A 72,089-nucleotide genomic window follows, 5' to 3' on the forward strand; every position below is an offset into this window, starting at 1 on the left:
TCAGAATAAATGGAATTGACTCAAAACAAAAGTAGTTTTTGCCTCAAAACTCAAATGGTTCTACTGAATAAAGACATGAATATATATATATATACACACACACACATATACATATATATATATATATATATATATATATATACACTTTTTTTTGGACAGAGTTTCAATCGTCACCCAGGCTGGAGTGCAACAGCAAGATCTAGTCTCACTGCAACCTCTGCCTCTAGAGTTCAAGTGATTCTCCTGCCTCAACCTCCTGAAGTAGCTGCAATTACAGGTACCCACCACCACGTCCAGCTTTTTTTTTTTTTTTGTATTTTTTTTTTAATTTAATTTAATTTTATTTTATTTTTTTATTTTATTTTATTTTATTTTTTATTTTTTTATTTTTTATTATACTTTAAGTTCTAGGGTACATGTGCATAACGTTTATATCATGTATAACTCCCCAATGCAATCCCTCCCTCCTCCCCCCTCCCCATGATAGGCCCCAGTGTGTGATGTTCCCCTTCCCGAGTCCAAGTGATCTCATTGTTCAGTTCCCACCTATGAGTGAGAACATGCGGTGTTTGGTTTTCTCTTCTTGTGATAGTTTGCTAAGAATGATGGTTTCCAGCTGCATCCATGTCCCTACAAAGGACGCAAACTCATCCTTTTTTATGGCTGCATAGTATTCCATGGTGTATATGTGCCACATTTTCTTAATCCAGTCTGTCACAGATGGACATTTGGGTTGATTCCAAGTCTTTGCTATTGTGAATAGTGCCGCAATAAACATACGTGTGCATGTGTCTTTGTAGTAGAGTAATTTATAATCCTTTGGGTATATACCCAGTAGTGGGATGGCTGGGTCATATGGTACATCTAGTTCTAGATCCTTGAGGAATCGCCATACTGTTTTCCATAATGGTTGAACTAGTTTACAATCCCACCAACAGTGTAAAAGTGTTCCTATTTCTCCACATCCTCTCCAACATCTATTGTTTCCTGACTTCTTAATGATTTGAGATTGGGTTTCACCATGTTGGCCAGGCTGGTCTTGGACTCCTGACCTCAGGTGATTTCACCCACTTCGGACTCCCAAAGTGCTGGAATTACAGGCATGAGCCACTGTGCCGGGCCAGACACGATTTTTTTAAAAAAAATACCAGAAATTGTTGTTTAATTTTTTAAAATTACTGTTCACCACTTTGGTAAGTATTTTTAAATTATATTTCCTCCAATTTTCCATATATGTTATACAGAATTTTTAAAGAAGGATTACATTCTTTTATTTTTAAGAGTTATAAAAGCCAATTAAATGTCCTTGTTTTACCATTCCCAAAACCTAGAAGCAGTTTGTCCCTAAATTCCTTTTTGAATAGTCACAGATTCATCTCTTCCACTTTCAAAGTATCTTCCTTCCATATATTCTGTGTTACTAGTGTTCCTAGCTCATTCTCAACTCTGATGATGCTCTAACTCTGCCATTTTCTTTTTTTCATCAATGAAAGTCATCACGTCCTAGCAACTGGCCCTCACCTTACTGTTCTACTGACTTTTGTTGAGCCATCGTATTCACCGCATCAACTGGTCACTCTATGACCTCAACATTGAGGTTAGAAATATTAACTTAAAATACTATATATGTTTGATGATTATCCCCTGTTTAATGCCAATACTTTTACCAGTTCTTCAGTCTAATAGGAAAAAGAAAGGTGTAAGTTCTTTTTTTTTTATTTATTTTTTATTTTTATTTTTTATTATACTTTAAGTTCTAGGGTACATGTGCACAACGTGCAGGTTTGTTACATATGTATACTTGTGCCATGTTGGTGTGCTGCACCCATCAACTCGTCAGCACCCATCAATTCGTCATTTATATCAGGTATAACTCCCAATGCAATCCCTGTAAGTTCTTTATATAACTGGGCACTTCATGATCTGCTCTTTTTATTCTCAGCCTCTGTAATAATTTAACAACATCATTTGTTTTGATTTTTTTTTTTAATTTCTGAATTATTTTCTCCCTGCTTAGGAAGTTTCCATTTAGATGATTCCTCCTCAGTCATGCCCTTAGGTAAAGTTTATTGTAACTATATATATATAGTGTATATATATATATATATAATTTAATAAACTTGTGTTAATTTTAGAAAAGTTTTAGATTTTTGGAAAATGGTGCAGATAGCTAAAAGAGATCCCATATATCCCATATCCAATTTCCCCTATTGTTAACATCTTATATTAGATAGTATTTTTTCTATAATTAATGAATCAATATTTATACATAACTAACTCAAATCCATACTTTGTTCACATGTACTTAGTTATGATCTAAGGTACTTTTTCTGTTCCAGGATCTCATCTAGGTTAACACATTACATTTAGTTGGCAAGACCTTTTAGGCTCTTATTAATTATATCGTTTCTCAGACTTCCTTGTTTTTAATGACCTTGACAGCTTTAAGGAATATTTTCAGGTATTTTGTAAGATGTCCCCCAGTTGGGATTTGTCTGTCATTATTGTCATGACTATACTGAAGTTATGAATTTTGGGTGAGAAAACATCTCTCTAGTTGTAATGTCTTATCACATCATATCCAGGGTATATGCTATCAATATTTTTAGCAGTTTTCATGTTGACCTTCATTATCTGATTGAAGTAGTGTTTGTCAAGATTCTCCACTATGTGCTTTTTTTCTTGTTTCCATAACTTTTTGGAAATCATTATGTGCTGCTCCACAACTTTAAAGACAGAGTCTCAAAATACATTAGTAGCAATTCTTCTATATAAGAGATTTGTCTGTTCTTCTTCAATTATTAAAGCATTTATTTATATCAGCTTGGATTTATGGATATCTGTTTTACTTATAACATTATTGATATGGTTTGGCTCTGTGTACCCACCCAAATCTCATCTAGAATTGTAATCTCATTGTGTTGAGGGAAGGATCAAGCGGGAGGTGATTGGATCATGGGGATAGTTTTCCCCATGCTCTTCTCACGATAGTGAGGAAGTCTCATGACATCTGATGGTTTTATAAATGGCAGTTTCCCCTGTGCTGGCTCCCTTGCTGCCTTGTGAAGAAGATGCCTGCTTCCCCTTTGCTTTCCATCATGATTCTAAGTTCCCTGAGTCCTCCCCAGCCATGCAAAACTGTGAGTCAATGGAACCTCTTTTATTATAAATTCCTCAGTCTCAGGCATTTCTTTACAGTAGTGTGAAAATGGACTAATACAATTATCTTATTTATTTTCTTGCTCAAATTGTCTAGATTTGGTCATCGAGCACTTTCTTGGTTAGTTCCAGTGTCTCTTTCACATTCTTACACCATTATGTCTGTGTGTGAGTGATATTTTTATTTACTTGTTTGAGCACATCCTTACTTTCTGGAACAACGAGAGGCCCTGGGCTCATCTTGTGTTCTTGTCCCTTAGATTCAGACATTTTCTTCAAGAAGCCCTGGCTCCCTTTATTGGGGAATAGTATTAGAAACAAAGATCAGGGTGCTAGATATGCGTATTGCTACTGGAATCTCATTGCTTCTAGGCTCTTTAAACAGAGACAGCAGGGAGATATATGTGTGGATACTAACCCATTGTCTGACATATAATAGGTAATGTTTTAAATGAAGGCAAGATTGAGTGAAAGAACAAAATAATTTTATGTGATGAATAACTTCAAAGGTAATTGGAGTCATCATGTGTTGAAGAATAAGACTATAGTGACAATTTGTTTTGCATTATGTTAAGCGTCCAGTACATTGAGACTGGATCTTTCCTAACCTTACATTAATGTCCTTTATTCAAATATTTTTCCTTTGAAATATGTTCCAATATTCACTAGGGCCACCTATTGACAAATTAATTTATAAGAAGAAATTAATTTTATCCCATATGTAATAATGTAGAAACAAATGTTCTTTACTTTAACAAAAGGTTCTATCCCTTTCAATGAGGTATCAGTGATAAATTATTTTGAAGCTAATAAATATATTTGAACAATATTTACTTTCTAATTTAGAACATAAGTGCTGGACTATATATTTTTCGTGGACGTGATGAGACTATATTAATAGTAAATATAGTGAGGGCAGTATATCAAGAAGATTCATGTGATGTTACAACATAAATCAATACACATTTAGTGATTTATTTATTGTTCAACACATTAGACTATATTACTTACATAAAAATTGTTAAGGTATTTAATTTTTACTTCAGAGACTGAAATTAACAACAAAGTACTTTTAAGAAGTTGTTTAGTATCACTTATCTGTTAAGTCTCAGACCTGTGTTTAAAGTTTTGAAGCCAGGGTTTATTTTTATACTTCAAACAGGCCATTAATATCAAGTGTGAGTTTGATCAGAGTTAATTATTTAATTCAATTAGTTTTCATTAACACAAAAATCTAAGGTCTTTCAAAGATATTGCTATCCTACTTTATATGTCATTACTGAATTACCTTCCTTTTATGTGTGGTGGCACCTTATAGCAAAATGTGATATAAATCGATTAAGCAATGAATGATGCAGAAGAAACGTAAAAAGAGCAAATTTGTCAGAATACACCATAATCATAGAAGGTGATTCATTTACTGATTTCTTTTTACCTCAACTATATCTATAATGTCAGTTTTTCTCCTGTACCCTGAGGGAATTACAAGTTATTTTCAATGTCAATGCTTCACTTTCCACATAAGCCTATTCTTTTAGAAATAAAATTAATGGAAGCAGAAGAAAGTGACTTAGAGATTCTCAAATTTGTGGTATATGAAAATTTATTCCCAAACTCATCTCTTGCCTTTCTTGCCAAGATTCTGGACTTTCATGTACTTTCTGCTGACTTTTTGAAATTTATATTCTTTTCTCTTACTCTTTCTGAGACAGAACTTGGATGGATGTCTACTTCCAACAGTAAATCAGTTGCTCTGTGCACAAAGAACATTTGTTGCAGTAAATATTTTTCCTTGATTCCTGGGCAAAATCTGAGCTAAGAATTAGTTAGACTTGGGAAATGACATGAGGTTGATGCCACTGGAATGTTTTATGTTGATTGAAAAATGTGGGAGACGAATGTTTGTTAGTGAATCAGTTGGAGAAATTTGATTTGTATAGGCCCTGCTGTTATAAGACAGCTACCAACTTTCAAATTGCTATGACAGTAAAAGGGAAGAAATTATCAAAAGGAAGGTCTAACCAATTTTTAACACATACTAACCATGACCTATGAGTTTGTCGATTTATATAATTTTAGAAAATAGATTATAGTCATTCACTGATCCTAGTAAGAGGAGTGGCATAAACATTGTCATTATAATATTTTATGAAGAAACACAGACTAACTTTTGTACCTTGGCACCATTGTGATTGCATTAGAAAGGTTTCCAGATTTTTTTTTCTGCTTTTTAGTGATCAAGGTGAGATATAAAAAGGAATTAATCTAAGTGACTTAAATGGAGAAGAAAGACGTTATTTGGCTAATATAGATCAGGAAGAACCTGAATACCAGTTGACTCCCGGAAAGAACAGTGACAGGATTTTTATAGGATAGGGGATAGTTGTTCACCTGTCTAGCAGTTTTGTTTCAGGCAATTTGTTTTGTTTTGTTTTGTTTTATACTTAACCAAAACACCCACATGGTTTTGGACTATTCGTGTTTTCATGTTCATTGCTGAGAGCCCTGATCAACATCAGAAAAATATTTTCTGAGAATCATTTTGCAAGCCTTGCAGTCAATCAGCTAATCAAGGTGAGGGACGGAGGTAACTAACAAACCTGCACGTTCTGCATATGTATCCCAGAACTTAAAGTAAAATTAAAAAATAGTAAATTTTAGAAAAAGAAAGAAAAGGGGGCAAAGGTAGAAAGCAAGAGAGGAGCTGGGGCCTGCTGTCATGTTTGCTTGTCTTTTTACTAAGAAAACGTAAAATTCTTCTCTTCCCTTGAAAACTACATAGCCTTCTTTGGTGGAACTGAGGTAGGTCAAACCACCGAAGCTTGCTTTTGTTTTAAAGACTGGGAAGAATGCTTACTCATTCTCAGTGGAGACTTTCTCACTTTTGTCACTCTACTCATTTTATGGTGGGTTCCCCAGAAGTAGATACTGACATAATGACTTTGTGAAAGTGATTACAGGAAATTTTCACAGGACAAAACCAGAAGAAACATGAAGAAATAAGATCTCCATGTGAGTAGACCAAGTTTTTGGCATCTAAAAAAGTCCTAAAGATATAAATTTTGACTCAATTCTGCAGGATAGGCATGGAGAGAGTGAAGTTCACACATTAATCAAGAGACAAGAAAACTTGGGTTTATATCTTCTAATAGGCGACTCAGTGGTTAACCTCTAACTCCAGTGGATGTACAAATGTAGACACTCCCACTCACAGTACCTGCAGGTAAGGTGATATGGGGTAGCCTGAGTGCAGTTCTAGGGAAAGGATACTCAAGTGCTGGGATTATCTAATATGTGGTGATGAGAGTGACAGCCAGTGAGCACAAAAGTAATAAAGGAAACTATCAGACTTTTCACTTTCTGTTCAAATACAACAAAAACTCAAAAAATATTTTATCAGGTACCTTACTGGAAAAAGTAAAGTGGAGAATAAAACATGTCCTAATATCTCCCTTTAGCAACATAGAATTTGAGACCTTCATAATCTAGAATAAGTTATTTAATTGCTACAGGTGAGATAGAGCAGTAGAGTGAGACCTAGGCCAGAGGTTGGAGGTCTTGTTTTTGTAGTACTTACTGGAAACACAGTATTCATCTCTTTTGCTCGTATGTAAGGAAGAATTAAGAAAATGGAGGTAAAAGCGGGTACCCCTCAGAATTTTTGATAGTCTAGAAACTATGGTGGAACTTCCTTTTCTTCTGGCCGACATGAAAACTAATTCTCATTTTACATATGAGATAATTCATGTACACAGTGGTTTAGTGGTCTTCCCGATGACAACTGATAGAGCTTCAATTTTGACCAGGAATTTTACCTCCAGGATCAATACTCTTAACCACTAGGCTACATTATTGCCTTAGTGAAGTTGCCAGAAAGTACAGAGTTAAAAAATTATTCCTTTTCCTCAAGGACCCTTCTTTAACCAGATTGGTTCATTCTGACACCAAAAGATACCTTGATTTCCCTTGTTGAAATACTGATGTGGAAAACATACTTGTTTCGGTGAATGTAAAGTGTCATATTTTGTAGAATTTCAAATACTTTGGAGAGAGTGTAGCAAGTGGAAAACCTTCTTGATTCAACAATAGATAGACTAGACTAATGTTTAGCTTGGTTTTGTGATATCCAATGAAGGATGAGATCTGGAAACAAAAATTGTAAATGAAATTATTAAATCATGCTAATGATTGTATCAGAATGTGAAAAATATTGTGTCACTTTTTTTCAAGTAATATTCTGCAATGCACCAAGAAGATGTGTTTTGCCCTCGGCATGATCTCTTTGACAAAGTGTAATATATCTGAAGTTTGTGAAGTTTCCTTTCCCCTAATCCTTTTCTAAAAGACTTCTCTTTAAATTGTCCCTTTAAAAAAATATTATATACTGTGCTATTACTAAATAATTTTATGATCCTGATATAGTCAGAAGGAGAAGAGAACTTTAAAGAAGACTTGTCAAGTTTCAGAGTTAAACTCATCTGTCTAATCCACTTTGATTTTATAAATGAAGAAAATAAGGTTAACTGACGTGACCGGTATCACATTAGCTTAGTATTGAAATTAATACTAATCTCTCTCTAGCTCAGTTATTTTCAACTGGTTGATTTTGTACTCCCGGGGACATTTGAGAAAGTTCAGAGACATTTTTGATTGTCACAACTTGGGAAAAAGGTTGCGACTGCTATCTAGTGAATGGAGGTCAAGGATGCTGCTAAACATCCTGCAAAGTACAGGACATCTTCCCACAGCAAAAACATTATTCAGTCCAAAATGTTAATAAGCCCAAACCTCAGAGGTTAAGAAAATCTAGATGATAATAACATCAGCAAATACATATGCTAAAACAAATTTTAATTGCTTACATAATGAAAATATGTCTTTGTTCAGCTGAGTTCTGAAGCAGCTATTCCTGATTGGGAGAATCTCCTTCAAGCTATGGTTCAGATTCCCATATTAGTTATCTAAAGCTATGGAACAAGTTACTCCTAAATGTAAGTAACCCCAAAATGTAAGTGGATTAACAGTAGCAATAACAACACAGCATGTACTATATCTTACCGTTTCTGTGGGTCAGAAATTTGGAATCAGCTTGCCTAGGCAGTTCTAGCTAAGCATTTCTCATGAGGAGTCACATATTGGCCAGGGATGTAGTCATCTGTGAGCCTGATGAAGGATGAAAGCTTTCAGTAGCTTCCAAGGGACTCATTGACATAGCCGGCAAATTGATGCTGACTGTTGGCAGGTTTCTCATTACACCCCACATGGGCTTCTCCATGGGGTTTCTTGAGTATCACTATGAAATCCAAGTAGAAGAAGCAAGTCAAGAAACAAAAGTAGGAGTTGCATCGCAGTTTTTGACACAGTCTTAGAAGTTACACAACATCACTTCCACAGTATTGTATGTGTCACACAGTTCAGCCTTAATTCAATTTGTAAAGGGAATAAACAAAAGCTTGATTATCCAGATGTGAAAATCATTGGAAGTTTTCATTACTGCAGATTATTGCACATCATTACTTCCATTGTGTCTTCACTATATTATACCCAAGACTTCGGAGATCACCACTGAGTCATCTCTATCCCAACCACCATGAAGAAGACAAAGACAGAGAATACCACATGCAGGAGAGTTTTGGGCCAGAACTTGCAGATGTTCACATTCTTTCTTGGTGGACGAAAACCATGGCATGCATGGAAAATGGAATTGATCTATGTTCTCAGGAAGAGGAGTGATCAAATATTGCAAAGTACCTGCCAGTCTCTGACATACTTCCAGAAGGTTACTTAACACATTTTAGGCGATATCGTGCAGAAATGCTATTCTCAAAATGAAGATATGGAAATATAATTGAGAGAGGAAAATATAATTAATAATCAGAATGAGAGTATACAATTAGTATATTGTACAATTTGGTGTCACGTAATTCCTATTTTTATTGTAACATAGTAAAAGTATTTTTACTTCTTCTAAACGTTAATTTAGAAGGTTAGCAAACAGAAGTTAAGTACTTTTTTTGTGCTATATAATGTGCAACACATTTGACAGACTTAGTGCTATGTTAACCTTACATCAGACTCAAGAAACAACTATTATAATTCTTATGCTACATACGAGGAAATAGACTAAAAAATCAAGTATATCACCAAAAGTGATATGGCTAATAAGTAAAATATACAAAATTCAAAACTAGGTCTTAACCTAATATCGTTGAAGGAGGTATTTTCTGTTATACCACCGAATTGCTGTTAGTGTGTTCTGTGCTTCCTTAAAAAGATATGTGAGGGTTTATAAATGTTATTTACTTATTTTTTTTTAGAAATTCCTTTACAGACAATTACTCACACATTCTAGATATGTCTAAAATTGCAGACTTTTCCTTAACCTTGTACAGAAGGACATAATGCAAAATAATAGAAAACTCTGGCCTCCAAATAGCATTGTGTTAGAGTGCCTTTATCTTATTTGGAAGCATTTTTGGAGAGTGATTTCATGCATGCAAATAAAGTAGTGCATAAACAAAGACATTTAGCTATAGAATATTTAAATTATATCAGCCAGAAGCCACAAATACTTCTTTAAAGGACAGATTGCAAAGAAATCTACTAGAAGCCGAAATATTCTCTTTAAAAGAAGTCTTTTAGACCCACAGCACATTTCCTTGCTTACTTCCCATAAATTTTGTGTGACAAACCACTCAGTGTCATCGTTCAATGCTTGAAAAGGTATTTTATGATCAAGTGATGATTACTTTAGGGTGATGAGATTTGAAAGGTATGCAAATGTGCTCTTTGACAGAGGAGCCATTTACCTATGAAAAAAGCAACATTACTAGAAAACTGATATGTTTAAGAAGTAAATGGCAAACCAAGTGAGCCCACAGTATTTGGCTGTTTCTTAAGCAGCAGTATATCCAGAAACATCCAATGCTAGGATCAAAAAATGGTAATGTAGTTAAACACTGGAAAAGTCCATCATTTTTCAATCTTAGCAGAGAGCTAAACTGGGTCTAAAACATGCACATTAAGACACAAAAGAACGATTGTCTCTGAACGCTCCCAGACTTCTGATCTTTTTATTGCTCCTCTATTAACTTCAACAAAGATATGTTTTTGTTATGTTTGCTGGTGCTTTAGCTGTGTTTTTTTTTCTTTTTGGGGTGGGGGCTATTTTCATTTTTGCAAACTGAACTGATCTAACTTTGCATGTATTAATAGTTTACATGAATACTCTTATTTTGGAAGTTTATATTTTTAAAATTTTAACTTTTATTTTAGATACAGGTGGTATATTTTTATGTATGATACATTAAAATTATTTCTTAATATATTGGGAATGAATTCTCAGGTGTTTTGGATCTGCAGTCAGTTTGTGGGAAGTAGAGGATTTTCTAGCCCTTCTTTTTTCATTTGCATTTTCTTGGTAATTACCATCCTTCTTACCACTACCATCACCAATTAAAGGTGCTTATTTGGTTGGAAAGGTAGCCTAAGACCTGTTTCTTTCTCTGCCACAACCTTCTCTCTCTTTTGTTTTACTTTTGTAGATAAATGAAATAAAAACATATTCCAGAAATAAAATGCTAGATATATCCATTATATTAAATATGATTTACATATAATTCTAGCCTAAAGATTCCCTATAGAATTCTTACTAAAGTCTTCTGGCTCTTATCTTATTATGCAGCAAAGTCCAAAATTCTGCGTAAGATAGATAATAACTTTGTGCATCTTCACTGATAATTGTGTGTAATTAGTAACCCTGCAGGTGAAATGCAAAAGGCTGAAGAGAATGCGCCTGAGTCAATGCCCTTTTTCTTTTTTCTTTTTGTTTAAAAGCCTTAATGTACTTTTTAAGGCACACAAGTTTTAGCAATAAATAACATTACATAAACAATTTCAAAGAAGAAAAAATTACCCATATCTAATCATCAGGAAAGATAAACTGTTGACATGACAATCTCTTTTGAAATCATGGCACTATGATTGTATATATATAGATATGTATACACACATATGCAAGCACACACATCTCATACTGTATGAGTAACATTGTGAACATTTTCTATCTACTATATGCCATACACAAAATTTTGTCTCAAGAAATATGCATATATGTAATTTTTAATAGTTATATTATTTTGTATTAATTCACCTTAAAATATTTAATCAATTCTCTGCTGAAAGATATCTGTAATGAAGCTTAGAGAAACAATTACTTAGGTCATGCAGCTGATGAATATTGAAGAAGAAAAATAAAATTTGTTTTTTCTGTTTTTAAATCCCATGCTGCTCCCACTACAGAACATTGGCTTACTTTTTTCACACAGCATTTCCAATTATTTCTATGCATGTCATTGACCCAGACAAATCACTCTAAGTTCTATAAACAAGGTTAATGTTGCAGGTTAAATAACTCATTCATTTTTGCTTTTTCACCCATTTAAAAGAAGGCCGTTTCCAATATATTGTAGCTCCCTGTGCTTAACAATGTGAAAACATTACATAAAGACTCCTTGTTTTACATAATTTTGAAAGTTGACATGGAAAGTTCCACTATACAAATGCCCCCAGCTGCATTGTTAGAAGCATTAGCCGTAGGCTTAGCTTGCATTGAACAAAAATGAGCAGTTACAACAATAAAACAAAGCTCACCAGTCATCTGGCATTGTGTAAACCCAGTCATAAAGTGCATGTTATGATGTAACACCCACTGGGCCTAATTATTGCCTTTTATGTACAGAAAAGCACAAGCTGTGCAACCTTTAGGAGTATTGACTACTTAGAAAGGCTTCCATTCCTCTCTCCTCCCACTCCCTGCCCACAATAGAAATTGTCCCATCAAGCCTCCATTCTGCTAGGAGAGAGAATAGAATCTTTGGTAATTGATAGTCTCTCTTCTGGCACAGTGTAGAACAAAAGCCTGCAATTGTCACCCCTCTGCTCAGACACATTTAATGGATTCTCAGTGCCAACAAGTTAAGATCTTCAACACTGCCTGCAGTCCTCAATGATAGAGACTGGCTAGCCTTCACAGTCTTGTCCTCACCACTGTGTCTCTGTAACTCTTAGCTTATGCCAAACTATTTGTTCTTTGTTCCCCAGAAGCAAATCCTACAGCTCATCTTTCTTTTTTTTTTTTTAAACTTTTATTATAAGTTCAGGGGTATATATTCAGGATGTGCGGGTTTGTTAGATACGTAAATGTGTGTCATGGGGATTTGTTGTACAGATTATGTCATCAACCAGGTATTAAGTCTAGTGTTCATTAGTTACTTTTCCTGATGCTCTCCCTCCTGTCATCCTCTGCCCTCCGGGCCCCAGTGTGAGTTATAACATGACTACATCTTTATACCCCTTCTACCTATGTGAATTCTGTCCTTTGACACATGCTAATATACCGCCTTCGTCCCAAAGTCTTCTTCCAAACTATGTTAGGCTTTGTTGATGCCTCGTTTCTTTCTTTGTAATACTTACTTGCTCCTAAATTAGTATTTTTATTGTGAATTTTATTTCTCCAACATGTTATTTTCTTTCTCTACCAGTAAAATATTTGTCCTTTACTCTGTCTCTAACTGCTTAAATGCTGACATACTATCTTCTCTTAGGTGTTCAAATATAGTGTCTGATTAATTTTCTTGGACTGAGAGTTTACCCTTTCTGAGACAGCCTTTAATATTACAGTGAATTTAAAAAAAAAAAAAAGAGCCTTTTTTTGGTTATTGCTTTCCCAGAGAGAACCATTTGCAATTGAATCACTATTTAAAAACATTCTTTATATTAGTACTCAGTCCCTCTGAAACTATTGAACACCAGTTAGCACCAGTGAATACAGGTAGTATCTATTACACTGATAAAGACAGCCCCAGACATGAAGAGTAAGTAGACTCAGTGTATTTAGTAACAACGGAAGGCATAATTCTCTGAAAGGTTCTCTCAGGGGTTCTTTTACCAAACAGGATTGGGAAAGAACCTAGACTGCTTAGTATGAAAGTAAAATGTTGAACTTTTAAACAGTCATGCTGCTTTAATACCAGGAATATTTAAAGAGGCCTTTAGCTATTTTGCTGTTCTCATATTATAAGCAAATAGTCATAGTTTATCTTCTGTTGTGCTGCTGTAGGGTCTTCTAAGCCAATCTCAAAAGGTAAATATCAATTGTTCAGCCATAAAAGTCCATAAAAACCAGAGTTCCAGAAACAGCATTATGTTTTGCATACAGTAATGTGTTTGTAAGTGTTTTATAAGCCATCTGCAACAAAAAAGGCAGTGTGAATACAAGTAAATATGATATGTCAGTTACTCTCTGGGACACTTAATTAGCAATATGTTTCAATCAGAACCACATTTATTAAGGAACTTTATGTGGTTTTCTTTTTCAATTTGAAGCTAATACATTGCTTAAAAGAACTCCAAGTATATGTATGGTATCAATCCTTGCATACGAGCTGATGTTTATAACAGTGCACCATGGGACATTACTTCCAGAATGGCTCGAAAGCCAAACTGTGAATTTAGAGGGCTACATGAGTTTTCATTATCAATTTTCAGCAACCCAGACATTTCTATACAACATAAACCAAAGCAACTGCATATCATAAATGTGACCTCAAATCCATTTATTTTGTTAATTTCCCCTCTGCTACAATTCTTACCTGAGCCCTAGGAGGTAAAGATGGAAGGTTTAAATCAGTCCAATTTTAATAACACTCAGGAATTCATTTCTCACCCAAATGGATATATCTTTTATCCTTTTGCTAAAGGAGGAAACATTTAGTTTGCTTTTCCTTTATGAACAAATTATCAACCTATGGTCTATAAGGTATTCAGTAATCTAAAATTAACACAATGATACTGTTTAGTTTAATGAAGCTTTTGGGAAGGTTTCAGATTTTGTTATTCTATGCATGCATCCTTTCTTTCACATAAGACTGAAGTAACAAACAACAAAATCACTCTATTTAGATTCTCTTGGATTTATTATCTTTCTGTAAACCCTTCCCTGAGCTTCAGGGTACTTTGTTCATGGTCTATACCTGCAGCTCTTTACCCGTTGATTACCTTCAGACTACAGGAGCCACTTTGCGCTGCAAGCACAGAGTTTGTATCCTTTTGGTACAGTCTTTAGTCAATGATACAAAGACTGACAGATTGGGGTGTGAGAGCTTAGGTCTCTAGCCTCAGGTCACAGAAACGTTTTCCAGTGAAATTAGCTGAAATTTTCTTCCATGTGACTTTGCCTCAAATCTTATTCTTGTTTGGTTTCCTCAGTTTATCTTTTGAGTTCTTCCTAATAATTCGCTTGAATACAAATGCTCAATTTGAGTTGTACTTCTGGGGAACTTGAACTAAAACAGCTTTTCGTACACCTCAATATTTGCTTATTCAGTATAATTCTTGGTCTACCAGCAAAGAATGATGCATAATTTATTTTATTAGAAATTAATTTTTTAAGTAATAATTTTGTTGGAGTTGCTTTTGGCGAGAACATGGGCTTAGAAGTCAGAGAAAGATTCAAAGTCAGCCTGGGCTGCTCACTAGCTGTACAACATGGGTAAATTTAATTAGTCTTTTACAGTGCTTGTTTCTTCAACTCCATTGGAATTAATCTCTATAGGGATGTGTTAGACATTACATGAATTTGTCCAGCCTATGTTTTGCTCATAGAATTTCTCATTATGAATTTTTATCTTTGTCCTACCCATCTGTCTACATGTTTAAAAATGTTTAATCTGCCAAAAGTATGATCTATGTTACTTTATTGCAAGTAGGTTAGGTCATGCCAATTTCACTATTAATTTTTCAGGGAAAGTCAGGGAATGTTAAGAAAGTGCAAGATTGAAAGGCATAGAATTAGAGATATTGTTATTCTGTATATGTAGTGATGGACTATGTATCCTTCCTGTAATCCAGAAAGCGAATACTATTTTCTGTCTTTGTCCTTCCAACTGTGGCAGCATTACCACATGTAACTACAAATGCCTTTATAGTAGCAAAGTTTCAAGAATTCTAGATATTAGAGAAACATATAGCTTTAAAAGTTTGCAGAGGAAATCTAATCAGTTGATATTTTATTTACTATAAAAGCAGTTAAACTGCTTAATGATTTTGTCCCTGGAGAAGCAGCATTACAGTGGTCATGTTACTTTGTAGTTACAATTATTTACCAAACTAACACCTACCATCCATTCCTTGTTTTAACATAAATCCAACTTGTTTAGTTATCTTAATGGAAACCATCATTCTCAGCAAACTATTGCAAGAACAGAAAACCAAACACCGCATGTTCTCACTCATAGGTGGGAATCGAACAATGAGATCACTTGGACACAGGAAGGGGAACATCACACACGGGGGCCTATTGTGGGGAGGGGGAAGTGGGGAGGGATAGCATTAGGAGCTATACCTAATGTAAATGGCGAGTTAATGGGTGCAGCACACCAACATGGCACATGTATACATATGTAACAAACCTGCACGTTGTGCACATGTACCCTAGAACATAAAGTATAATAAAAAAAAAAATTTAAACAATAAAAAAAGATCACCCCATTTTATTTTTAGTTTTTTTAATTATATGACCTAATTTGACCAAATAAATTTTAATAAAAGTATGTATAGATCTTTTTGGAAATGCTATGTATTCATTTTGAGAGGGGAATCAGAAGTAAGTTTTTTTTTAATCTCTGCTTCAATTTCACTGGATATTATCAGTCATGTATATGAGCTTTGTAGCTGCTGTAGCCATCTCATGACTGTAGTGAAAATGAAACTTTCAAGTAAGAAGGTAAATCCAAGAAATTTGCAGGAAAACAGAGTGAGAGCAACTCACCTTGGAAGAGAGTCAATTCTCTTAATTACTATTTGTGTGAACTAATAAATTTCCATATTTTCAAAGTCAATTTGGGTGGGCCTATTAGTTTCCAAGGGCTTTGATAACAAATTATAACAAACCTCATAACAAACCTGATGGCTTCAAACTATAGAAATATATTCCCCCGCAGCTCTGGAGGCCAGAAGTTTGACATCAAGGTATTGGCAAAGTTCGTTCTTTCTGGAGACTCTGAGAAAGAATCTGTTCCATGCTTATCTCCTAGCTTCTGGTTAGCTGCCAGCAATGCTTGGCATTCATCAGTATGTAGACACATCACTGCAGTCTCTAACTGAGACTTCTCAGGTCTGTCTCTCAAGTGTTCCTCTGTGTGCCAAATCTCTCTCTTCTCTCTTATAAAAACATTAGTAATTGGACTTAGGGCCCTTCCTAAACCCAGAGTAATATCACCTAGAGATTTCTAATTTAATTCTCTCTACTGAAATCCTATTTCCAACAGGGGTCACAATCACAGAAATTGGGGGAAAAGACTTACATATATTTATTTGGAGGGACACAATTCAACACAGTTGAATTTTTGTTACTCACAGACACAACCATTCTGACTGAGCCAGATTCCAATTTTATTCAAATAAATAACTCCTTTATTCTTTACCAAAATTCTAGGATCCTGGTCCTTCAAGATAATATAATTCTACAATTTAAACTTTTAAAAAAGTTATCTAATGTATTTCTTGCAATAAAAATTATCTTCAGGGAGTTCGTAAGCAATGGTTATCATACTATTTTTAATTACTCTCAAACTTATGTTTTTCATGACATCCAAATTACTTCCAGATAACTTTGATCATTTGAAATCTTCTGTGAACACAAAAAGCATATCTTGCTTTTGAAGATTCCAAATTGTGTGGCTTATCTATATGAAAGAGGACTTTAAATCTTTATTAGGGCCATAAAGGTATGGTATTAACAGCAATTTTCTAAAATAGTGAGCTAGATTGACAGATGGAAAATAAAAAGATCTGCTTTGAGTTAACAGTAAAATTTCTAAACAGTTGGCTCTAGGTGAGTTTACTATTAAAACTCAATAAATGTAATATTTTATACTACTATACATAGGAGATTATTTCAACTAATCCTGAGACATAAGATGAAATGAAGTTTGTGAACTTTGAATGGAAAATAAAATATAAATGCTTATTTTCTCTGGCATACAATAAAATGAGGGAGAGACATGGAACATCCAGAACTAAGACAGACAGGAAAAAAAATGCCATTAATTTAAAATTATGTTTATTTTAGGATGTTTTACATGTTTATTTAATAAGCACCCAATGGGATCAGTTCATGTTTCCTGCCATTTCCATTAAAAAAATCTACAATCTTTGGTGCTCTTGCAGTAGACATAATAACTTCTTAAAGAAATGGTGTTAAAAGTTTGAGCTTTTTGAAGCATCTTTGAAAGTAGTATCTGGTGAGTCAAATGTATAGGAGTTTCAACATGAACTATATGAGCAGAGTCTGAGTATAGAATACCATGTATTCCTATTATTCTGGAGAAACAGACATGAACAAACTTCTGCCCAATAATCAACTTGCACACCCAGTCAGATGTCATCCCCAAGAATAAAACCACCACAAAACACTTCACAAGTACATTCGTATATTAATGTGAAGAAGAAAAATCAATATATTAAGAAAATTTGGCATAGTGGGAGATACACTTCATAGATACTTTTTCTTTTTTTTCTTTCTTTCTTTTTTTTTTTTTTTGAGACGTAGTCTTGCTCTGTCACCAGACTGGAGTGCAATGGTGCAATCTCGGCTCACTGCAACCTCCGTCTCCTGGGTTCAAGTGATTCTCCTGCCTCAACCTCCCGAGTAGCTGGGACTACAGGCCTGCGCCACCAGACCCAGCTAATTTTTGTATTTTTAGTAGAGATGGGGTTCACCATGTTGGCCAGGATGGTCTCGATCTCTTGACCTCATGATCCACCCACCTCAGCTTCCCAAAGTGCTGGGATTACAGGCATGAGCCACCGCGCCCAGAGATAGATACTTTTGATTCAAATCCTGCCTTCACCTTTTTCCAAGATGATGATCCAATTACTTGGTTTAATTTTTTTTTATTATAAAATAAGATGTTCATTTTGAACAACACTAAATTCTTCACTACACACTTACTAAAATACTGAAAAGTCAAAACACTGACAACCTTAAATGCTGGTGAGGAGGTTGAGCAATGCAGATTTTCATTTATTGCTGGCAGGAGTGCAAAATGGTCTAGTCTTTTTTTTTTTTTTTTTTTTTTTTAAGTTTCAGGGATACATTGCATGTTTGTTGCATGGATATATGCATATTGCTGGGGTTTGGATTTCTATTGATGCCATCATACAAATAGTGAATATAGTACTCAATGGTAATTTTTCAAAACTTTCCCTTGCTTCCTCCTCCTGCCTTGAGAATATCCACTGCCTATTGCTTCTATCTTTATGTCTGTGTGTACTTATTGTTTAGCTCCCATGTATAAGTGAGAAAATGAAGTATTTGATTTTCTGTTTCTACATTACTTCAGTTAGGACAATGGCCTAATGCATCCAGGTTGTTGCAAAGGACAAGATTTCATTGTTTTGGTTTTTTTTTTCTTTTTTTTTATGGCTGGGTAGTATTCCATGATGTATATGTACCACAATTTTTTTATCCAATCCACCATTGCTGGGCATCTAGGTTGGTTCCTTGTCTTTGTTATTGTTAATAGTGCTGTGACAACATAAAAGCACTGGTCTCTTTTTGGTAGAACAGTGTATTTTTGTTTGGGTAGATACCCACTAATTGGATTGCTGGGTCAAATGCTCGTTCCATTTTTATTTCTTTGAGAAATCTCCATGCTGTTTTCCCCAGGAGCTAAAATAATTGACATTCTCACTAACAGTGTGTAAGTGTTCCCTTTTCTCCACATCCTCGCCAACATCTGTTAGTTTTTACTTTTTAATAATAGCCATTCTGACTGAAGATAATACATCATTGTAGTTTTGATTTGCATTTCTCTGATGATTAGTGATGTTTGGCATATATTCATATGTTTATTGGCTGCTCTTTTTTTGAGAACTGTCTGTTCATGTTCTTTGCCCACTTTTTAACTTTTTTTTTTATTTCATGCTGATTGGTTAATGTTTCTTATAGATTCTGGTTGTTAGTCCTTTGTTGGATATATAGTTTGCAAATATTTTCTCCTATAGAAGAAATATTTTCTTCTATAAGTTGTCTGTTTACTCTGCATAGTAAGAGCATCTTTTGCTGTGCAGAAACCCTTTAGTTTAATTAGGTCTGACTTGTCAATTTTTGTTTAGGTGCATTTGCTTTTGAGCTCTTAGTCATAAATTCTCTGCCTAGGCCACTGTCCAAAGAAGTTTTTCCAAAGTTTTCTTCTAGGACTTTTATAGTTTCACATCTTACTTTGAAGTCTTTATCTTGAGTTCATTTTTGTCTATGATGAGAAGTAGGGGTTCATTTTCATTCTTCTACATACCAGTTTTCCCAGAATATTGTGTTGAATAGGGTGTCCTTTTCCTATTCTTCATTTCTGGATTTCCTATTCTGTTCCATTAGTCAATGTGTCTATTTTTGTACCACTTCCATGCTCTTTTGGTTACTAGCCTTGTAGTATAGTTTGAAGCCAGATAATATAATGCCTCCAGATTTATAACTTTTGCTTAGTATTGCATTTGCTATTTGGGATCTTTTTGGTTCCACATGGATTGTAGAATTTTTTTTTTAATTTGTGAAAAATAACATTGGTTATTGGACAGGAATAATAATGAATCTGTAGATTGCTTTAAGCAGTATGGACATTTTAACCATATTGATTCTTCCAATGCATTAACATGGAATGCTTTTCCATTTGTTGTGTAATCTATGATTTCTTTCAGCAGTGCTTTGTTCTCCTTGTAGAAATCTTTTATCTCCTTGATTGGATGTATTCCTAGGTTCTTTATTTTGGTGTGGCTATTGTAAATGGGATTGCATTCTTGATTTGGCTCTCAGCTTGAGTGCTATTGGTGTATAGAAATGCTCCTACTTTTAGTATTCTGAAACTTTACTGAAGTTGCTTATCAGGTCTAGGAGAATCTTTTGGAAGAATCTTTAGAGTTTTCTCAGTATAGAATCATATTGTCAGCAAAGAGAAGTAATTTGGCTTCCTCTTTTCCTATTTGGATGCCTTTTATTTCTTTCTCTTGCCTGATTGCCCTGGCTAGGATTCACTGTGCCAAGACAAAGATGTCCACTCTCACTTCCACTAGTCACTTCTACTAGTGAGAGTGGACATCCTTGCCTTGTGCTAGTTTTCAGGGGAATGCTGCCAACTTTTGCCTGTTTGGTATAATGTTGGCTGTGGGTTTGCTATGGATAGCTCTTATTGTTTTGAGTTATGTTCCTTCAATGTGTACTCTGTTAAGGGTTTTTATCATGAAGATAGATTAGATATGTTAGATTTTATGGAATGCCTTTTCTGCATCTATGGAGATGACCATATGTTTGTTGTATTTAATTCTGTTTCTGTGGTGAATCACATTTATTGATTTATGTATGTTGAACCATCCTTGAATTCCAGAAATAAAGTTCACTTGACCATGATGAATTATTTTTTTATATGGTGCTTTATACAGTTTGTTAATATTTTGTTGAAGATTTTTGCATCTATGTTCATCATGAATATTGGCTTACAGTTTTCTTTTTATGTTGTGTCTTTGCCAGGTTTTGATATTAGTGTAATATTGGTTTTGTAGAAAGAGTTAGAGAGGAATGCCTCTCTAACTCCCTTTTGGAACAGTTCAGTAAGATTGGCACAGCTCTTCTTTGTATGTCTGATAGAATTTGGCTATGAATCCAAATCCATCTAGTGTAGGTTTTGTTATGTTTGGTTTTGTATTGGTAGGTATGTTTTTTTAATTACAGATTCAATTTTGTAACTCATTATTGGCCTGTACAGGATTTCAATTTCTTTCTGCTTAATCTTGGAAGGTTGTATATGTCCTGAAAATTATCGGTATCTTCTGAATTATTTAGTTTGTATAAATAATGATGGTCAGAGTAGTTTCTGAAGATCTTTTGCATTTCTGTAGAATCAGTTGTAATGTCACTTTTGTCACTTTTGATTTTGCTTATTATAATCTTTTCTATTAGTCTTGTTAGCAGTCTGTCAATCTTCTTTATCCTTTCAAAGAATTAACTTTTTTTCATTGATTCTTTGTATGGTTTTTGTTCTTAATTTACTTCTGCTATGATTTCAGTTATTTCTTTTTTTCTGCTAGCTCTGAGTTTGGTTTGTTCTTGTTTTCCTCATTCCTTTAGGTATGACGTTAGGTTGTTAATTTTAGATATTTTTAACTCCTTGGTGTAAAAATTTAGTACTATAAAATTTCCTCTTAACACTGCTTTTGCTGTATCCCAGAGATTGTAGTGTGTTGTGTCTCTATTTCCATTTGTTTCAAAGACGGTTTAAAAAATTTTGCCCTAAGTTTGCTATTGACCTCCAAATCAATAAGAAGCAAATGGTTTAGTTTTGATGTATTTTTCAGTTTCTAAGAGTTCCTGTTGGTATTGATTTTAATTTTTATTCCAGTGTCTTCTGAGAAGATGTGTAGTATGATTTTGATTTTTTTACTTTATTAAGACTTGCTTTATGACTGAGCATGTAATCAACCGTAAGAGTATGTCCTTGTGTAGTTGATAAGAATGTATATTCTGTGGTTGTCAGTGGGATATTGTGTAGGTGCCTATTAGCTCCACTTGGCCAAGTGTCCAATTTTAGTCTTGAATTTATTTGTTAGTTTTGAGCCTCAATGTTTTGTCTAAATGCTGTCAGTGGGGTGCTGAAGTCCCCCACTATTATTGTGTAGCTATCTCTTTACATAGGTTTAATAGTAATTGTTTTATAAATCTAGGTGCTCCAATGTTGGGTATATGTATAATTAGGACAGTTAAATCTTCTTGATGAATCGAATACTTCATCATTATGTAGTCCCCTTTTTGCCCTTTTTGTCTTTTTTATTTCTGTTATTGGCAAACAGTCTGTTTTATCTGGCATAAAATAGCAATCCCTGCTTTCTTTTTCATTTGCGTTATACATCTTTGCTCATCCCTTTACTTTGAGCCTGTGAGTGTCATTAAATGTAAGATGCAGCTCTTGAAGACAGCAAAAGGTTGAGTTATTCTAATCCAATTTGCCCCTCTAAGTCTTATAAGTGGAGCATATAGGCTGTTTACATTGAAGGTTAATATTGATATGTGGGGTTTTGTTCCTATGCTGGTGCTTTTAGCTAGTTGCTTTGTAGTTTTTATTTTTATTTGCTTTATATGGTTTGTGGGCCTTGTACTTACATGCACTTTTGTAGTGGCAAGTATCATTCTTTTGTTGCCATGTTTAGAACTTCTTTAAACATTTCTTAGAAGTCCAGGCTGGTGGTGACTAATTCCCTTAGTCTTTGCTGGTCTGGAAAATACTTTATTTCTTCTTGTTTTTGAAACTCAGTTTTGTAGGAAATGAAATTCTTAGGTGGAATTTTTTTCTTTAAGAATGCTAAAAAAAGAGACCCTCAATCTCTTCCGGTTGGTAAGGTTTCTCCTAAGAAAACCACTGTCAATCTGAGGGAATTCCTTTTATAAGTAATTTGACCCTTTTCTCCAGCTGCCTTTAAGTTTTTTATTTCTTGTTGACTTTGGATAGTTTGATGACTATATGCTTTGGGGAGGTCATCTTGAATAGTTTCTCACAGGAGTTCTCTGAATTTCTCAGGTCTGCATGTTGACTTTTCCAGCACAATTGGGGAAATTTTCCTGAATTAAATTCTTGAATATATTTTCCAAGTTGCCTCCTTTTTCTTCTTCTCTCTCAGGAATGCCAATAAGTCATAAGTTTTGCCATATTACATAATCTAATGTTTCTCAAAAGCTTTGTTCAGTTTTCAAAGTTCTTTTTAAAAAATTTCAAGAGAGCAGTTTTTTAGCTGTAAAAGCCTTTCTCTTTCTTTGTCCAGCCTATTGTTTAGGCTTCCAACTACATTTTGAAATTCCAGTAGTGAATTTTTCAATTCCAATTCTTTTTGGCTCTTTTTTGTTTAGCCATGTCATCTTTCATATGCTGAATCTTTTTTTTTTTGGCTTGTCTCTTTGTTTTTGATTACAGCTTTCTCCTGGGTCTCACTGGGTTACCTCGCCATTCATATATTTAACTCTCTATCAACCATTTCAGACATTGCAATCTGGTTAGGACCCATTGCTAAGGAGTATATACAATCTTTTGGAGGTGACAAAACACTCTGGCTTTTTATGTTGCCAGAGTTCTTGCTATAGTTTCTTCTTATCTGAGGGAGCTCTTGCTTCTTTTTTTGAATTCCCTATCAGTTGGATGGTGTTACGTTTTTATCCTTTTTTTTTCCCTTGAGGGTTTGACTGTAGTATATGTTGTGTATAATCGAATGACTTTGGTTTTGGGTGCTTTCAGAGGACCAAAGCTCAGAACGGGTTCCTCGGTTGCAGATAGGTTCTTTGCCGTGACATTCTCAGATCCTGCTTGTCCATGTAATTGTTTATTTGGTTTGGTGTTGCAATTCATGCTGAAGTCCAGCAGATGGTGCTTAAGAGTAAGAGCTGGCGAGTGAGCTGATGCTCGGTTCATATACATGTCCTGATGGAGGTACCAGGAAGAGATGTTGATGCTAGCTAACCTAGTGGGGACTTGGAGAACTTTTCTGTTTAGCACTCTGTGTCTAGCTAAAGGATTGTAAATGCACCAATCAGCACTTTGTGTCTAGCTCAGGGTTTGTAAATACACCAATCAGTACTCTGTGTCTAGCTCAAGGTTTGTAAATACACCAATCAGTACTCTGTGTCTAGCTCAAGGTTTGTAAATACACCAATCGGTACTCTGTATCTAGCTAACCTAGTGGGGACTTGGAGAACTTTTCTTTCTAGCACTCTGTCTAGCTAAAGGATTGTAAACGACCTATCACCACTGTGTCAAAATGGACCAATCAGGTCTCTGTAAAATGGACCAATCAGGTCTCTGTAAAATAAACCAATCAGCTCTCTGTAAAGTGGAAAAATCAGCAGGACGTGGGTGGGGCCAGATAAGGGAATAAAAGCAGGCTGCCCTAGCCAGCCAGTGGCAGTCTGGTGGGTTCCCTTCCATGCTTTGGAAGCTTTGTTCTTTCATTCTTTGCAGTAAATCTTGCTGCTGCTCACTCTTTGGGTCCATGTCGCTTTTATGAGCTGTAACACTCACTGCGAGGGTCTATAGCTTCACTCCTGAAGCCAGCGAGACTATGAGCCAGTGAGACGATGAACCTGCTGGGAAGAATGAACAACTCTAGACCTGCCACCTTTAAGAGCTGTGAAACTCACCATGAAGGTCTACAACTTTGCTCCTGAAGTCAGTGAGACCATGAACCCACCAGAAAGAAGAAACTGTGGACACGTCCAAACATCAGAATGAACAAACTCCAGACACACCATCTTTAAGAATTGTAACACTCATCGTGAGGGTTCGAACCTCCATTCTTGAAGTCAGCGAGACCAAGAGCCCACCAATTCCAGACACACCACCTTGTAATATGTGCCTTCCTTCCCGTTCACCTTCTGCTATGATTGTAAGTTTCCTGAAGCCTTCCCAGCCACGCAAAACTGTGAATCAATTAAACCTCTTTTCTTTATAAATTATCTGTTCGCAGGTAGTCCTTTATAGCAGTGTGAAAACAGACTAATACAGCAGAAAAAAGTATTTTCAGGAAAGTGAAATATTGTGTGATACTACAATGATTGATAATGTCATTATACACTTGTCAAAACCCATAAAATGAGTAGGGTTCATTACCAATAGTGAACCCTAATGTAAACTATGCAAATATAGCCTAGGCAAATATGTAAACTATGACCTTTAAGTATTAATTTTTTGTCACTGTAGATTCATGGATTGTAACAAGTGATTCTTCTGCAGAATATTGACAGTGGGGGAGTGTGTGCATGTGTGTGGTCAGGGGCCATACAGAAACTCTACATCTTTTCAGTTTAATTTTGCTGTGAGTATGAAGCTGCTCTAAAAATAAAGTCTATTAAAAAGATAGTAACACTGGCCTCTGTATGGAAGGAATGCACTGACATGTTTATTGCCTATAGTCACAATAGGAAATATATGGAATCAAGGTCCATCAGTGAATTAATGAATAAAGTGAATGCGGTGTGTATAATGAAATACCATGCAGCCAGAAAAAGGAATGCAATCCTGTCATTAGTAGCAACATGCATGGATATGGAGGATATTCATTATATGAAAAAAAGTCTATAAATTTTTTTAAAACAATTTTGCAGATAGTTTTCAAAGACTATTTAAAAAAAAAACATTTTGAGGCCAGCATAGTGACCTACACCTGTTACGTTAGCAGTTTGGGAGGCTGAGGTGGGAAGATCATTTGGGTTCAGGAGTTTGAGGATACAGTGAGCTATGATTATGTTATGGTACTCTAGCCTGGGTGTCAGAGTAAGATTCTATTTCTAAAACAAAAAGCAATGACAAAAAAAATCCCGAAAGATTTGCTGTATATAACTTATTTTTGTTTATATAGCATTTTCTTGCATAATAGTAATGCTATATAGTACTATTATTAAATAATATTCATTATTAAATAACAATATTCAATTTTTAATTCTAGAACTATTTATTGTGTACCTATTATGGCCCCAAAACTCTTCTAGGCAATCAAGATACAGTTATAAACTTCGAAGAGAAATTCTCTGTTTTCATGAAAGTTGAATTCTAATGAAAATGTAACACCCAGAAACACAAATCTATAAATAATATATGTGTATTTACTGATCAGGGTTTTAAAAAATAGCAATAGTAAGGAGTGTAAGAACTAATACAAATTAAACATAAGCAGCTTAATTCTTCTTAATGGAAATAAAGGAAGAGAAGAGGTATATCCCCCATTTTCTTTTCTGAGAGCACTTATTTTAGAAAACTGGTCATTTTAAGTTTTTTTGTATGTCTTTGAAATGTGTGTAAATCTTTTTGAAAGCTAAATAGCCTCTTGATAGCTTTTAGACCCAGAGATATCTTTCCTTTTTTTTTTTTTTTTTTTTTTTTTTTGAGACGGAGTCTCGCTCTGTCGCCCAGGCTAGAGTGCTGTGGCCGGATCTCAGCTCACTGCAAGCTCCGCCTCCGGGTTCACGCCATTCTCCTGCCTCAGCCTCCCAAGTAGCTTGGACTACAGGCGCCCGCCACCTCGCCCGGCTAATTTTTTATATTTTTTAGTAGAGACGGGGTTTCACCGTGTTCGCCAGGATGGTCTCGATCTCCTGACCTCGTGATCCGCCCGTCTCGGCCTCCCAAAGTGCTGGGATTACAGGCTTGAGCCACCGCGCCCGGCCGAGATATCTTTCCAAAGGACCAGGAAACTATCTCATTGAAATTTAATCAACAAAGATAGCACCTTACCTCCTCTTTTCCTCCTGTTTCTGTGAGAAGGCAAGAGACTAACATCAATGGGCGCCTTACTCCAAGTTGCAAAACTAATTCTTGTAACAAACATGTAAGAGGTTTATTTTTCTGTCAGATGAAAGTAATTAGTTAACACAGAGTCCCTCTACGAAGTGAATTTATGCTGAACTTTGTGTGACAAACAGTGCTGTCAAGTCCTCTTATTTGAGGACTAGCTATTGTTTATCTTGAGAATACATTTGTAATGGGTTGTATATGCTTCTCTATATTAAAAAATGAGACTTCTTTCTGTCTTTGCAGTCTCTTAGTGGATTGCTTATGATTTATGTCACGTCCTGTTTTAATTCTTATTAAACAATAAAATTGTGTTATTTCTCTTCCACCTTTATGGTGGTGGAGAGACTTCTGGGCTGGAAGGAGATTTTGTTTTTAATTATATTTTCTCAACGTGGAATAGAAAATTATGCAATAGGATGTTTTTGAGGATGTGGATTTAGAGAGCATGGCCTACAAATTCTTTCTAGGGAAACAATATTTCAGTAGAGATCTGAATATTAGAAAAGAACTAGCTATATAAAATATCTATGGAAAATAATCCAATTAGTGAGAATAGCAAACATGATAGTTCTGAGACAAAGATAAGCCTGGTTTATTTTAATAATGGAAAGTAGGCCAATATATATAAGGCTTACGGAATGATAGGAAAAGTGATAAATAAGGTCAGAAAGATAAGTTGACATCATGTGGGGCTTGCTGTCATTAAGGAGATATTTTTTAAAAGATTCTATGTATAATTGTGTGCATCACCTAGCTCATGATTTCAAAAATATTGCTACTAGGTTTGCTTTGTACAGAATAGGCTATGAAGGAGAAAGAACTGTAGCAAGTAGGTAATGAGGAGTCTCTTATAGTTGTCCAGGCAGGACATTAGACTAGAATAACAGTGGTGGAAGTTTTGAGAGATGATTGAATTTGGAATAAACAACTCCATTTGGAAAAGAAGACTGCGAAAAACAGAGAAATCAAGAATACCTCCTAGGTCCGTGTCCTCTGCAATTGTATGAATGGTGACACCATTATAGACTGTGGTAGGCTGGGGAAGACTAATTTTAAGAGGGAAATCAAAAATTCCATTCAGCCATGTAAACCAAGGGTGTGAATAATGTCATCTAGAATAGAGTATTGCTGGTGATAAAAAGACGGATGTAAGCTGTGCCCTGAGACACATAGACATTTAAAGAACTGAAAAATGGGGAGAAGCTAGGAAAGGAAAATAATGAGTCATTAGTATAGTAGGAAGTAAAACAAGACTGTGATTTTACATATGCCAAAAAATGATTTTGAGTTGAGAGGAAGTTGTCAACAGTGTCAGAGACGTGAGTTCAGGTGTGATAAGAACAGATATTTGAATTTTGTATTTAGAAAGGTAGTCATTGGTGACCTTGATAAGATCACTTTCAATGGAATGATGGGGAAGAAAATCTAAATTGAGTGGAATAAGGAGGTGAGGAAAAGAAGACTAAATTATAGGCAACTCTCTTGTTGATGGGAAGCATGACTACAAAAGAGAAAAGCTGTGCATTTTTAAAAAAATAACTGGGACTGATTTTATATCACAGTCCAAGACTCCAGCTCTTTTAAAAGTAAAGTCTTTTCCATTGTTGTCAATATGTCCCCACCATCTCTTCAGAAACATAGAGAAAAATGACAGAGACAACAGCAATAAATTCAGCATGAAAAATGACAATATGCACTCCAAAGTATATGTGTCACCTTGCAAACTTAGGATTCTTAATACGAACACAATTTAGTGGGGCTGATTTATGCCACCTCCTATTTCTTTAGAAAAAGAATAATACCTATTTTATAAATGTTTAAAATCATGTTAAAATATTATATGAATTTTGTTTTTCTGTCAATCACATGCTAGATCTTTTCAGAATTTTTTTTTTTTTTAAATCATGTAACCATAGGTTTAAGCAAAACTAAACAACTTTCCATCTCCCCTGATAAATTACTGTTTTTAAATTTTAATTTTCCTCTCTTGAATTCTATTTAATATTTTTAAAAAAATATTTTGGAACATTTTTGAGTAGTTTATTCATGATCCATACCTGGGTGACATGTTTTCTGAAGCTTCACATATGAAATTTATTCTTTTCCAAAGTAATAAGTTGGTTTGATATAAAGATCTTGGTACATGGCAGGCCCACTCACATTCTCTACTTGTTTTGTTTGCTGGGTTTTGTAAAAAAAATGGTTGATGTGTATGTTTCTAAGAACCTTTCTTTTCTTCTTTTGGAATTTTTAGAAATTTTTCTTTGCCATTAAAATACAAAAGTATATCCTATTTAATCCTATATTTGCCCTAAGTCATCTTGATTATTCTTTGTTTAAACTTTTCTCCCTTCTTTAAATGTTTATTTTTTCCAGAAAGGTCTCATTACATTTCTCAGGCTGTACTGGAATTCCTGGGGCTCAGCTGATCCTCCTGACTGCCTCTTGAGTTAAGTGCTTCTACAGATCTTGTAGATTTGCTTTTGTTTTGAAGATAATATTTTTTTTTCTTCTGTTAAGGAGTCTTCAGTGTTTCTTCTATTTTCTTTTTTGTTCAGACCTAGTATGCATACTGTGCAATCCCAATGTTAGTTTTACAAATATTTTCTATTAAAATGATTTTCAAACTGCGTATTACTTTTCTGCAGTGTTCTGGTATTTTTCCCTGGATTGTTTCTTAGTATTATAGGATTATTTCTTGACTTTCTTCTGCAAAATACAAATTTGATACTGTTGGCAATCTTATTCACACTCATGCATGCTTCTCAGTTCCCATGGTTTCTTATATCTTTTCCTTTACAATTCTAGTGTATGTGCCTCTCACTGGCAGACCCAAAGTCAGTATTGTAGGGAAAACATTAATTCCAAGATTTCTTCCCCACAGATAACAGGAGTTTGTGTGTGTGTGTGTTGTTGTTGCTGTTTGTTTTGATAATTCGTTTTCCTTGATATTATTTTAAAAGACACTGCCTCAAGATGGTCTATTTATTTTTATTTTTTTATCTTCAACCTCCTTAGCCACATTTAAAAATTTTAAGTTTGAAAATATGCAGAAAGAAAGCCTCGTATAATTTATCCCTATGATCTACACGTGATTACTGTAGTTTTTTTGTTTTTGGTTTTTTTTTTAAGTTTCAATAGGTTCTTAAGGTAATCTGCCCCCACCATCTCTTAAGATACATAAATAGAGAAAAGTGAGAGAGACAATAGCAACAAACTCAGCATGAAAAATAATATATACTCCATTGTATATGTGTCATCTTGCAAACTTAGGATTCTTAGTATAAACACAATTTAGTGGGGCTGATTAATGCCACCTCCAATTTATTTAGAAAAAGGATAATACCTATTTTGTAAATGTTTAAAATCATATTAAAAATTACTATATGAATTTTGCTTTTCTGTCAACCACATGCTAGTTTTCAAATTCCCTTGATGACTATGCCTAATACCCAAACCTGTGTCAAGAAACATTAATTCTTTAATTGGAAAACTAGAAATAAGAATGTATCTGGCCACCGTATCTCTATAAAACATATATTCTTATATAAAGCCACCTCATAAAGCAAATTATTTTATTATTTTTTATTTAGAGGCAGGATCTTGCTGTGTTGCCCAGGCTACACTGTAGTAGAGTGATCATCATAGCTCAGGCAGCCTGAAACTCCTGGACTAAGTGATTCTCCTGCCTCAACTTCCCAAGTCAATAAAGCAACTTTTTGTCCAGAAACTAAAACCCTGGGAATGGGAGCAAAAGAGGAGGCTGCAGTGTTTGAATATATCTATACATGTGTGAGTGAGTGAGTGTGCGTGTGTGTGTATGTGTATGCAGTGATTTTTTAGGCTATGATCTACCTAGTTAAATCAAGTAGGAGAAGACAGACTGAAGCCTAATTAATGAGGAATCCATCTGACAGAACCAAAACTCAGTATCTCCCAGTAAAGAACATATTCTTAGGTACACCCGGTGATAACTAGAAATTCTTGCTGGAAATAGGATTTAAACATCTAAGCAAAGTAAAGTTCTTGGGAATGAATAAAAGGCTCAATGATTAGAGCTGGGGGCAAAGGCCAGGGCTGCCATATCATCAAGAGTCACTTGATGGGGAATCTCAGACGCTGGGCTGTCACTGCAGCAGCAATGGATGACTCACTGAAGTCTTCTTCACATAAGTCAAGAATTGTACCAAACAGTTTTGAAACAGCTTCATGATTGAGTCGTGGTTGGAAAATAAGCAGACAGTTACGTTGTTTTTAAATGTTAATGAAATACACGTCCCTGGAAAATATCCTTCTAAGCAGTTGATTACGGAACACTGAGAAAAGAATAACTGTTGAGGGTGCCAGAAGAATCAGCCCTAATGAACAGGTAGAATAAGTGACTTTCTACACTGGGTAATTTCAAGGGCCACAAAAGCCTCAACAAAACTTCATATTATCCTTCAACATTACATGCATTTATCCATTCAACACAAGTTGATAATAATATATTTTTTTCTTGCCAAACTGCAGATCCCCAGAATAAAGATGGGGAAGATGGTGTTTCTATAAATTAAAAATAATAATAATCAAATAAAAAATACTTGAAATTGTTTTCAGTCATAGAAATGTTGAAATGTTTTGTTTAATTTTTCTTTCCGTCTTTATTAGCATAGTGGTTGAAATGTTGTGGATTTTCACTGAATATCTGTGTAACTTTCATGTAGGGTAAATATAAACACAGAAATCAGGCTAGTAGGAAAGTACCAAATGATGGTGTTCCTTAAGGCGGTGCATGAAGTTCACTGTGTCAGGGGCACACATGAGGATGAGAAAACTAAGTGTGCTAAATACAAGACCTGCCTTCTTTACAATATGATTGTGGACCAGAAAATGATCAATACTAGGCCTCTCTGTAAACATTGTACAGCTCCCTCTCATTATTTTCCTGTCTGGAAAAATTCTCCTTGTGTATGCAAGAAACATCTTACTCCTCCTTCTGTCCTTTAACCTGGAAGAACTCCTTATGTTGTCTATGGATGGATAAAACAAGAATCAGCCTAAACACAAACATTTTTTTCTGTCAATCAATATAGGTATTCAGACTAAATTTTAAAGTGAAATTCTTTTTCATTCATTCCCCAGCATGTCTTGGCTGAGAAATGCAACTGGTATTATAAGTAAATGAGTCATGTTAGGAGAGGCCAGACATTTAACATCTACTCCCGGAAGCCTCCATGTGCCCTGTTCAGATAATGAAATCCTCTAAAAATGCTATGATGTATTTCATCTATGAAACGTTTTTGTCCAATTCATAAAACTCAGGATATGAGTCAAGGCAACCAGGAGAATGCAGTTTGAGATGATCTTAATGATTTAAATCCTGCGATGACTGATTAGGAATTCTGACCTTTTTTGATGTACCCTTCAAAATATCCTTCAAAAATATTCCTATAGATTGAACTTGATATTTATGCTCTTTATGAAGTAATAGAAATAGAAGATAACCATCTGATTTTTCTGACTCTTGTAAAAGAAGTAAAACAATGAGGGAAAAATTAATGTTGGAATGAGGGAAATTCATAACAACAAACACCAGCATCAGAAGTCTTGCAAGTTGCCTGTTCCAAAAAGCACCACATTTCATAGGGCAAGAAGAGCCTCTGCCTCCATCCCATGCTTCAGAGCAGTGCTTCTCAAACTTTAATGGGAATACTTACAGATCCACTTTAAATTCAGAGTCTGGTCCAGTAGGTCTGAGGCGGGCTTGAGCTTCTGCATTTCTTATGAAATCCTAGGTGACTGTTTCTTAAGCTCAGCACCACTAGCATTTTGGACCAACTGATTCTTTGTTTCTGGGATGGTTCTTGTGTACTGTAGATTTTTTAGCAGCATTTCTAGGTTCTACCTACTGGATGCTACTAACATTCTCCTGAGCAGTTGTGACAATTAAAACCTCCTCCAGATAAGGTCAGATGTCTTCTAGAGGAAAAAATTACCCCCACTTGGGAACTACTGTTTTAGGAGATGCTGATGCTGCTGGTTCTAAGGAGAGAGATCTTTAGAGGGCTCCACCTGGTATCTCCATATTTAATTCACTTTTCCACAGAGTAAGAATTCTCTGGGTTATGAGAAGGATACATTCTGAGCCTATGCTCCCCAACTTGATGATGCTCTGGGTAATTAAAACTTGGGGATTTCCTGCTAACATAATCTTGACTTCCTTCCAAAATTCATGGTGCTCTGTCTACTGGATCGGTTTCCCCAAGGAGTGCATATGTCACTGGGCATATATGTGACCCTCGGCTTTCAGCAGGGTTGGCCAAGGAGAGATGTTCTGAAAATGGGTGGACAGAGCTCAGGCATGTGTGCTGGGATGTCCACATGGATGCAGTTCTATCGCAGTACATGAATAATTGAAATGGAGAAGAAAAGTCTATGGGGAGTCACAGAGTGGAACTGAGGCCATGTCCTTCTCATACTGCCATTTTTTTTGGTGAAGAAACTTAAAAGTCTGAAAATTTCAAGTTTGACTTTCTAGGTCATTGTGAAGGCATACTTATCAAAATAGGATGATACAGCATACTTAATTGGATGATTTTGGGTGCTTGATTTATTATTTTAAAATGAATCACATATGTGCCTCCATTTAACTCTTGCCTTGAGAGGCCATAAACGCTAAGGGCTGGTTTAGTTTCGGGGTTGGTGGAGAATTCTGAATGTTTGATATCACAATAAGGTCCTGATGATGGGGGAATAAAGAGAGTCTCTTTTTTTTTTTTTTTCCAGAAGAGAAAATTCCGTTGCTTAACCTAAAAAACATGTTGGGGATTATAAAACGTAGCATAAAACATAAAGCTTAACCTGGAACACAGTTTCTCAGGAGTCTATTTTACTCAAAAACCATTTTCATTGTGCTGCATTAGGCATTGGCAAGTTTTGCTGTAAAGTGTCAAATAGTAAATATTTTAGGCTTGGCAGGCTAAACAACTCTGATGGAACTACTCGATGCTGTTGTAGCTAGAAAGCAGACATAGATAATACATAAAGGGATGTTTGTGGCTGTCTTTTAATAAAACATATTTTTTTAAAAAAACTGCTTGCATTTTTCTAATCCTTGTGTTATATTCCCCCTCAAGACAAAGGGACTTTAAGGTAACATGTTAGTGTGACACAATATTAACTGTTAAAATCAATCTATACACTATGTAGAAGATACAGATCAAAATACATGAGCCAGGATTTTTGAATTTTTGCCCACTTAGTCTCAGAATCTTGACTGTAATAGTATTTGTCTTCTATTTAGATATGATCATCTTTCTAAGATGACACTAATCTTAGTGCTTTTGTAACATGACACTAATAAAGATGTACATACATAGCATGCCACATACATGCATAAACAAATAAAACTGACTGAAGGCACACTCTGAAATAAAATCATATATAGTCAGGCGTGGTGGCTCACACCTATAATCCTGGCACTCCGGGAGGCTGAGGCAGGCAGATCACCTGAGGTCAGGAGTTCAAGACGAGTCTGGCCAACATGGTGAAACCCTGTCTCTACTAAAAATACAAAAATTAGCTGGGTGTGATGGCAGGTACCTGTAATCCCAGCTACTCGGGGGGCTGAGGCAGGAGAATCACTTGAACTCAGGAGGCAGAGGTTGCATTGAGCTGAGATCAAGCCATTGCACTTTAGCTTGGACAACAAGAGCGAGACTCCATCTCAAAAAAAAAAAAAAAAGAAAAATCATATATAATGAATATTGAGTTACATTAAATTTGACATAAATTTGTCAATACTTCTTTATTTGGAATTGGCATAAATCTTTAAAATGAGATTCTAAAGGAAGGGTTATTTTTTTTTTTTCTGAGTTATTTATCAATTGTGTTTTCCAAGTTTTCTTGATATAGGTCTATGTATTCTACTTTTCTTAACTCACTTCACTGTATGTCAGGATGTCATTCTCTACTAGAGATACCTTGGGGATAGAGGAGGCCAAGTTCCAGACAACTGGAATAAAGGGAAAATTACAATAAAGTTAGCCAAAGCATTTTTGGTTTCTGAATGTATATAAAAGTTATGTTTATGCTATATGGTAGTCTATTAAGCATGCAATATCATCATGTCTAAAAATTAATATATATACCTTAATTAAAATATTTTGTTGCTAAAAAATTCCTACAAACATGTGAACTTAAGCCAGTCATAATTTTTTTTTCTGGTGGAGGGTATTGACTTGACACTGACGGCTGCTGACTGATCAGGGTGGTGCCTGCTGAAGGCTGGGGTAGCTGAGACAATTTCTTAAGACAACAGTGACATTTTTTGTATTAATTCCTCCTTTCAGAAAATACTTCTCCAGAGCATGGGATAATGTTTGATAGCATTTTCCCTATGATAGAGCTTCTTTCAAAATTGGAGCCAATCCTCTCAAATTCTACTGCTGCTTTATCAGCTAAATTTATATAATATTCTCAATCTTTTATTGTTACTTTAACAATGTTCACAACATCACCAGGAGTAGATATCATCTCAAGAAACCACTTTCTTGGGTTGTTTGTAAGAAACAACTTCTCTTTCATTCAAGTTCTGCATGAGATTGTAGCAATTTAGCCACATAATTTAGGCTCTACTTCTAGTTCTAGTTCTCTTGCTATTTCCACTGTATCTACAGAAACTTCTTCCACTGACACTTGAGCCTCTTAAACTATTTATGAAGGTTGGAATTAACTTCTTTCAAACTCCTGTTAATGTTGATATTTTCACCATCTCTCACGAATCATGAATGTTCTTAATGGTATCTAGAATGTTAGATATTTTCCAGAGGGTTTTCAATTACTTAGTTCAGATACATCAGAGGAAGATCAAACTATTTAATTTAAATTAGTTTAATTTAATTTTCTATTTTTTGACAGCTATATCCTTATGGAATATATTCCTTAAAGAATAAGACTAGAAAGTTGAAATGACTCCTTGATCTATGGGCTGCAAATGGATGTTGTGTTAGCAAGCACGAAAAAAAAGGTTAATCTTGTGCCATCAGAGCTCTTGGGTAAGTAGGTACATTGTCAATGAACACTAACGTTCAGAATAAAATATTTCTTTCTAAGCAATTGGTTTCAATGGTGGGCTTAAAGTATCCAGTACACTATACTGCAAAACAGATATGCTGTCGTCCAAGCTTTGCTGTTCAATTTGTAGAAGATAAGCAGAGTATATTTAGTATCATTCTCAGGGGTCCTAGGATTCTTGGAATGGTAAATAATGGTACATGAGCATTGTATTAAACTTACAGTCATCAGCTGCATTATTCCCTAACCAGAGGTCAGTCTTTCCTTTGAAACTCTGAAGACAGGCATTGAGTTGTTCTCTCTAGCTATGAAAATCTGAGATGGCATTTTTTTTTCCATATAATGTTGATTTGTCTCATTGAAAATCTCTTGTTTAGCCACCTTCATCAATCATCTTAGCCAGATCTTCTGGATAATTTGCTTCAACTTCTACATCAGCACTTGCTGTTTCACCTTGCAATTTTTTGTTACGGAGATGTATTTCTTTTCGTATACCTCATAAACCCACTTCTACTAGCTTCGCACTTTTCTACTGAAGCTTCCTCACTTCTCTCAGATTTCAAAGCATAAGGAGAGTTACAGCCTTCCTCTGGATTAGACTTTAGTTTAAAGGAATGTTGTGGTTGATTTAATCTTCTATTCAGTTCACTAAAACTTTCTCTATGTAAGCAAGGAGACCATTACACTTTCTTATCATTATTTGTGTTCACTAGAGTAGCAATTTTAATTTTTTTCCATAACTTTTTTTTTTTGCATTTGCAACTTACCTCTTTCTAACAACAGGCTTAGCTTTCAGGCTGTCTGAGCTTTCAACGTCCCTTCACTACACTTAATCACTTCTAGCTTTTGATTTTAAATGAGACACTTGAAACTCTTACTTGAACAATTGGAGTCCACTGTAGAGTTATTACTTCGCCTAATTTCAATATTGTTGTGTCCCAGGGAAGGAATATTCTGTGAAGAGAGATACAGAGAATGGCTGGTTGATGGAGCAGTCAGAACACACAAAGCATTTATAGATTATAGATTAAGTTTGACATCTTATATGGGTGCAGTTTGTAGCACTGCAAATTAATTACGGTAGTAAAATCAAAGATCACTGATCACAAATCATGATAACAGATATAATAGTGAAAAAATTTAAAGCATTGTGAGAATTATCAGAATGTGATAAATAGAAAGGAAGTGTGCATATGCTGTTAGAAAAATGGCACTAGGAGACTTTCTCAAGGAAGTATTACCACAAACTTTCAGTATGTTAAAAACCCAGTATCTATGAAGTGCAATAAAGTGAAGTGCAATAAAATGACACATCTCTGTATTCAACTATTTAATTCTTGAATAGAGTTGCCACCTTTGCTCATATGGCCTTTTTAAGGTTTATGTAAGTTTTGATCCTTTATCAATCATGTTTTAAAATATGTCAGTTCTCTTTAATTTGTTCTACTAACTCTCTGTTAATTACTTGAGAAGCTGTATTTACTGGGTTTACTTATTACATCTGTTATCTCTGTAACTGAATGCTTCATTCTCTGTAGGATTAATTTTCTGGGTTTTGTACCCAAGTTAGGCCTGTTCTTTGGTTCAGTGGGAACAGGAAGGGTACTATAATCTCCTATTATTTAAGGAGAGTAACTTACTAATTGCAATATGAGTTAAAAATGATTCTCCTATTGAGAAAAATATGGAAGTAATCCAATTTCTGAAGCAAAATCATTATATACCTTTCTTGGCAGCTGCAGCTCACCATCACGTGGGCTATCAAGGCTGTTATATAATAGTATACAGTAGTATGAGAAGAATTACCCTTTTTTTTTTTCATTTTGCAGCCAATCTATATTTCTTAAGGGCCTAAAGATATTGCATTTCTCACTGTAGAATATCTGTCTAACAGAGTGTCTTTTCGGTTCAAGATATCTGTATGCAACCATATGACATAACCTATTCAGAGAGAACCTCCCAACACTCTTGAAAAAAGGAATTAAAAATTGAAAATGAATACTATATTCTCATTTTCTGTCTTTCACTTGCAATCTACATCAGGCTCTGGTAGGAGAGAAAGGCAGGCTGATGAAACATTTGCAAGGCAGTGAAAATGTGTTCAGGCTAATAGATTCAAAACTACATCTGCAAGGCCAAAAGGAAATATATTATACAGAGTACACCAAGAAAAGTGCTCCAATGATAGAAAACCAAGGTTCCCTGCTTATTTCTACCTAAAACACCTTTAAGGTCTTAATTCTTCTTTTTTTGTAGCTAACACATTTCCAAAACTCTGCAATTATCACACTTGAGTAAAGCAGTGAAAATGTGCTATGTTTTCTACAGAAATTCTCAGGCTATCCTTGATAATAGTAATGGTGATGGACAGGAGTTTTATTTCTGGAAGCACAGTCACCAAAGTATCAGATTTCAGGGCCAAAAAGAACATTTTGTTGGATGTAATGGTTATAAATCATTCCTTTCTAGAATACTGGAAGTTGTGGCTTTTAGCAAAGAAATATATCAAATGTAGTTTAATATTGATTTTTTTTCCCTTCAGAAATGCATTCCAACCAAGAGGACCTCAAAGCTTAGTACATCTACATGTAATTTTTATGCAGGCTACAGTTACACTTTTCTCCTTATTTTATTGAGAAATGTTTGTGACAGTTCATTCCATTTATTCTCCTAAATTTGACTTGCTTTTCATAGGAGAGCATCATGAGGACTGTGGCCTCAGATTTATTGGGAATATCAGAGTGTGTGTTTTGGAAAGAAGTGAATGATCCCCTGAGTGAATGCAACACTCTCCACAGGTCCCCTGTGAAGCTTCCTCCCTCAAGATGTGTCCAAAACATAGGTTACCATACTTTCTAATGTGAGGCTCCATCACTCAAACAATAAATGATTGGACTATCGACAAAAAGATAACCCTCTGATAGGCTATGCAACTGTCTTATTGGATTTTGTCTTAAAATACAAAGGAAGAAATTAAACTAGTGGCGAAATATTAAATCTAAAATGTATAGATGTCATAAGAAAATGGAAGGTACAAATAAGCATGAACCTTAGAGTAGAATGAACTTTATATCAACTGCTTTCCATAAAGCTTTTCACATGGTGTTCACAGACAAAAAAAATGATTGCATCATAACACAAATATGGAAAATGCTGGGTTAAATTACATTGAACTTTTTTTTCAAACTTCAAGCCTTCTCAGAATTTTTAAAGTAAAAATGTGAATTATGAATCTTAATAGAGAGTAATAGTCAAAACGTTGCCTGTAGATTTCAAGTTATGTTGTATATCAGCTTGTTAACATATCATAAAATACTAGATTAACATGAATACAGTGTATACAATGCTGAAATGTTGAAAAGAATATGAAGGAGAAAGAGACAGACAGAGATAAAGAAAATTCTTTTTAAAAAGTGGAGAGGCACTGAATCACCCACAATTGGTGAAAAGATAGAATTGGCTGAAATAGAGAGCAATGGACACAGATTTCAGGAAGATGACAAGTTACCATATCACTACACGATTGCTTTGCTTAAAAGATCTTGAATGCTACTGAATTTTACTTCAGTTTTATAAAGATGTGCTCTGAAATTCTGAACTTTCTCTTATTCTATTATCATTATTAGAACAGCCATTATTTGAGTATGTTAGATCAACATGAAACAATTTATCTATTTCAAAATTTCATCTAAGAACAGGCTTTGTTCCCTAATTAAGTGGACATTTTAATGGAGATATTTAAATGAATGCAAAGGGTATGGATAAAAAATTCTAAGCTTGATTGTTGCCTCCTGCCTTTCCTTGAACCATTAGTGGAGAAGTGGGAGCCTCCTAGACAGCAGTACCACGGAAAGTTAGTGCTTTTCTACACCAAGTAGAGTAATGAAGTTGAGAATAGACAGACGGTGGTATGGGAGTAATAGTTGTGACTACCAAACCAAGGCCTTCCATTCGGCTTAGCTTGATGGAAGAGAATAGTAATTATCTTATCATTGCCATTCTCTCCTTCTTCTTTCTTTTTTTTTTTTTTTGAAACGAAGTCTCCTCTGTCACCTAGGCTGGAATACAATGGCACGATCTCAGCTTACTGCAACCTCCACCTCCTGGGTTCCGGTGATTCTCCTGCCTCAGCCTCTTAAGTAGCTGGGATTACAGGCGCATGCCATCATGCACGGCTAATTTTTGTATTTTTAGTATAGATGGGATTTCACCATGTTGGTCAGACGGGTCTCGAACTTCTGACCCCGTGATCTACCTGCCTCGGCCTCCCAAAGTGCTGAGATTACAGGCGTGAGCTACTGTGCCCAGCCTCTCCTTCTTCTTTCTAAGAGAACCCTCACCACCACCACCACCACCATCACCATCACACAAAATTATCGGAGGTAGCAATTTGTCCAATTAAAAAGTACTGTTTACCAGCTTTCTTTGCAAATGTATGTGGGTAATATGACATTAGCACAAGTAGGAAGTGGGGGTTCTTAGGAAACTCTCTCTGCCCTTCCCTTTTCTTTTATTTCCTGCCTGTTGCCTGGAATGTGATTATGGGGGCTTAAGTGCCTTTAACCATTTTTGGGAGTGGAAGGCCAAGACTTGTACAAATCAGATCTCTCATGTTTAAAAAGCTGCTAAACCAAAGCCAGAATCCACCCACCTTCATATTTCTGATCGCAAAGAAAGAAGACTCTTATATGAAGACTTCTCTCTTTATATTGTCAGATGTTTTTAGTTGAGTATTTTGAGGCCTCTGTTTATAGATGCCTACCCTCGTTCCTAACTGGTACAGAGGAGGATAGCTTGGTCTCACTAGGTATCGAAGAATGGCAAAGACTAGGGACATAATGTGTTATCTCAGGCTGCTCCAACATTATGGCCCCCAGGCTTCCATGTGTCTAACCTTTACTGGTTTCTTATTGCGTCCTAATTAGAGAGCCCCACACTTAGGGGCTATCAGGTTACCTAGGCACAGGTAACATTTTACAATATGTAGCTCAAAATCCATGATGCACTCAATTGAAACACAGTCTTTTCACTTGGGTCCTAATTCCTGCATCAAAGTCAATTGCCATCAACTTGTTTTATATTTAAGGGTACAGGATACTACTAATCGAAGATATAACTTTATAATAAAAAGGAAAACATTTTATGAAGTGACACTTCTTTTCCAGACCCAAGTACAAGAAAATAAGTTCCATGCCAATACTGGGTAGATCCTGAACATGTTAAGTTCCATGCAACTTAATATAACTAACACAGAGAGCAGAAACTATGATTTCTTGTCCTTACACCACATTTGAAGGATAGTTGGTATTAAAACAAATAATTTATTTTTATGTTCTATCATGTGATGACTGTAGAAAAATTTTTAGTGTATATATATATATATATATACACACACACACACATACTCTCTCTATATATATTTTATATATATATAAATGTTCTTTAGAAACCCAACATACCTTTATACAGAAGGAATTAAGGGATGGAAATAAGTCTTCTGAGAACAGATAATGGTAGAAGGTTTAAGAAGGTTTGGATATAACTGGAGAATAAAGATTGGATAGGTATATTATAACTCTTAGTCCTATAAGTTATTTCTGTAGTTACAACTAGCTTTCCATTAATATAAGTATTGATATATGTATTTTGCAACTAGTATGTTACAAAAACTTGAGTTTTGTATACAATCATGAAAGCCATTGATTTTTGTCACTATTGTCTCTTCAGGATTTATTGAAAGAGAAACTTTTCCTCTGACATTGGATAAAAACACTGAAAAAAAGGACCCCCTTATCTTTTCTTGTCACTCATAACTAATAAAAAATTAAATTTCAGTTTAACTAACAAATATTCAGTTAGTTATATTCTTGATTATAAAATTAGAGTACATTATTTATTATCTGATTCTCATTCAAAGGAAAGACCACTGAGCGAGCCAGACTTCCCAACTAGGCCTGGCCTTAGTTTATTAATTCCTTTGCTCCAGAGCTTTCTGCTTTTGAAGTATAGAGAAGAAGGCAGGAAAGCCAGGCAGCACAACTTCACCATCTGCCTTGTCTTTGCATTCTTTGGGGTTTGCTGTTAATTAAGGTAGAAACGTTTTTACATGGGAACATTCTTGTTTTCTATGGAGGATTCTGGGTGGGACCCTCTGATTTTGACACCCAAACTCACTCTGCTTCAACAGGCTGCTCCTACTCTCCCATCAGACTCTGATTTCTGTCTTTCTACTCCTCTTAGACTCACTCCGCTAGATCGTCCTATATCCTCTAGGATTCCTCTATTAGACAAATTCCCAAAGTGGTCGTGCAATATGCTGATCTGTGGTTCTATATTTGCTCCCCAAGTTTCACATCCCTGGACAAACTATTGGAGGAGTTTGCAATTACGTTCTTTAGAAGAAGCACTTAACTTTGTGGTACCTGCTACTCAGAACCATTGCCATCCTCCACCTTTAGAATCCTCAGACTAGGGTATTATGGGGATTGAAACAGATCAGGAGATATGCAAAAATGTTAACAGTTGTTATTTCTTAGTCCTGGTTATATGGAAGCTTACATTTTCTTTCTCCGTATTTTCCAAATTATCTACGATGTGGCACACTGTACTTTTAAACCAACAATATATTTAAAGTAATAACGAAGAAAAACTATGATGCATGTGACAATTAACTCAATGTTTTAAATTGATAATAAATAAAATTTTGAAGAACCTTCTAAGAAGTGAAAGGAAATCAGCAAATGAACTTAGACAAATCACAAAAATCTGTTTGAGGAAGGATTTTAGGGAAATATGTGCTCAAAAGCCCAGTGATAAGAAAGGAGACAAATCACTTCCAAATCCCTAGAAGCTTATACTGAAATAAATAAGAAGCCAACAGTTCGGACATATTTACATAGAATATTATCTGGCATGAGAATCGGGCTTAATAACTATATTTTCAGTGAATCACTGAGAAGAATCATTACCTATTTGGTTCAATATGAGAAAGAAAGAAAAGGGAATCAAGACATTTTTTATGAAATCATAACAGGTATCTTGTGATGTGAATGTCTATCGCAGACCAATGAATACACATTTGTATGTTAAAACACACACACACACACATACACCTATACAAAACAATTTCTATAGGCTAGAGTTATTAAAGAAATATTTTTTCTTCACCAAAGATAATGATGTGTGTGTACAGAGGAGGATAGCTAGGCCTCACTACGTATCAAAGAATGGCAAAGACTAGGGACATAATGTGTTATCTCAGGCTGCATTTGTTAGTTAAATTGAAATTTAGTTTTTTACTAGTTATGAGTGACAAGAAAAGATAAGGGGGTCCTGTCTTCCTTTCAGTGTTTTTATCCAATGTCAGAGGAAAAGTTTCTCTCTCTTAATAAATCCTGAAGTGACAATGGTGACAAAAATCAATGGCTTTCATGATCATATGCAAAACTCAAAACTCAAAAGTAAGTTATTTTTAATATACATGGTAAGAAAAAGTCAAAAGATAAAATTACAGAATATATTTTCATTTATAAAGCCTATTTTATTTGTAAAATATTTTCTTTATAAATTGATGCATATGTGATTATCAATTTATTGGTTTCACATCTATGCACACTTTTACTTTCAATTATACTGGTAAATATATATATACATAGAGAATGAAAGACATATATTCATATATACAATAAGTATACATATGTCATATATGATATTCAGAATATATATAGAGATACATAAAGAATCAGGACATACACAGAAATATATAAGCTTCATATGTATATACACACATGTACATATTACACATTTATCCTAATAAAAGTTATATAAGGTAACATAATTTCAGTGATAAAAAGTCAATCAGCACTGAGTGAGTTGGTTAAAGCTTAGAAAATATAGAGAGTTTACATCTATCAAGGAGAATTATTGAGAATACCATTGGAATATAAACCTCAAAAACAGCCTATGAAGATATATGTAAAGTAGATGAGAAGAGTGGAAAGAATGAGAGGTTTTATGCTGTATCATCCTCCGTTAAATTCTGTACATGCCACAGACCAGTGTTGGCAGGTTATTGATTTTACCTCCTTCCTTAAAGTTGATACTGGTATTGTCCTGATCCTCCCAGGCTATGGAAGAGTGAAAAGCCATCTGATACTTGGTATCTTTAACTTTTAATTCTGCCTTCTGGGGAAATATGTTCTAATCAATTGAGGTACATCTGAAAGACCAGTATGCTTCATCAATCAGGACATTTAATTTGCAAATAAACAGGAAACAATGGTAAAGAAAATCATAGGGGGATGAATTCATCAACTCCCCCATCTGTTGTCCCTTGGATGCTGTTTTGTTTTGTTTTACTTTCTCTGTCATGGTAGGTATCTTTAGTTTGTGTACAATTTCCAGAGCCTATGTTTTTAGCAAATTGTGATTAAATTTTGATACCAAGAACATTCCTGTATAATGTAACTCCATGCAATTTTTTTCTGTGCATTTACAGACCATATTGAGGGACTGAGGAAATATATGAAGGTTCTGTTTTTCAGTTTTAATTTGTAAAGAGATTATTTATGGCTAATCATAGCACTATACTGCAAAGATGACCTGCAGTGAAGATCTTTCTATAGAAGATTTAAAATGCACTCATGGTGTTGGCTTCCTCTTTAAATTGCTGCTAATATTATTTTCCTTATTTCAGACTATTTCTCAGAAATGCTCATTTTACTTTCAAATAGTTTCACATCAGTCTACTGATCGTTATCACAATAATCTGTGAGCTTTGTAGGGCTGGTATAGTCCTTGCTTAATACATGTGAAAAATAAAGTGCAGAGATATTAAGGTGATTTTTTCATGGTTTACAGTGACAGTAAACCAGATATTCTTATCCCGAGTCCTATAGTATTTTTGTTTGACTCAAAGCATCAAAGTGATACAGTGGGACATCACTCTCTTCTTACTGTCAGTTGTTAGAAAATTAAATTTGTTAAGAGTCAGGTCTTTGTTGAAAATCATCTGGAGAAGGCCGGGTGCGGTGGCTCAAGCCTGTAATCCCAGCACTTTGGAAGGCCGAGACGGGCGGATCACGAGGTCAGGAGATCGAGACCATCCTGGCTAACACTGTGAAACCCCGTCTCTACTAAAAAATACAAAAAACTAGCCGGGCGACGTGGCGGGCGCCTATAGTCCCAGCTACTCGGGAGGCTGAGGCAGGAGAATGTCGTGAACCCGGAAGGCGGAGCTTGCAGTGAGCTGAGATCCGGCCACTGCACTCCAGCCCGGGCGACAGAGCGAGACTCCGTCTCAAAAAAAGAAAAAAAAAAAAAAAGAAAGAAAATCATCTGGAGAATTTGTCTCCTATAATGACAAAACAATCACAGAATATAGCCATCTCATCTTTAAGGAAGCATTGAACACAGATTTGAGATTCAAAACACAGGATAGCAAATTCCATAAAACCTAACTCTTTTATTTGAAATCCACATTAAACTGAGAAATTATTCAAGGATCCCAGTGAAATAAAAAATAAAATGTTGAAAATTAGTATAAAGATGTCTTCAAGTTTAAAAGTGTTGTCCAAAGAAGCTTGAAACCTCTTTGTAATTTTTCTCTTCTGCCTACTTTAGTTACAGGAGCTCCTGAAACTTTCTTTCCTGGATGTGAAATTTAATTGATCTGTATACTAATGCTACGTTTATTATTATTATTATTATTATTATTATTAGACAGGGTCTCACCCTGTCACCCAGGCTAGATTGCAGTGGTACAGTGGGACTCACTGCAGCTTCAGCCTACAGGGAGAGAGTCAACCTTCCACCTTTACCTCCCAAGTAGCTGGGACTACAGGCACACACCACGATGCCTGGTTAACTTTTTTATTTTTATTTTTGACATGGACAGAATCTCACTAGGTTACCAAGGCTGCGTTTGAACTTTTGGCCTGAAGTAATCCTCCTACCTCAGTCTCCCAAAGTGTTGGGATTACAGGCATGAGACACCACACCCAGCCTTCTACTTTTATTATTAAAAATAATTTAGTTATCTGATTCTATCCCAAGCTCTCACTTTGTTCCTGATTCTAATATTCTTTTACTTTATAGAAATAGCAAAGCTAATATAAACATAAAAGTTAACTCTATTAATCTTAACTTTCCAGCAAAAATGTTTTCAAAATTAAAGTGAGAACTAGTTTCCTTCAATATACTATGTGTTATAGTTAAATTATCTTTGCATCCATATAATATCTATCTTCTTGCTGAAAGCATACATATTTAGTTGTACAAATAGCTAATAAAATTAGTTGGAACAACAGTGGGAGGAAATCTCTATGTAGTTTTGGAGTAGCTGAGTGTCCTTAAGTCAATTGACTTAAGCACAAGAATAATTTTAAAAGCACTACTGACTTTCTAATGGAACCATACAGAGACTTCTTTTGTGATATGAAGAATCCCTTCCATATGTAAAAGTTTATTCCCTAATTAAAATATGCAATTTGTGTAAACAACTTTCATTAACTGAAGCACATTTATACATTATAGATATGACCCTATCTTTGTAATAGCTATCAAATAAATAAGTAAATGCTTCTCTGTAGTAAGTTTAATTTTATCCATCCTGGCCCAAGTGCAAAGGTGCACACTTGCCAAAGAATAGCTTTATACAATGTGTCAGACAGGTAAACTCTAGGGAAATAACAATTTGGACAGATCAGCCTGGCATGGGAAATCAGTATAAAGGCCTCTTTTTCAAAATTTGAAATTATCAAACTGAAAATGCAACTGGATTTCAATTATAGGCTGTAGCCTTTAGAGAGATCTTGTTCTGTTGTGGGTTTTTTTTTTTTTCCTTTCCATTTATATACAGGAAACAATCACTTTCAGCATCATCAACATGAAATATGAATGACAGTGATGTGTGAATACTGAGACAGGCTCACCAAAGACAGTTACAGTAGAGTTATGAGGAAGGGGCACAATTTGGGAGATGAGATGAACCTAAAAGTGACAAGTTAAGGCAAAAGATAGATGGATAGAATTTCTTTTTAAAGGACTCTGAGGTTTACAATTTAAGAAGAGGTGACAGGGCCTTAGCGAAAGATGAGTAGCTCAGTCGTGCTACTATAAAGCAATAAATGCAAATATGTCATTAATGTGAGGCCTTTATTTATATAAACTTAAAAATAATAACAATAACTAAACAGTAATAAATAGCAAGTAATATAAAAAATTAGAAAAATAAAAGCATATATTTTCATCCATTGTGTTTTTATTGTTCTGTACAAATGGAATTCTTGATCCTTTAAAAAATTTGTTCTTTGTAGAATTGTATGGAACAAATAGGATACTGATTGTTTCTAGCAAAGGATTTGATTCTACTATGAAATTGAAATATAGCTTCAAAAGGCATGGAGCTGGACAGGTATAGACATGGGGAAAATCATGAAATGGCTTCATTCTGTCTGGGAAAAGCTTATCACAGAAAAATTGAAAATCTCAACCTCTCTCTCTTTTTCTCACCACCCTCCCTTTTTCCTTGAACATGAAGCTTCATAGAGCAAATGTCAGTCTTCCGTGTCAAAAAGACAGGCAACGATTGGATGGTAAGATATACAGTGTGAAGCACAGCCCAGGAAAATGAAAATATCACATTTTATAGCTGAAAGATACATCGAAGATTATTTAATCCACTGCTACAGCTTAAGATGAGAAAACTATGGCCTGGGAACTAGATGTGAGACACTCTATTTTACCAGTGATAAATGACCAAAGCATATGTGGAGTATTAGTCCGTTTCACACTGCAGATAAAGACATACCTGAGACTGGGCATTTACCAAAAGAAAGAGGTCTGATGGACTTACATTTCCACATGGCTGGAGAGTCTTCACAATCACAGCAGAAGGGGAAAGGCAGGTCTCACATGGCAGCAGACAAGAGAAGAGAGCTAGTGCAGGGAAACTCCCCTTTTTAAAACCATCAGATCTCGTGAAAATTACTTACTATCACAAGAACAGTGCAGGGAAGACCAGCCCCCATAATTCAATCACTTCCCACCAGGTTCCTCCTACGTCACATGGGAATTGTGGGAGTTACAATTCAAGATGAGATTTGTGTGGGGACACAGCCAAACCATATCATTCCACCCCTGGCCCCTCCAAATCTCATGTATTCACATTTCAAAACCATTCATACCTTCCCAACAGTCCTCCAAAGTCTTAACTCATTTCAGCGTTAACTCAAAAGTCTACAGTCCAATGTCTTACCTGAAACAAAGCAAGTCCCTTCTGCCTATGAGCTTATAAAATAAAAAGGAAGTTAGTTACTTCCTAGATACAATGGGAGTACAGGTATTGGGTAAATACAGCCATTCCAAATGGGAGAAATTAGCCAAAACAAAGGGTCTACAGGCCCTTTGAAGCAACCCAACATCCAGCGGGGCAGTCAAATCTTAAAGCTCCAAAATGATCTGCTTTGACTGCAGGTTACACTGATGCAAGATGTGGGTTCCCATGGTCTTCGGCAGCTTTGCCTCTGTGGCTTTGCATGGTACAGTCTCCCTCCTGCTGCTTTCGTGGGCTGGCATTGAATGTCTGCAGCTTTTCCAGTTGCATGGAGCAAGCTGTCAGTGGATCTACCATTCTGGGGTCTGGAGGATGGTGGCCCTCTTCTCACAGCTCCACTAGGTGGTTCCCCAGTCGGGACTCTGTATGGGGGCTCCAATCCCATATTTCCCCTTCTGCCCTGGCCTAGCAGAAGTTCTCCATGAGGGCCCTGCCCTTGCAGCAAACATCTGCCTGGACATCCACACATCTGAAATCTAGACAGAGGTTCCCAAACCTCAATTCTTGACTTCTGTGCACTTGCAGGCTCACCACCACATAGAAGCTGCCAAGGCTTGAGGCTTGCACGCTCTGAAGCCACAGCCAAAACTTTGGGGATTAGCATTGGACTCCTTGTTACTTATGCGTATTTCAGAAACTGGCTTGAATTTCTCCTCAGAAAATGGATGTTTCTTTTCTATCACATTGTCAGGCTGCAAGTTTTCTGAACTTTTATGCTCTGCTTCCCTTACAAAACCAAATACCTTTGACACACACATGTCACTTCTTGAATGCTTTACTGCCTAGAAATTTCTTCCACCAGATACCCTACATCATCTCTCTCAAGTTCAAAGTTCCACAAATCTCTAGGGCAGGGACAAAATGCCACCAGTCTCTTTGCTAAAACGTAACAAGAGTCACCTTTGCTCTAGTTCCCAACAAGTTCCTCATCTCCATCTGAGACCACGTCAGCCATCAGCATTTTTGTCAAAGCCATTCAGCAAGTCTCTAGCAAGTTCTAAACTTTCCCACATTTTCCTGTCTTCTTCTGAGCCCTCCAAACTGTCCCAACTTCTGACTGTTACCCAGTTCCAAAGTCACTTCCACATTTTTGAGTATCTTTTCAGCAATGCCCCACTCTACTGGTACCAATTTGCTGTAATAGTCCTTTTCTGTGCTGCTAATAAAGACATACCTGAGACTGGACAATTTACAAAAGAAAGAGGTTTAACAGACTTAAAGTTCCACGGGCTGAGGAGGCCTTACAATCACAGTGGAAGGTGAAAGACACATCTCACATGGCAGTAGACAAGAGAGAGCACTTGTGCAGGGAAACTCCTCTTTTTAAAACCATCAGATCTTGTGAATGTGAAACTTATTCACCATCATGAAAACAGTGCAGGAAAGACCTACCACCATAATTCAATCACCTCCCACTGGGTTCCTCCTGTGACACAATAGGAATTGTAGGAGTTACAATTCAAGATGAGATTTTGGTGGAGACACAGCCAAACCATATCATATGGCTTAAGCATTTTTCGTTTTAGAAGACTACACATGTTTCGAAATGTATAACTTTTAGGTAAGTATTTTTTACCTTGGGTGGTAAGCTACTTCTCAGGTCTTTCTAGCCACTTTGCCATGCAAAATTGCTGATGCTGAAATGGGCTGAAATGTATAGTTGGAATCAGCCAGCTGAAGTCTGGGTCCACCGATGTAGATTACTCAAGAGGGAAAGAGTAAAATATATCCAGGAGTTCTGGAAAAAGTTGATGTTCAAGGAATCCAAACACATCAGTAATAGAGAATGTGAAACAGATTCTGTGTAAAGCCAGCCATGAAGGAAAAAGAAGGGACTAGAATCTAGGAAGACCAAACTCAGTTGCTCCAAGAGGTCAAATATGTAGGTCTAAGTCCCACTCTGAGATGATAATTGCTCTTGCGATAGATAATGTTATCGTATGACTTTGTGTGACGGATTCTACTCAGTGTGGATTGGTAAATACTAGTAAGAAAATATTGTCTTCTACACTCCTTATAATTGATATTCATTGGTATGAGACAGACTAAAGAATGTGTACTAGTGCAAACACTGGGCATTGTTAGGATCCTTTTTATTCCAAAAAAAAAAAGTGAGAACTGAAAGGTCCTAATTATGCAAAATAGTAATGTCTGCAACTATGCAAATTAGAGACATTTTAACAGAATTAACTCATTTTACGTAAGAAATGGGATTGGGAAAAGAAGAGACCCTGGAAGCTGGGGAAAGGAGTAGCAAACTGCAGGCAGATGCAGAATACAGGGAGGTTGGAGATAAGGGTAGGTGACTCTTTGAAATAGAGAAAGATGAATGTAAGGTGGGAGAAAGAGAAAACAGACCCCTTTACAGAACTTCGATTCACTTTTGTGCTGTGGGTTTTAATGTTACACTCACCTCTATCATCAGGGAACTACTTACTCAACAATGCTTTGGGGACTGGATTTATGTTGCTCATTCAGATAAAATAAAGTGCTGAGGCAGATATCCAGATCAGGAAAAATATGAAGCCTGAACTACAAAGGGTGTAGAGACAAACATGGGTTATTGTCAGAGGAGGAGTCTCTAAGAAGAGAAGGGACGTATTGATTACCACTTCCAACAATCTATTTTTATACCTTCAAATGTAATCCCAAATTTTAACCAGGCATTTTCTTTGTCTTGGAATTTTATGTGTTTACCTTAGAAAACAAGTATATGGAAATGTGTGTTCAAACGTTACACTCTATTGGCAGTCCAGCAGTGTAAAATATAAAACCATATATTTCAGGGAAAGTTAATTCATCACCTTATATGAAGTTATAGGAAATAAATCAAATGTTCACCTAAGAATTGAGTAATATTTACACATATTTCAAATATCACGCCTAAGTTTACTTATATAGCCTTTTGCAACTGCTACATAATGATACCACATGAACCTCTGGACCTGATCAAGGTTAAGTCAAATTATGTAACGTTTATTTAAGTGTGGAGAAATTAAGATTCATAGACTTTTAAAATCATAGAGTGAATTCCTAAAATATATGAAAATAAATAGGAACACATTATCAAGATTGAGGGAAAAAACTGGAAAAAAAATACATTATTTCTTCCATTATTAAGAACAATACAAACAAAATCTTAAAAACTTATCACCAGAATGGGCGCAGTGGCTCATGCCTGTAATCCCAGCATTTTGGGAGGCCGAGGTAGGCAGGTCACCTGAGGTTAGGAGTTCGAGACCAACCTGACCAACATGGAGAAACCCCATGTCTACTAAAAATACAAAATTAGCCAGGTGTGGTGATGCATGCCTGTAATCCCAGCTACTCGGGAGGCTGAGGCAGGACAACTGCTTGAACCCAGGAGGCAGAGGTTACAGTGAGCAGAGATTGCGCCATTGCACTCCAGCCTGGGTAACAAGAGCGACACTCCGTCTCCAAAAAAAAAAAAAAACTTATCACTGGAGACACTTTTTTGAAATCTTTCATTCCCAATGCTGTTAAATATTCACTTTAACAAGAATCAAGAATAATTATGGATATCATCAAATACACATTGATAACTTCAGTAAGGATTTCAGATTTCAAGGTTTTTAATACATAAAATCATCACGTTTTATAGTTTAGATTTTATTTCTGGATTTGTAATGAACTGGTCATAAAATCATTTCCTTTAGTTCCTTTTTTATTATGATTATATGGTTAAATACGTTATTGAAAAACTGACGTTATTTTATAATTGCGGGAGATTACCATGAAAACTGGCAAATCCTTTGGAGCAAACAATCATAATTGGGGTCTACGGGGAGGTGTATGATATTGAACACTAATTATATTCCAGAAATGCTAGATTGGTGGTTGACATTTTTATTAAAATAAAAATACAGAAAAAATTACCTGTTTCTAGCATGAAATTTGTTATTTGCCACCAAGCTTTGGTTTTCAAAATTGCACTTATCATAATGTCTAATAGAAAACCTGAACCTTATAATCAAATAGCACATTTATATTGGAGGAAAAAAATACTAAATACTGAATGATTTGCTTTTTTTGAAACTATTATAATTCAAATAGAAATATTTTTTATTACATACTGAAGTTGATTGGTTTTTAAAAAAGAAATAAGCTAGCATATGCAATTGCCCTATTTTTAGAACACCAGGGTGGGGTAAGGAGAAAAACCTGACTGTTTCAATTATGTAGGTACAGAATAATATTAATCGACTTACTAAAATGATTTTTTAAATAAAGCACAACTTCCAAGAGAACTAGACAAACACAATAGCTGTGTTGGAGGATTTGGAAACATCAAAGAACCTGAAGCTTCAAAGGTCAAACACATAGATTATAGCTCATTTCTATATACCTCAGTATTAACTGAGAACTGCTAAAAATTAATGATACAATTGTCTCCATTTTCTTGATTTGATGAAGTGCTCAGGGACAAGGTTCTTGAACATGATTTTTAAGCAAAACATAAAATTCAGTAGTCCTCTTGTAAGATTACTTGAGATAACTTTTGCTTTATGTTTTGCCTGAGTCATCCATTTGGAAGTTTGTAAATGACCACATAGGATAATTATTGTGAGATTTTGTTAACATGATTTTTACTAAGTGATCTTTTATCTCAAACATACATAAGGTGAAGGAGGTCAGCAACAATGAATGCAACTATTATCTATTCATTTTTACACGTTGAATAATAAAATATTTATTATTCATGTTATTAATCTTATCTTTTATTGCTACCTTTGTCCAAGTATTTTTAAGGACACAGCAACTAATGCTAGTTTCATAACTTGTATAATTAGTAGCCTGCATGGAACAATATACATTTACCAAAATTTCTCCTATCGTATGAACCAGATTAGTAGGTATGTATTTATAATTAAAGAACTGAAGATAATGCTTCAGATCACCCTCACTCATCTTGACTCTAGGAGATTCCCCATCAACGTGTTCTCATGGCCCAGTGTCTTTGAAAAATGTACAAAAGCAGGATATTTTCATCACAATTTTTTAAGACCTCTTTTTTCTTTCCAATCCAACTTTCCATATGTCACGTACTTTTCTACTGTCAAATGACTCATATTACAAAATTGAAATGGTATGAAGAGCTGATTGAAGAAAACACAACTAAAAGTGTATGAAGAAAAGTCGTATGTGATAAACATTTATTATGTCTTTTCTACTCAACTAGGCTCTTTAGGGATAATCTTATTTCTACATGAAAGCCCTGTGAATCACATAGTCATATAATCATTTAAAATGCTTTTCAGAATAAAGATAATTGATGTTTAATTTACTAATCAAGATATAAAAACATAGACTAGATCATTTTAACTGTGACATCTAAACTTTTGATTTCATTACGACTATTAATTCCTCAATGTCAAATTTGACAGAAAAAGTAATTCATTATAAAAAGTGTGCTGTGTTTGTATTGCCCTAGCTTTTGGTTCAAACTTCCAATTAAAATTAGGAAAATAAAACGAAGAAAACTAGAAATAAATATAAGTTCCGGGTAATTTTGAATGGTAGGAAGCAGATGGTAATACGATGATGTGCACACATACACATACATTGAGTGGCAAATGATCACAGAAGACTCTCAAAGCAATTATGAGCCTTTACAGGGAAAATGTCCAGATATCACCTATTTGGAGACAATAGACAATAGACAAATAGATACAGAGGGCGGTCTTTCTTATTTTAACATTTAAGAATAGCAGTAGAGGCCGGGCGCGGTGGCTCAAGCCTGTAATCCCAGCACTTTGGGAGGCCGAGACGGGCGGATCACGAGGTCAGGAGATCGAGACCATCCTGGCTAACACGGTGAAACCCCGTCTCTACTAAAAATACAAAAAACTAGCCGGGCGAGGTGGCGGGCGCCTGTAGTCCCAGCTACTCGGGAGGCTGAGGCAGGAGAATGGCGTGAACCCGGGAGGCGGAGCTTGCAGTGAGCCGAGATTGCGCCACTGCACTCCAGTCTGGGCGACAGAGCGAGACTCCGCCTCAAAAAAAAAAAAAAAAAAAGAATAGCAGTAGAACCCTGAATGGTGCCGTGTCTGTCTCTTTCTCTGTACATAATGTATCTTAAAAAGTGAGTACTGGAAGATGATTCTTGATTAATCTGATCTTCTCTTTCAAGAAGCAGGAAAGAACTTTATAAGAATCTACAACAAACTTAGAGCAGAAAACATATATATATATTTTAAATAACAATAGCTCTAGCAAGGAAAAAAAAAAACACTCCATACACAAAGATTTTTGTTTCTTTTAAACCAAAGATTTCACATCAGGAATTGAATTCTGCATAAAGTTGAGGACATCGAAGATAACATATGAATATATGATAACTGTGACCACTGGGGAAAACCAAAAACACAAAACGAAAAAAACAAATACAAAATCTCTAGGTGGAGACCACCTCTGTGCACTCAGCTTGGGGAATGAGGACAGTGGGGAAGCTGAGAAGACTTTTCTTCTTTTCTATTCTTATTTTAAAATGTATCACTCTGCATAGTGCATCTATTTTGATAGTTTTCTCTTAAATTACTGTTTTTGTCTTCATATATACATGAAGTGTCAGTTGAAAAGCTGCTTTAGTATCTAACCACTAGGGGGTGCCCTCATTGCGCACATTGATGTACAACTGGTACAGCCCTGAGCTGGACAAGGGATGCCATGAGATAAATTTTACTTTAGGCTAATGTCAATCTGAACTTGTTTCACTGTTTAATGTATATATATAAAATCTGATCTGAGGACTTGCGATCTTGACATCACTGTATTCTTCATAGTGAGACATAAAGCCACTTTTTTGTAGTTCTATTAATATTCAGAATTTTGGAGGAAAGAAAGAAACACTGAAAGCAGCTACTGAAGCTCAGATTCCTGTTCTCTTCACGAGACACATAAACCCTCATACATATGCAGCCTCAGTTTTTAAAATATTACATAGTTGCTTATATTTATTTCTATCAGTTTAAAAAGTATTTATATAAGCTGATTATGACATCTATTAATATTTAAAACATTCAAATTTTTCTTAAAAATTGTTACCCCCTCAAATGTAAAAACATCAAATTTTGCTATATTATCACTAGTGTAAAGAACTTATTGTTGTATTTGTTAATCTGTTGTTAATATTTCACTTTTATTCAAATTTTATATTACAATTACACTTACAATTAATAAATAGCTTAGTATAATGTTCTAGTAGGGAATTCCTTAATAACATTATGCAGAAGAATATTTTAAAATTTATATAGAGAAATTGATATTATTTTTCCATAAGGGCCAATGAGATTAAATGAATCTTGTTTCTTTTTTTCTTTTTTTTTTTTTTTTTTCAACCTCCAGCTCCTGGGTTCAAGAGATTCTCCTGCCTCAGCCCCTCGAATAGCTGGGACTACAGGCATCCACCAGTACACCCGGTTAATTTTTTTGTATTTTTAGTGCAGACAGGGTTTCACCATGGTCAGCCTGGTCTCGAACTCCTGACCTCAGGTGATCCACCCGCCTCAGCCTCCCAAAGTGCTGGGATCACAGGCATGAGCCACCACACCCGGCCCCCTTGTTTCTTATATTTAGAAATATCAACATAACAATTTAGAAACTTTAATAAATAATTAATGTAAAACTCCAAATACAGTCTTGGCCTTAGGAAACATCAAGAAAAATTTGGGGAGCCTTTAAAATGAGGGAACAAATAATGGGTGTGTTGTCTAGATTACTCCTTCAGGTTATTTACATATTTGATTGTCTTTGAGCTATTTTGAAACTATGTAAACTGTGAAAAAATGCAAATGATTTTTTTCTATAAATCCCAATTAATTGTACCTATTGGAATGAAATTGATTATTGTTCTATAGATGGGCCTTTACAAAAATTATTTGTAAATTCATTTTCAGAATTTCTTATTTTATATGTACATGTGCTTCTTGAGATTCTCCTTTGAAATGGTTGTAATTGTTTCCTCACTTATTTTATTATTATTTGGAGGGAGCTACTTTTTTATATTTTTATTTTATGCTATTTTTTTACTTTTTGAGACAGGATCTCACTCTGTAGCCCAGGCTGGTAGGCGGTGGTAGAATCATGGATCATTGTAGCCTCTGTCTTCTGGGCTCAATGGATCTTCCTGCCTCAGCCTCCTGATAGTTGAGACTACAGGCATGAGCCACCATGCCTGGCTTCCTCTTTCATTATTGACATAACATCTTTGACATACGCTTATCTTGTGTTTGTGTAAGAGTCATTATTTTGCCATTGTTTGAAAATAGTCTGAACGATTAGCAAGTTTATGATCTAAAATAATGGATGAGGATTCGGATCAACAAATGCTGATCAGATTCCATTAAAATAAAAATTATTGAAAGATTTAAAAAGGAGTTTTATTCTTAAAAGTCTAATAAGACCTGAGTTCTTTGCATATGTTAAAATACAACATGAATTTTACCTAGATAAGCTTTTAAGAAACCATTATCTTTTCTCAGCCTTGAGGTTTGAAAGCTCAAAGTCTTTGCACACACACAAACTCTGATAAATCCCCCCAATCAATGTCAGTGTCATATACATCATATTGCTTGATAATTTAGAATAAAATGCATATGGTCTTAGATATCTGAACATACTTAGGTAATATCTATCTCTATATATCTACACATATATCTATTTCTATATCTATGTTAGTACTATTGCAGTATAACACAATAACCTCCTCTAGCCACCCCTCACACCCACCCAACTTACTCGCTTCTGAATCTTATAGGAATAAGTCTAAACAAGAAACTTTACATTACAGCCCAGGCATAGAATATTTATTTCCTGATATTCTCAAATTTGTTTTTCTTATGCCATAGTTATTGCTTGATGTATGACTGGGCTAGATTTAAGTGTATTTATAAGAATAGGCCTACAGTTTGAGGGTGCTACGTAAGGAACAAAGCATTTATTCTCCCCAGGGATGGCCCAGATTGCAGATCCTTTTAGAAATCATAACTTCAAAGAAATACTTTTTTTTTTTTTTTTCCAAACTGCACAATTTTTGGGCTTTAGTCCATGATGGCTCCAGCTTTTGTAGGCATATGTATGTGGCCAGTGGTTGCTGGCTGAGCAGCATTAGGTGCAAGCCAATAGGGCAGTTGCCTACAGCAACAATCTTTGCAGAGCACAAAAATATTGCTGGGCTGCTAAAACAACACTAGAAATATAAGTGGATAAAGGAAATGTGCTTATCAGCAGTAGGAGGATATTAAGATGGGACTCTCACAGTTTGTCTTTATGGAAACAAAATGGCAGAGGATAAAAGGTTTAGTGGCACTTACACCACATTATAAATCAAATGCATGGCCTTGGATGTATGCCATGTAAAGTAGGTGACTCTCAAGTAGTTCCTTAACCCCATGGTTCTCAACCAAAAGCATTTTTGCCCCCTAAGGAATATTGGCAATATCTGGAGATATTTATGGCTTGGGTGGTGTGGAAAGATGCTACTCATATCTAGTGTGTAGAAGCCAGCAATGCATTAAGCATTCTGTAATGTTCAGGACCACCCTACATAACAAATAATTATTCAACCCAAAATATCCTTAGTGCTGATGTTGAAAATCCTAGCTAAGTGTAACAATAATCTTATGATTACAGAAGAGCTGAATTAGAGAAGTCAGGAATCACAATTTGTTTGAATAAAGGTGTTAGATTTATATGTCATTTTAATCTCCATTAGGAAGAGAGGCTTTCTTTACACATCAGGTTTAGTTGACAGCCTTTTAAAAGAATCTGTCCTTGAAAAACTTAGTATTTGTCTCTTGAATTTGAAGAGTCAGTGGCATTGTCTATTGACTCATGTCTGAGAAGAACATTTATGAAAGGCACCCTTACAGCCAGCTGCTCTCATGACCATGTGAGAAAGGGTGACCACAAGAGGAAAACCTGCACTTTTAAGACCTAAGGAAATGTGCTTCTCAGGAATCATATTAGAATCCTTGATACAAGGGTTTATATTTGGTCTTTTTGAAAGGGACTATTCCTGACCAGATGCAGTGGCTCCAGCTGTAATCCCAACACTTGGGAAGCCGAGGTAGGTGGATCACCTGAGGTCAGGAGTTCGAGACCAGCCTGACCACCATGGTGAAACCCCATCTCTACTAAAAAAAAAAAAAAAAAAAAAAAAAGTAGCTGGGCATGGTGGCAGGTGTCTGTAATCCCAGCTACTAGGGAGGCTGAGGCAGGAGAATCTCTTGAACCTGGGAGGTGGAGGTGGCAGTGAGCCGAGATTACACCATTGCACTCCAGCTGGGTCAACAAGAGCTAAACAAGAAAGAGAGAAAGAGAGAAAGGGAGAAAGGGAGAAAGGGAGAGAGAGAGAGAGAAAGGGAGAAAGAAAGAGAGAAAGAGGAAGAGGAAGGAAGGAAGGAAGGAAGGAAAGGAGGGAGGGAGGGAGGGAGGGAAGGAAGGAAAGAAGGAAGTAAGGGAAGGAAGACTATGCCCAAAACTGTAATTTGGGTTGTGTTTCAGAGTGGAGGCAGGTCTTAAGGAGCCCGCCAGATCAAGCATCCCTGGTATTAAAAACTTTGCTATGAGTAGTGTCCAGGGATGGAGAAAGTCTTTTCTCCAAAGAGCTTAGAAAGCTCCCATTTTAAAAAAGACCACCTTCTGCACCACTGCACTCCAGCCTGGGTGACAGAGTGAGACTCCGTCTCAAAAAAAAAAAAAAAGGAAGAGATGCTCAAGTCAGATAAATGGAGGTCAGCAGACCATGCCATGTCAATGTAGTCCTCTTAGCTTGAAGCAGAACCAAGCTGGAGGAGAAGACGATAATCAGATTTTAGAAATATATTAAGTAATTAACTTAAATAACTTTAAATCATTATGGGTACATAATAGTTGTATATTTCTGTGTAGTACATGTGATACATTGATACAGACATACATTGGGTAATGATGAAATTAGGGTAATTGTAGCATCCATCACTTCATGTACTTATTATTTTTTTGTTAGGAACATTCCAATTTCACTTTTAGTTATTTTAACATATATTCACACAATAAATGATTGTGAACTAAATCCACCCTATTGGTCTACCAAATACCAGATCTTATTCATTCTGTGTTTTTGTCTCCTTTAACCCTTCTCACGTTATCCTTCCCTCCCTGCTATGCTTCCCAGACTCTGGTAACCATCATTCTACTCTGTATCTCCATGAGTTCATTTTCTTTTAGCTCCCAAATATTAGTGAGAATATGTGAAATCTGTCTATCTGTAACTGGGTTATTTCACTTAACACAGTGTCCTCCAGTTCCATCCATGTCATTACAAATGACAGGATTTCTAATGGTTACATAATATTCCATTGATGCTACCAGAAAAAAGCATTGGACATTGGTCTGGGCAAAGATTTCTTGAGTAGTATCTCAAAAGCACAGGGAGCCAAAGCAAGAATGGACAAATGGGATCACATCAAGTTAAAAAGCTTCTGCACAGCAAAGGTAAAGAGACAGTAAAGAGACAACTCATAAAATGGGAGAAATATTTGCAAGCTACTCATCTGACAAGGGATTAATAACCAGGATACAAGGACCTCTAAAAATTCAATAGAAACTAATCAAATAATCCAATTAAAAACGGGCAAAAGATCAGAATAGACATGTCTCAAAAGCAGATATACAAATGGCCAACAGGTATATGAAGAAATGATCAACATCACTAATCATCAGATAAATGGAAATCAAAACTATAATGAGATATCATCTCACTAAAGTTAAAGTGGCTTTTATCCAAAAGACAGGCATTAACAAATGACAACAAGGTTGTGGAGAAAGAGGAACCCTTGTACACGGTTGGTGGAAATGTAAATTAGTACAACCACTATAGAGAACAGTATGGAGGTTCCTCAGAACACTAGAAATAGAACTACCATATGATCCAGTAATCCCACTGCTGGGGATATATCCAAAATAAAGGAAATCACTATGTCGAAGAGATAGCTGCACTTCTGTGTTTATTGTAGCACTATTCACAAGAGCCAAGGTGTGGAATCAACCTCAGTGTCCAACAACGGATGAATGCATAAAGAAAATGTGGTACAAATACGCAATTGTATTTCATTTTTTAATTGCTAGACTATAACTATTTTAAGGACTAAAGCTATTGTGGTAGAATTTTCATTTTTCAAAAGATATTACCCAAATTAGGAGTTTTATTTAAGACACAAGAGAGAAACAGTACACAATTTGGATTTGAGAGGACAGTGGAGGAAGAGTAAATTGGTTTCTGTTTGCATCTCTGCTGTAGTAATAGTAGATGATAGATAACGATGGCATTTAATGAAGGAAATATCTAAAAAAGATGAGCCTAATTGCAGAGGCTTTGTTTTGCTAAGTGAAGTTTGCAAGCCTGACGTCAAGAAAGACCTGATTATTTTTATTATTTTTTATTTTTATTATACTTTAAGTTCTAGGGCACATGTGCACAACGTGCAGGTTTGTTACATATGTATACATGTGCCATGTCGGTGTGCTGCACCATTAATTATTTTTAAAGCTAAATAGGGATTCCACACTACATGCTACAGATTTTTTACATTTTGTTCTTTCATGCAATTAAGAATTTTAAGTGTGGCTATCACCAGCCTGCCTGGATCTTGGTTTGGTCCCTTCCTTGCTAGGACACTTGCATTCCTTGCTACATAAGTTCATGAAAGATTATTTCTTATATTCATCTTTACCCATTGCTTTCTTGTTCACAGAAACAGATAACCCTTAAATGTTTATGACCCTGTCATATATAAATCAATATTGTATCTAATCCAGCAATCTTTTTCCAGCACTTTTTATGCATACTTAGTTCATAATACCTTCCAAACTCTGGCCACAATATCTTACTTTTTTCCTCATAAAATAATAAATTAAACAAATATATAACTGGTATTTATTTTATATTTGTCTGAGCACCATGATTTTTAACTATTGGAAAATTACATCTAAAAATAACAAGCTTATGGCAAATATATATTATAATATATTATAGCTACATGACTTGTAGGTTTTTATTTTAATCAAGGGTAGTTATTAACATTTTTATCAGTTTGTTATTTATATTCATCTTTCTAAATCTCTTAAATTAGTGAAATATTGCTAATAATTATTTTACTATCGAGCCACCTTTATATTTATGGGATAAATAATACATTTAAAAAGTTTTATTTTAAAATAACCCTAGATTCAAATTGGTAACATTTATTTAGAAGTTTTTTTGTGTCTAAATTAGTATTTGAGTTCGGTCTCTTCTTATTTTAATTGTAGATGTAATACTCATGTTTATGTTATTATAGAGAGTTGGTAGGCTTTTATTTTTTTCCTCCTATATTTTGAAATAGTTTAAACAATGTTTTTTGAAGTTTGATAGAATTTTATTTTCGAATGACTTTTATTTGTGATTACATTTTTAATTTATTATGTGAATATTGGCCTACTCAATTTTTCTACCTGATTTTAGGTCACTTTTTAAAATATAGATTATCTTACTAAATTGTCCATTTTATCTAGATGACCACATTTATTGGTAAACAGTTATATATATAAATATATATACATATATAGTATTATTTTATTAATTTAAAAAATTGTGAAAGAAATACTTACACATATACCTGTGTTTCCATCCTGATGTGTGTTCATATGTATGTGTTTTTCTATATGAAGGAATAATACTGAGCATATTGTTCTATAACTTGCTAATTTGCAACATGCCTCAATTTATGATATGCTCCCACATCTTTCCATGTCAATTCATGCAGATTTCTTTCATTTTATAATAATTAAGATAATTTGCTTTCATGGTGCATAGACCATATGGAGTAGAAATTCTAGATAAGACAATTATAGTACTATTGATAGACATTTGAGTAATTACAAATATTTTTTAGTAATAAACAATGCTAAAGTGAATTTAGTTTTGCATATTTTGTGTACAGGTGGCATTATTGTGAAACACATACCCAGAAATGCAATTATTGAGTCAAATGTTTTGCATATAAATGTTAAAAATAGTATGACATTTTCCTCAAAAAAGCCTCCAATCAGTTTGCACTCCAGTCAGCATGTCTCACCAGGACTAGATATTACCAAGCATTTTCATTCCCATAATTGCCAACATGACGAGTAAAATGTGTATCTTACGTATAATTGCATCTTCTTGATTTTAATTTGTAAACCTTTTACTAAGTCCCTCCATTATATGTGTTTTTCATTAACTTTTACCTTCATTTTAAAGCCACTTTATTGAGGTATAATTGAAATATGAAAAGCTGTATATATTTAACATATAGCCATTCATGAGTTTGGAGATGGGTGTAAAATAAATACACCCATGAAATTATCACCACAGTCAATGCCATAAATGCACCCGTCACCTCCAAAAGTTTCTTCTAGCCCTCTTTGTTATTATTACTGTTGTTGATGTGATAAGAATACTTAACATAAGAGCTACCCACTTAGCAAGTTTTAAAGTATATAATGTAGAATTGCTAACTATAGGCACCATGCTGTACCATAGATTTTTAGGACTTATTCACCTTACATGAGTGAAACTTTATATGCTTTGACCAATAATTTGACTAGTACCACATAATCACAAAATAAGATAATGGCATAAAAATAGACATAGAATTCAGTGGAACAAAATAGAAAGGGTAGAAGTAAACACATGCATATAAGATAAACTAATCTTTGACAAAGATGCCAAGAAAACACAATGGGAAAAGGACAGTCTCTTCAATAGATAGTGTTGGGAAAATTGAGTATCTACATGCAAAAGAATAGAACTGAGTTCTTATCTTACAGCAGATACAAAAATCAACTCAAGGTCGGGCGTGGCGGCTGAGGCCTGTTATCCCAGCATTCTGGGAGGCCCAGGCGGGCAGATCACGAGGCCAGGAGTTCGAGACCAGTCTGGCCAACATAGTGAAACCCCGTCTCTACTAAAAATACAAAAATTAGCCAGGTGTGGTGGTGTGCACCTGTAATCCCAGCTACTCAGCAGGCTGAGGCAGGAGAATCGTGTGAACCCAGGAAGCAGAGGTTGCAGTGAGCCAAGATCGTGCCATTCCACTCCAGCCCAGGCGACAGAGCAAGACTATGTCCAAAAAAAAAAAACAAAAAGCAAAAGCAAACACAAAAACAAAAAAAACACCAACTCAAAATGGACTAAATCCTTAAATGAATGACCTGAAAATGTGAAACTCCCAGAAAAAAACACAGGGAAAGTCTTCCAACACTTTGGTTTTGCAATGACTTTTTGGATATGACAACAAAAGCATAGGCAGCAAAAGCAAAAATAGACAAATGGGACAACATCAAACTAAAAATCTTCTAAATGGAAAAAGATCATTAAAATATAGACTGAGCGTGGTAGCTCACACCTGTAATCCCAGCACTTTGGGAGGCTGAGACGGGCGGATCATGAGGTCAAGATATCGAGACCATCCTGATCAACAAGGTGAAACCACATCTCAACTAAAAATGCAAAAATTAGCTGGCGTGGTGGTGAGCACCTGTAGTCCCAGTTACTAGGGAGGCTAAGGCAGGAGAATCGCTTGAACCTAGAAGGCAGAGGTTGCAGTGAGCCGAGATTGTGCCACTGTACTTCAGCCTGGCAACAGAGCGAGACTCTGTTTCAGAAAATAAATAAATAAATAAAGATATTTACCAGCCATTTATCTGATAAAGGATTAATAATCCAACACATATAAGAAACCTTTCTCTTTTTTATCATTACTTTTATTGAACTTTTTAAAAACTTCATGAGAAGATGAATATCCAGATGGTTAATTTTCAGCTTCTCTGCCTTATTTTAATATGTTTATTGGCTATTTTAATGTTCTTCCCTACCTATTCTTCATTAAATTATTTTTTTCCCTTTTCATAAATCCTTATCCATCTTGGTTATAAGTAGATAAGGTTTAAAATTTCCAGTAGGTAGAGACAATAAACACACTATTTTGCCACTCCCTTAAACTGTTTTTTTTAGAAGCCACGGGCTTCTAATGTTTCTGCCCCATCTCCAATTTTATCCATCCATCCTTTTTCTGGTTTTCAAATTATCTTTGCTTTGAGTCAGTGTTATTCACTGGAAAAGCAAAGTGACATACTCCTACAGAAGGACTGTCAACTATCCAGTCACATTATGCTTCCCATCACCACCATATTATAGAAGTATCGATTAGAGGTGATGACAAGATGTTCTACCAAATGCATATTTTCTCAAAATGAAGCAGGCATATTAGAGAAAATCTTTGACAAAATGCCATTCATATTCCCATAACTCCTGTTCTTGATTTTGCATACTAGCCAGAAAATGTTAACACATAGTCAACACTTTGAGTTGGCATGTTCCCATGTTAAATAAATCACTTTCTAAGTCAAGATTATTTTAGTTATAATTAACAGAAAATCGTTTGAAAACAACTAAACAAAAACCAGGAAAACAGGGAAATCTTATAGATTTCCACTGCAGGAAGCTCTCCTGAGGGTCTGCAGTCAATATTGGAAACCGCCAGCAATGAAGACAAGGACTCTTCCTCTTCCTCTTTCTCTCACTTACTTATGTCACTGATTTATTTTTGCATATGCTTCATTTTTCTTTCTGAAGAATCATTTTCTCTATTATCTCCATGCCAAATAACCATTCAGATCCTGTGTGTATAAGTGTTCTATTCACTTGTAAGCTTTTCAAAGAAAAATTGCATTGGACAAAGTTAAACAGGCAAGGAAGATCTTATTCAAAACTACTGTAACAAGAAGTAGAGATTGAACTCAACTCTAGTGAAAGAAAAGGAGGTTTGTAGCTGCTGATGAGCTAGTGGAAAAGCACTGGAGGATGTTAGCAGGGAGGTAGTTCTATGGGATTATATTAAGCACAATGTCTAATTCCTGAGTTTACAAATGTTTTGTTCTCTGTTACTAGGTTATCCATGTATGCTAATTGGCATCTATTAAAGTTACTCAACAGCAACTGGGGTATGAAATACTATCTTTCCTGATGATTACATTTTGAAGGGATGGCTCTCAGGTCTTCAGAGAGGAACGTTTCTGAATTGTTAAACTGGTGAGAGCCTAGGAGAATATATGTACACATTTTATAGAGGCAGAGAGCATTTGAACAAGTTTTCTGAAGTAAATCCTCAAAGAAAAGGAAAGTGGGACCTATAGTATGGAGGAAACCAGTCTAAACTTTAGTCAAACTGAAGGAAACGTTAAGCCATCTTAGTAAAGCCCAAAGTTACAATCAGTTTTCATTTGGATTCCAAATTCAAAGATGAGTAAAATTGATTGCCTCAGGGAAGGTTAAATGTCTAATCCAGGTCCAATCAGAATTATCTGTTCAAGTAGTATAATGTAGCTTCCCAGGTAGTAGTCAGAGGCATGGGTTATAGCTGAGTAATTCTGCAAACATTTATTGTACTATTGTTCTGAAAATATTGTTTATTATTTTGAATACTTAAAGCATTAAATTTATATCTCCAAGCAAACATATGAAATGAGAATATGTAAGAAGCAAAGATACTAATGGGCCTTAGTGTTATGCAACCAATTAACAGAATATGGACATAAAACAATATACAGTAATACTGGAAAAAAGATGTAGTTTATGTAAAATCTAATGAGCTACCTGAAGCTATTTTTCCAAAAACATGGATTTTACGTTCGGGGGTACATGTGCAGGTTTGTTATATAGATAAACTTGTGTCATGGAGGTTTCATGCAAAGATTATTATGTCACCCAGGTATTAAGCCTAGTACCCATTAGTTATGTTTCCAGATCCTCTCCCTCTTCCTGCCTGCCTCTCCAGTAGACCCCAGTGTCTGTTGTTTCTTTATGTCCATGTGTTCTCATTATTTAGCTCCCACTTATAAGAGAATATGTGGTATTTGGTTTTCTCTTTCTGCATTAGTTTGCGAATGATAATGGCCTCCAGTTCCATTCATGCTCCTGAAAGGGACATGATCTCATTCTTGTTTGTGGCTGCATAGTACTCCATGGTGTACATGTATCACATTTTCTTCATCCAGTCTTCCACTGATGGGCATTTCGGTTGATTCCATGTCTTTGCTATTGTGAGTAGTGCTGCCATGAACATGATGCATGCATGTGTCTTTATGATAGAACAATTTATATTCCTTTGGGTATACACACAGTAATGGGATTGCTGGATCACATGGTAGTCCTTGTTTTAAGTTATTTGGGGAATCTCGCCACTGCCTTCCACAATGATTGAAGTAATTTACACTCCCACAGTGTATAAGTGTCCCCTTTTCTCCACAACCTCACTAGCACCTGTTATTTTTTGAATTTTGAAATAATAGCCATTATGACTGGTTTGACTTGGTATCTCATTATAGTTTTGATTTGTATTTCTCTAATGATCAGTGATGTGAGCTTTTAAAAAATATGTGCTTGTTGGTCACATTTATGTCTTCTTTTGAAAAATGTCTGACATATTTTGCCCACTTTTTAATGGGATTGTTTGTTTTCCTCTTGTAGATTTGTTTAGTTTCCTTATAGATGGTGGATATTAGACCTTTGTCAGATGCACAGTTTTGCATATATTTTCTTCTATCCTGTAGGTTGTCTGTTTACTCTGTTGGCAGTTCATTTTGCCATACAGAAACTCTTTCCTTAATTAGATACCGCTTGTCAATTTTTGCTGTCATTGCAATTGCTTTTGGCATCTTTATCATAAAATCTTTGCTTGTTCCTAAGTCCAAAATGGTATTGCCTAGATTGACTTTCATGATTTTTATAGTTTGGGATGGATATTATTTTAAGTCTTTAACCCATCTTGAGTATATTTATATATATGGTTTAAGGAAGGGGTCCAGTTTCAATCTTCTGCATATGGCTAGCCAATTATTCCAGCGCCATTTATTGAATAGGGAATCCATTCCCTGTTATGTGTTTTGTTGATTTTTGCTGATGATCAGATGGTTGTAGCTGTGTGGCTTTATTTCTGGGCTGTTTTCTTCCATTGGTCTATGTGTCTATTTTTGTATGAGTACCATGCTTTTTCAAATACTGTAACCCAGTAGTATAGTTTGAAGTTGGGTAGAATAAAGCCTCCTGCTTTGTTCTTTTAACTTAGGGTTGCCTTGGTTATTTGGGCTCTTTTTTGATTCTATATGAATTTTAAAATAGGTTTTGATAGTTCTGTGAAGAATGCCATTGGAAGGTTGATAGGAACAGTATTACATCTCTAAATTGCTTTGAGCAGGTGACCATTTAAAATGACATTGATTCTTCCTATCTATGGGCATGGAATATTTTTCTATTTGCTTGTGTCATCTCTGATTTCTTTGAGCAGTGTTTTGTAATTCTCGTTGTAGAGATATTTCATCTCCCTTGTTAGTTGTGTTCTTAGATGTTTCATTTTTTTGTAGCAATAGACTGCATTCCTGATTTGACTCTTGGCATGGATACTGTTGAGGTATAGGAATTTTAGTGATTTTTGCTCACTGATTTTGTGTCCTGAAACTCTCCTAAACTTGTTTATCAGTTGAAGAAGCTTTGGGGCTGAGATTATGGAATTTTCTAGATATAGTAGCAGGTCCCCTACAAACAGGGATAGTTTGACTCTCTCTTCCTATTTGGATGCTGATATGGTTTGGCAGTGCCCTACCCAAATCTCATCTTGAATTCTAATGTGATGTGGAAGGGACCTGGTGGGAAGTAATTAAATCATGGGAGCAGGTCTTTCCCATGCTGTTCTTGTGATAGTAAATAAGTCTCACAAATTTGATTGCTTTAAAAAGGGGAGTTTCCCTGCACTAGCTCTGTTCTCTTACCTGCTGCTATATGACACATGCCTTTCACCTTCCACCATGATTGTAAGGCCTCCCCAGCTATGTGGAACTGTAAGTCCAACAAATGTCTTTCTTTTGTAAATTTCCTAGTATCAGGTATGTCTTTATCAGCAGTGTGAAAATGGACTAATAAAGTAAATTGGTACCAGAAGTAGGGTGCTGCTAAAAAGATACCGCAAAATTGGAAGTGACTTTGGAACTGGGTAACAGGCAGAGGTTGGAACAGTGTGGAGGACTCAGAAGAAGATAAAAAAAATGTGTGAAAGTTCGGAACCTCCTAGAGACTTGTTGAAAGGTTTTGACAAAAAAGCTGGTAATGATATTAACAATAAAGTCCAGGCTAAGGTGGTCTCAGATAGAGATGAGAAACATGTTGGGAACTGGAGCAAAGGTGACTCTTGTTTTGGTTTAGCAAAGAGACTGGAGGCATTTTGCCCCTGCCCTAGAGATTTGTGAAACTTTGAACTTGAGAGAGATGATTTAGGGTATCTGGTGGAAGAAACTTCTAAGGACCAAAGCATTCAAGAGTTGACTTGGGTGCTGTTAAAAACATTCAGTTTTATAAGGGAAGCAGAGCATAAAATTACAGACAATTTAAAGCCTAACAATGTGATACAAAATGAAAATTCTATTTTCTAATGAGAAATTGAAGCTGGCTGCAGAAATTTGCATAAGGAATGAGGAGTCAGATGTTAATCCCCAAGGCAATGAGGAAAACGTCTCCAGGGCATGTCAGAGGTTTTCACAGCAGCCCTTCCCATCACAGGCCCGGGGATATAGGAGGAAAAAGTAGTTTTGTGGACTCGGTCCAAGGTCCCCGTGCTGTGTGAAGCCTATGGACTTGGGGCCCTGCATCCTAGCTGCTCCAGCCATGGTTGAAAGCGGCCAACATAGAGCTCGGGCCATGGCTTCACAGGGTGCAAACCCCAAGCCTTGGCAGCTTCCAGGTGGTGTTGAGTGTGAGTGTGCATAGAAGTCAAGAATTGAGGTTTGGGAACCTCTGCCTAGATTTCAGAGGCTGTATGGAAATGCCTGTGTGCCCAGACATAAGTTTGCTGCCGGCATGGGCCCTCATGGAGAACCTCTGCTAGGGTAGTGCAGAAGTAAAACTTGGGGTCAGAGCCCACACACAGAGTCCCTACTAGGGCTTTGTGGAGCTGTGAGAAGAGGGCCACAATCCTCCAGACTCCAGAAAGGTAGATGCACCAGCAGCTTGCACTGTACAACTGAAAGAGCCACAGACAATGCCAGCCCATGAAAGCAGCCAGGAGGGAGGCTGTACCCTGCAAAGCTACAGAGGTGGAGCTGCCCAAAGCCATGGGAGCCCACATATTGCATCAGTGTGACCTGGATTTGAGACATGGAGTCAAAGGAAAACATATTGGAGCTTTAAGATTTGACTGCCCTGCTAGATTCTGGAATTGCATGGGGTCTGTAGACCTTTTGTTTTGACCAATTTATCCCATTTGGAATGGCTGTATTTCCCGAGTACTAGGACCCCCATTGTATCTAGGAAGTAACTAACTTGCTTTCGATTTTACAGGCTCATAGGTGACAGGGATTTGCCTTGCTTCAAGATGAGACTTTGGACTGTGGACTTTTGAGTTAATGCTGAAATGAGTTAAGACTTTGGGGGACTATGGGAAAGACGTGATTGGTTTTGAAATGTGAGGACATGAGATTTGGGAGGGACCAGGGTTGGAATGATATAGTTTGGCTGCGTCCTCACCCAAATCTCATTTTGAATTCCCACTTGTCATGGGAAGAACCTGGTGGGAAGTAATTGAATCATGGGGGCAGATCTTTCCTGTGCTATTCCTGTGATAGTGAATAAATCTCATGAGATCTGATGATTTTAAAACGGGAAGTTTTCCTGCACAAGCTCTTTTCTCTTGTCTGCCAACATGTGAGAAGTGCCTTTTGCCTTCTGCCATAGTTGTGAGACCTCCCCAGCCATGTGGAATTTTAAGTCCAATAAATATATATATTTTTTCTTTTGGCAAATTGCCCAGTCTCAGGTATGTCTTTATCAGCAGCATGCAACGGATTAATACAGATGCTTTTGCTTGATTGTTCTGGCCAGGACATCCAGTACTATGTTGAATAGGAGGAGTGATAGAGGGCATCTTTGTCTTGTTTCCAGACAAAGATGTCCTGTCTCACTACTCCTATTTTCAAGGGGAATTCTTCCAGCTTTTGCCCACTCAGTAAAATTTTGGCTGTGAGTTTATCATAGATGGCTCTTATTATTTCAAGGTCTAATTCTTTATTTTACCTAATTTGTTGAGAGGTTTTAACATGAAGAGATGTTGAACTTATAGAAATTATTTTCCATATTGAGTGAGATGATCATGTGATTTTTGTCTTTAGTTCTGTTTAAGTGATGAATCACAGTTATTGATTTTTGTATGTTGAGCCTATCTTGCATCCTAGGAATAATGCCTACTTGATCGTGGTGGATTAGCTTTTCTATGTACAGCTGGATTAAGTTTGCTAGTATTTTGTTGAGGATTTTTTTTTTTTGAGACGGAGTCTCGCTCTGTCGCCCAGGCTGGAGTGCAGTGGCCCGATCTCAGCTCACTGCAAGCTCCGCCTCCCGGGTTTACGCCATTCTCCTGCCTCAGCCTCCCGAGTAGCTGGGACTACAGGCGCCCGCCACCTCGCCCGGCTAGTTTTTTGTATTTTTTAGTAGAGATGGGGTTTCACCATGTTAGCCAGGATGGTCTCGATCTCCTGACCTTGTGATCCGCCCATCTCGGCCTCCCAAAGTGCTGGGATTACAGGCTTGAGCCACCGCACCCGGCTTGTTGAGGATTTTTATGTCAACATTCATCAAGTGTATTGGCCTAAAGTCTTTAATTTTTGCTGTGTCTCTGTCAGGTTTTGGTATCAGGTTGATACTGGCCTCATGTAATTAGGTGGGGAGGAGTCCTTCCTCCTCAATTATTTAAAATAATTTCAGTAAGAATGGTACCAGGCCTTCTTTGTATATCTGGTGGAATTTTGCTATGAATTCATCTGGTCCTGGGCCTTTTTTTTTTTTTTCATTGGTATAAAAAATTAAATTCTAAATTAAGGAGTTTGAGAAATGAGACTGTAGAAGTAAGCTCTTATACATCATATTTAAAAATTTGATTTTTTACATACAAATCTTATCACAGAAGCTCTTATATATCATATTTAAAAATTTGAATTTTGTAAACACAAATCCTACCATGTAATGTCCATTTGTAACAACCTATATTGACTCCTGCAGTTCTTCCAAATGTTTCCATCATGGTATACACTGAAAGTAATAACATTCAAGTAGCACCCTGAGAAAAAAAGAAAAGGCTGCTTTCTCATTCCTTTCCTCCATCCCACCTCAGGGCTCTATCCAACTGTACCAAGGATACAATTTGGCACAATAATCGCAGCTGTCCAGTGAAAGGCTTTGGAATGCCATTGCACAGAGTGAAGATGGGTGGCTACAAACCTGAAAGCAGGGAGAAAAGTTTGGAGCAACTTAATGGCTTCTAAGAGCTGAACTTAGAAGCTGAGAAGGAAGAGTAAGAGAAATAGTGAAAGTAAGGGGAGAGACATGGATACTTTCAAGAAATATTTAGGAGATAAACTTGACAGGGCTTCATGAGTGATGACAAGGCAGGATGAAGAACAGCAATGAGTCCAGGATGACTCCACCTTATCATGTATTAGCAATGCTAGCATATTTTTACATAGCAAGACTATAGTTTTCTCATATTTTTTGTAGATGGGGTGATGCAACGTATAGTAGAAAAGGGAAATGCCAGGAAAAAAAAAAAGGATAGGCAGAAAAACGAAAACAAACAACAGACCATGGGGGGAAAATCTAAGGCCTTAAAATATAAAGGCTATTCATGGGGCAACAATACATTCCAAAAGTTTAAAGTAGAAGAAAATGAGGCTCAAAAGGTAGATTTTGCCCACTTAGTTGAAAGTCAAAAAAATGCTACTAAGGAAATCATCAATAGGGGTGGTGAGACTATTAGACACCTTAAGAAGTAGAATCATAAGTAACTTTGTTTCTACATTGGATTGAGCAAATGTCTAGAATTCTCAATTAGAAAGCAGTAGGTAAGTCCAGAGGTTCGGATTATATAATTAAATTAATATGTAAATAAGCCAGTTTCTCTCTCCCTCTTCCTCTCTCTCCCTCCTTTCCTCCTTTCCTCTTTCAGTCTCTCCCTCCCTCCTTCCTTCTCCCTCTTTTCTCTCCCCCTCCCCCTCTCTCTTCTCCTCTGTTTCTCTTTCTCTCTTTCTCCTCCCTCCCT

The sequence above is a fragment of the Trachypithecus francoisi genome, unplaced genomic scaffold (genome assembly GCF_009764315.1).
Source record: "Trachypithecus francoisi isolate TF-2019V2 unplaced genomic scaffold, Tfra_2.0 Lachesis_group8, whole genome shotgun sequence".
Taxonomy (NCBI): Eukaryota; Metazoa; Chordata; class Mammalia; order Primates; family Cercopithecidae; genus Trachypithecus; species Trachypithecus francoisi.